The sequence below is a fragment of the Neltuma alba genome, unplaced genomic scaffold, assembly GCF_004799145.2.
Source record: "Neltuma alba isolate B1F8T4 unplaced genomic scaffold, ASM479914v2 tig00011656_pilon, whole genome shotgun sequence".
Classification (NCBI taxonomy): domain Eukaryota; kingdom Viridiplantae; phylum Streptophyta; class Magnoliopsida; order Fabales; family Fabaceae; genus Neltuma; species Neltuma alba.
Window position 1 is genome coordinate 277,146 of NW_021636302.1, and position 72,089 is coordinate 349,234.

The 72,089-nt window shown below is 31.5% G+C and overlaps 5 protein-coding genes and 1 pseudogene across 8 annotated transcripts; 3 read left to right on the forward strand and 3 right to left on the reverse strand.

The window, feature by feature from the left end:
* Positions 1-27, reverse strand: part of LOC114716412 (DNA-directed RNA polymerases I and III subunit RPAC1-like) — a 4,092-nt pseudogene extending 4,065 nt beyond the window's left edge.
* A 19,682-nt stretch (positions 28-19,709) lies between these two features.
* On the forward strand, positions 19,710-26,460 carry LOC114716431 (cellulose synthase A catalytic subunit 2 [UDP-forming]). Of its 2 annotated transcripts, none has more exons than XM_028901436.1 (14): positions 19,710-20,152; positions 20,729-20,924; positions 21,303-21,517; positions 21,628-21,730; positions 21,856-22,033; positions 22,561-22,827; positions 22,910-23,255; positions 23,406-23,543; positions 23,627-23,752; positions 23,837-24,049; positions 24,133-24,406; positions 24,495-24,691; positions 24,777-25,127; positions 25,417-26,460. In XM_028901436.1, exons 1-14 carry the CDS (start codon positions 20,072-20,074, stop codon positions 25,999-26,001), a joined length of 3,270 nt encoding a protein of 1,089 aa, XP_028757269.1. In that variant the 5' UTR covers positions 19,710-20,071; the 3' UTR covers positions 26,002-26,460. The 2 variants fall into 2 exon arrangements, with proteins under 2 accessions (XP_028757269.1, XP_028757270.1); XM_028901437.1 differs by having other exon boundaries at positions 21,859-22,033.
* A 3,799-nt stretch (positions 26,461-30,259) lies between these two features.
* On the reverse strand, positions 30,260-32,539 carry LOC114716419 (protein ACCELERATED CELL DEATH 6-like). Its single transcript, XM_028901426.1, has 3 exons — positions 32,395-32,539; positions 31,017-31,549; positions 30,260-30,889 (listed from the first exon to the last, which is right to left on the reverse strand). Exons 1-3 carry the CDS (start codon positions 32,537-32,539, stop codon positions 30,260-30,262), a joined length of 1,308 nt encoding a protein of 435 aa, XP_028757259.1.
* On the reverse strand, positions 30,413-34,291 carry LOC114716428 (uncharacterized). Its single transcript, XM_028901433.1, has 6 exons — positions 34,189-34,291; positions 33,668-33,775; positions 33,500-33,571; positions 32,395-33,380; positions 31,234-31,549; positions 30,413-30,889 (listed from the first exon to the last, which is right to left on the reverse strand). The coding sequence occupies exons 1-4, from the start codon at positions 34,214-34,216 to the stop codon at positions 32,665-32,667; spliced, it is 924 nt and encodes a 307-aa protein (XP_028757266.1). The 5' UTR covers positions 34,217-34,291; the 3' UTR covers positions 30,413-30,889; positions 31,234-31,549; positions 32,395-32,664.
* Positions 34,292-45,694: 11,403 nt separating this feature from the next.
* Positions 45,695-60,445, forward strand: LOC114716434 (60S ribosomal protein L3-like). Of its 2 annotated transcripts, XM_028901440.1 has the most exons (7): positions 45,695-45,700; positions 52,720-52,727; positions 57,970-58,066; positions 58,273-58,383; positions 58,995-59,299; positions 59,448-59,857; positions 59,980-60,445. In XM_028901440.1, coding segments are annotated over exons 1-7 (1,191 nt in total). In that variant the 5' UTR covers positions 45,695-45,699; the 3' UTR covers positions 60,239-60,445. The 2 variants fall into 2 exon arrangements, with proteins under 2 accessions (XP_028757273.1, XP_028757274.1); XM_028901441.1 differs by lacking the exons at positions 45,695-45,700; positions 52,720-52,727 and adding an exon at positions 57,509-57,593.
* Positions 60,446-66,424: 5,979 nt separating this feature from the next.
* On the forward strand, positions 66,425-69,376 carry LOC114716432 (60S ribosomal protein L3-like). 2 transcript variants are annotated; one of them, XM_028901438.1, is made up of 6 exons: positions 66,425-66,491; positions 66,863-66,959; positions 67,155-67,265; positions 67,973-68,277; positions 68,414-68,823; positions 68,923-69,376. In XM_028901438.1, the coding sequence occupies exons 1-6, from the start codon at positions 66,426-66,428 to the stop codon at positions 69,179-69,181; spliced, it is 1,248 nt and encodes a 415-aa protein (XP_028757271.1). In that variant the 5' UTR covers position 66,425; the 3' UTR covers positions 69,182-69,376. The 2 variants fall into 2 exon arrangements, with proteins under 2 accessions (XP_028757271.1, XP_028757272.1); XM_028901439.1 differs by having other exon boundaries at positions 66,474-66,486.
* The last annotated feature ends 2,713 nt before the right edge of the window (positions 69,377-72,089 follow it).

Consider the following 72,089-nt stretch of genomic DNA (forward strand, 5'->3'; position numbering starts at 1 on the left):
CATAGATTCATCTTCTGACGAGGACATTGTAGCTGGCTATAGGAGCGAGAAAATACAAGCTTAGAGCTACACAGAAAAATAAGTGAGAAGACTTTGTGGTTTAGACAGAGAGCGCGACGTCAATGCTCACTTGTTTCTGTCTAAACGAAGCAAGGGGCGGGGGCGAGGCCGAGGAGTGCTGCAGTGCCGTCGCCTGTCGGCGTGAGGGGACCGACGCGGAGCCAAGGGCGTCAGGACGAGAGCTGCAACAACGACGTGAGCCTGAGAGGTCCGCCAGCGGCGACGCGGCGACGTGGGACTGAGAGTTAGAGGCTGAAGACTGAGGGCATGTTTAGATTGTAGTCTGAAGCTGTAGTTGTGTCCTAGAATCTATGAAAGTGAGATTATAGTCTGAGTTGGACAAAAACTGTTATTTTCCAATCAACTTCCGCGTTTCAATTTTAGTTGGACTCAAAAAAAAAATCTGACTTTCCAAACTGTAGTGTCAAATGATAATTATTAAAAATAAGTATATTAGATTTACCTTCACATTTTCCCTTCTGCCTCATCTCCTTCATTAGCATAATAAGTTTTTATTTAGACTAAATGGATTTTAATTTATATTCATGTTTGTCCATTATGTATATTTAATTAATTATCTATAATATGTTTTCAAATTTTCCTTCATAACATATATTTTTATTTTATAATTTCACAAATAAACTATTTATATTTTATCATAATAATTTTATGTATTTTTTAAACTATTATCACATTAAAAACATAAAATTTCAAACACTACTATTCAATAAAGTCCATATCCTTTTCAGTTATTTTACAACTAAACTAACTTTTCTATTAATCATCCAAACAACTTTCAAATTTTTCAAATGATTTTTTAAAATCACCTATCCAAATATACCTTAACTGATTTTTACTCTAACTTTAGTTACAAAAGTCAGTTAAACTAAAAGTCAGTTTTGCCTCATACTAATTCAAACATACCCTGAGAGAATAGTGAATCAGCTCTGCAGCGTCGGCCTTGTTCAGTCCCTCCAAACTCAACATTCTAGCCCGCAAAACTCTGGCCCATATCTTGCTATGATCCATCACCCAAGGCCCAAATGATTATCCATGTAGCCCATGTCTGTTTTCCCCCTCTGATTGGGCCTCCTTTTCTTTCAAAATATAATGCCCACTTCGTTCCATAGCTGCTCCCCCGTCCCTATTGTCCCTATTTGCGAAGGAGTATATTCATATATTGGACGTCTACCCTTCCTTGTTATCAAGTAACTCTAATTACCAACAAAAGTTAGTTCAATTGGTGAGAAGTAAGCTCATAATGCACAGAATCGTGAATTTGAATCCCACTACTGATATGAAGGCTTTGTTGGTAGATAATCTGTGTAAATACCTTTATAATTTCTTTTTAAATTTGGAGGCATGCTCTGATCCTGATGAACTCCCGAAACCCACTTTACCTAAACTTTTTTTTTTTTGTACTCACCTCAACCGTATTCAAAAACTCCCCATTCGTATGATTTATCTCTAGCTTCTTCAAAAACTCAACCCTCTTTCTCTCTCTTCATCTATCAGTTTTTTTTTTTTAAATAACGCTTTGGGTCAATGAGCATTCAAAAGTTTTTTGAATCATATTATTAGGTATTTGAGGAACTAATTAATCCAAACCGAGGCTTTGCATGCCTCTCCCCAAGATTGTTATTTAACAAAGTGGGGTTCAAAGACAATTTACCCACTTTTCTGATCTAGCTAGTGCACTGTTAAGTATCCTTGGCTTCTATTGGTGTTATTCTATGTGCAATTTGAACACGATCCACAATGTCACTCAGCTGTGCATGGTTTGTTGAACTACTTCATCAAAACCAAATTCAAATATACATTAAGATGGTAATGTCGTTTCAACTTGGTTTAGTTGATGGGGACATTGGTAAAGGGGAGGGCTCAAAACTTGCATTGGGGTAAATTCAAATATTTGCTTCAGGCATGGCAATGTCTCATTTATGGAAAACAATTAAGCCTAAAGTCTGCTTCGATAGTGATTATTACTTATTAGTAACTTCTTTCGTTGTTATTAGTCTCAATTAACGCAATACAAATTTATTAAAACAAGCCAAAGACTTTTACAAAGAAGACACCGTTAGGTATATGAGATAAATATTAGTAGTTGCGTACAAGAAAATGTTAAAAAATATCATCCTTCAAAGCTATAGATATTTATATGTATATTGGTTGGAAAAACAACTATATATATATATATCCTCCCACCTGAACGGTAAGAGACTAATCTCTCGGGGTACTGTCAGGCGCCTTAGCAAGGATTCTTCCCAAGAATGTTTTTCCTATACACACCGCCTCTAAAATCGAACCCAGGACATGATGTTTAAAGTGTCCAAATCCCTTCCACTTGGACTAACACTTGTTAGTGTGTGTCAAATTTAATTGGGAGGGTCTATCATTCAAATTTCACTCCTCTGTTTATTTGGGCTTCACTCATATTGACTGTATATCCGTATGTGATAGGCTGAATTTTTATGTGTAATCTTTTTATTTAATTAAAATAAAGTTGTCTTTTATCAAAAATAATTAATCTTAGCATTTCTGGCTTGTTATAAAAAATAATAATTTTAATTATAATTTCACCCCCAACAAAATTTATTATTGATTTTCTCAATAGGAAAATTGTCAAAAAAAATCTCTCACTACAAAATGAATACCCAAAGGTATCCAAGGACCAATGTCGTTGAGAGGCTGCAGCTCTTTTTGTTGCAGTTGTATGTATTCAGTGAAAATGTATTTTATTTTGCACATAGATGAAAAAAAAATGTATTCATTAAAAATCGGTCATACCTGAATCCTAAATCCTAAACGATTAGTTTTATAATGGAAAATTTTTCAAAATTTTTCTTTTTCTCCCAACTCTTTGTAATTGCAAGAATTTATTTGGTGTAAGGATTGGAAATAAATAACAACATACCTACCAAAAAATGAAGATAAATTTTTACTGCTCTATTTGTTGAATTTTGACATGGGCTCATGGCGTTTTATCATTTTGTTTTCACATTGATTGCTGAGAGCAGAGCAAATCACCCGTGCCAGACCTGTCAGAAAGGTTTAATTTTTTTTTTTTTTTTGAAATTCTGTATCGAGAGAGTCAAATTAAAGTCCCGCCATAAATTCGCGCGTTCTATTAAATGGAGGCAAGCCAAAAACTCGTGGGCGTGAGTTATATACGAGAATTCGAAACTGCTTTCAAAACGACACCGACAAAGTACGCCTCCCATCTCAGATCTGCCCCCGACGTTTCATATTAATCCTTCGCTTAACGACTCTTGCACTTTTTCCAGTTCCGAAAACGACGTCGGACAGATAAGACCGCCCTTTCCTCCTCCTCTTATCTTTTTTTATAACTTAAATTAAGGATAAATTATGGATACTTAATAATTTAAAAAATATACGTTTTATTAAAAATATTAAAGAAGATAAATGATTTCTTGAATGAATAACATAACATAAAAAGGACTATAATATCAAATTTAAAAATAAACAAATAAATGTGGATCATTTAATTTTATCTTGATAATGAAAAGATCTAAAACATAAATAAAATATGAGAAAGCTGGGGGGAAAATATTTTATTAAAAAATTTATTAATGACAATGGCCTGAACCAAAATATTGGTGTTTTATGTGTATAAAATTTATAGAGTGTCGGTCATTTTTAAATATTTTTCTAATTTTTTAAAAAATTACAATTTAGAATATTTACAAAGAAACTAACTAAAAAGACTTCTTAAAATCTTTTGATAAAAAAATATTTGTGCGGCATACTTTGATGCTTTCACCGAAAATATATTTTGAAATATAATTTTTAAAAAAACTTCGTATTAAATTTTTACGAGGATTTGAGGGTCGTGTTCCCATTTCCCACCGACGAAAACAGTCGACCTCGCCAAACGACTAGCTGTCACTCACTTCTTACGTACTAACGTCTTTTGTGGGCCCTGCAATCATAATAACGCGGGACCCACGCGCTTAGGTGTGCTGATTTAGCATACGTGGAGGCTTCAGTAGTGGGGCCTTTTTCCAATTATCCTTATTTTATTGGGTTAAAAACTAAAACGAAATTTCAAAGTACCAACGGTTACTTTCTTTGAGGCGCTCAAAATCCAACGGTTACGAATGCACGATCCTCGTTGTCTCGTTCTCCACTTTTAACAGTCAATTTAATATCAGATAAAATTTTAATATAAATACATATAATATGTTTATAACGAAGTTTTGTCAAAAAAAAAAAAAAGGTAATAAAATCAGGTAAACTTATTTCCAGAAAAGGCTCGGTTCACGGATTACGTGTTTGCACGCAAAGGTTCTAGTCAACATGGCCCCATGTTAAGAAAATAAAAATAATTCATTAATTACTAATAAAAGTATTTCTTTTTGCCCACTAACAGGATAGTTAGTTAAATATGGCTTCTTGAAAAATTTCTTCTATATTTTATAACATCTAAATTGAAGACTTAAAGTGTACAAGATTTAGAATTTTTTTAGTCATATTCATCTTGAAATTATAGGCACAAGAGTTAGTAGTTCTGATGCTATTCTTTACAAAATAATTAGTACTTAAACAAATATATCTCAAAGAAATTAAAAAAATAATTTACTCATCGAATAATGCATCAAAATAATTATAAATATAAATGCATTCTTAAATTAATATATGTAAAGAACTGATAATCGTAAAGTAATAGATAATTAGATATAGTGATAATTTATGTTCATAGAAATGTTGCGGGAAGAAATAAAATAAGATGATAATATTAATATTATTAATGGACAATCCTTGAAAGGGATACCATAACATACCAAGATTCTGTTACTAAACTAAATAATTTTTCAAAGAGTTAAGACAAAGTTATTTACTTAAAAAAAAGGCTCTTGAATTATTGCAATATTGTATCTTAATTCTCTAAGTCATAGAGATAATTAGAAGATTTGTATTAAAAAAAAACAGAGATAGAGAGAGACAATTAGGAGATTATCATATCAAAGCCTTCAAATTAATTTGATAATTTCACTTTGCAGGCCAAAAATACAAAAACACAAAACTCACTTTAGAGATACAAGAGTTTGAAGGTTTTCTTTCAATTCAGAAATTAAATTCACCTTTAGGTGTGTTCCTTAAAAAACACATAATTTGGATATTTAATTGGCTTGCCCCTTCTTTTATTAGACTTTTTGTCCCGTTTTCAAAATAAGAGAGGCTAAAAAAATTGATTAGATGTTTTTCCAAATTAATTTTAAAATATACTTTTATATTTATGGAAATATCATAATATAATTTCAAAATAAGAGAGGCTAAAAAAATTGATTAGATGTTTTTCCAAATTAATTTTAAAATATACTTTTATATTTATGGAAATATCATAATATAATTCTAGTCTGATAGAAACAAAAAAGTAAACCCAATGGAACTCCTTTTTGTCGTTTGAGGCCATCACAAGGCCTACTCTTAAAGAGATTGTTATTTAAATAATATTTTTAAAAAGAAGGGTAGGAATTAGCCTTTATGATTTTAATTATTATTATTTTCTATTTTACCAAACATCACTATTTCTTTTTACACTACACAATTACCTATGCCAAACATTTTTTTAATCTTTATGTGATTGTTTCCCTCTTTACTCTCATATCCCTTCTTTTAAAAACCTTTCTTCCTTTCTACCAAACCTTGTGTGTGTTGCTTAAGAGGTAAGATTCCGATTTGAATTTGTTTGGTGCACCACTTGTTTAATATTGTTAGAAAAATAAGCTTTTAAATTTTAGATCATTTTCAAATATTAATTCAAAAGTAATAAATAAGTGCAATAATAATAACAATGTACTCTTCCGATTCTTAATATAAGATCCATTTAACTAATTTGATTAGATTAAGGAAGTTAGGTAAGTTGGTTAATTCTAATAAAAGTGACACATTTTTCCTAAAATACCATAATTATCTTTCTTAATACTCATCTCCCTCTTCTACTTGATTATGGTTGAGGGAGTATCCATAGGGGTAATTTAGAAAAAATTGATAAATATGAGAAATGGGTCTTATATTTAGGACCAAAACTAACTCAAGAATTGGGTCCTATATTAAGAACCGGAAGAGTAATTATATGATAAATATCATACAAAGACTACTTTTTTAATTTCCTGTTTCCTACCTTTTTTCAAATAATTCGCGCATTTAAAGGCTTGTTTTGTTTTGTAAAACAAAAACAAAACATCCATTAGTAATTAATTTAAGTATAATGGTTTTAATATCTCCCAAATAAGGTCAAGAGTTCAAACCTTACAAATAAGGAAAATAGAGCACATTTAATAGTTGAATTTAGATTGGTTGGTAAAATAGACATGGTATATTTGCATCAAAATACTAAATATGAGCTGATAATTAATTTATAGATAGTTATAAAATTAATTATGTTAGTTATTCATAAAAAACGTATTAATTTCATTGATCAGCGATTTAATATTTTTCAAAAATATGGATAGTTTAGGAAGAAAATTATAACTTTAAAAGATAAAATAAATTATAATCTTATATGTAAAATTAAAGCAGTCTCCTTAACTAACTTGTTACTTTAAAAAGAGAGGGATAAAAAAAAAAAAGTACTCTCTTGCTCCCTTTTTATAAAAAAACAATATCTCTCATAGCAGTATCGCTAGATATAAGAAATAAATTCTTTTTATCTGAAATTTTAAATTTTCACTTTTACTCCTATTAAATATATTCCACTTGTTGTTTCTGTAATAACTTTTTGCTCACTGTCTCTCATGTATTCTTTTATAACCAAGAATATAATTAAAAAAAATATGTATACATCTCACATACACATTACTTCTAACTAAATTTAACTAATATTTTGAGTCACATGATTTTGATAGTTATTTTTTATGATAAGGGACGGAGAGAGTAACTTCATAGTTGAGAAATACAGTGTCTACTGCATCCTTAATGTTAAATAAAATAATAACAGAAAAAAGAGTAATCATTAAATTAAATAATAAAGAAGTATTGTTTGGTTCATGATTCGCAACAAACGCCTCCTAATTCCTAAAAGATGATAATTAATTGACCATAATAGGAATGTTTACTTTGGAAGAAAACTTGCAGAGTTGTGGAAGTGAGAGAGCACTCAAAAGTTGCTTGCAAATGTTAAAGAGTTGGAGCGAAGAAACCCATGAGAAAAGTAAATCCACGGTCCTCTCCTGTCATCATGAAATTCAGACTTGTCCACCTCCCACTTCAATTATTGAGATCTTTGCTCTCTTTTTTTCTTTTCTTTTTTACGCTTTTCTTTCTTTCTTTCTTTTATTTCCAACCACGTGTTCCTCTGATAATATTCTTAATTCCTGTGAAGAAAAAAGTTCTTGTGCTTGAGCTTTAGAGAGGCACTTATCATGGCTGTCTTTTTAAAACATTTTTAAATTTTTAATTCAATGACTGGGTTACTCTAACGAAGAGGGATAGAAGAAAACCAAAAGAATACTTAATCAAATTATTTTACCAACACATTTTGTTTAGTAATATATTCAGAGATTTGCTAATTTTTTTAAAAGAAATTATTACTATTAATTTAATCATAATAATGTTTTTTCATCTAAGTTTATGACTAACTTTATTAGAGTAAAAAATTAGATAAATAACAATAATGTTTTTTTCATCTAAAACTCAATTTATTATTATTATGGTTAAGTGACAACTTAGCTTAGGAAGTTTAAGCGGAAGAACAGTGTATATTCAAAAGCTTTTATTGGATCAATAAGGTCCCAAAGGCATTAAAAAGGTACGAAATCATCTTAACCGTTAAAAAAAATAATGTTGATCGTAAAAAAAATGCTAAACATTAACATTTTTAATGATAAAAGATGGCATTATTTCTTTTTTAACACTCTTACAACAATATTGTCCAACAAAAATTTTAGGATACTCACAGTTTTTCCGTGAAAACTTTTATGACAAAATTGCACATTAACTCTTATTGTACTAACTACGGATGAATAGAAAGGACTCAACAAGCCTTATGCAAATAAAATAAATTACGCCATGAAAACTTCATCCCCTGCATAAAAATTCATCATGCACTTGTATCTTAATTACTACCTCTGGTCTTAATTATAAAAGCTAGTTGACTAATTTGAAGAGATTAAAAAAATAAGTTAAGTTAGTTATTTGTAATAAATAGATGTCGTTTTTTTTAAAATATTCTTACTAATCAAGTGTATTGGTTAGAATTACCATTATTAAAAGGATTATCTTAGGAAAAATGGATAAGTATGAGAGACAAAGTGGATTGGAATCTTATATTTAAGACCAAAATAAAAGTCAAACGAGACCTTGTATTAAGGACCGGAGGCAGTAGTTCATAGTATCAAGTGGTTCTTAAATTTTTTGTTTTTGGCTTTCATATTTAAACAAGCATTTTTTTAAATTTGATTTATTTTGATATCTAAAACATAAAATAAAGTAAAAATAGTCTCATTGGTTTAATTGATAAATGACTTAGATTTGAGTTCTTTATTTTATTTGGTACAACTAATTGAAACATCATAAAATAGATTAATTGAGCATTGTGAACTTCAAGCACGTGATAATAATTAAGTAGCTGTTATAGCATGATTTTTTTTTCATACACACCATATTCTTTTCTTCTCTTTTTTTAATAGCTTTCCTCTATAATATTTAAGAATTCAATGCAACTTAAAAATATTAAATTTCTTTTACTCCACTCAATCACGACATAATTTGCTTTTACTATATATTATAGAACATCTCTTTTGTGCCAGCATCAGAGAAAATCTTTATCAATTTCTAAAAGCACCGCATTTCTAGTGCTGTATTAATTTAACTTAATTTAAGCATAAAATCAGACTAACCTAGATTAATTATTTCATAATAAATAATTAAATATCGATGTGCTTAACTACTTTCCCTTAACGGCTACTCAAATAAGAGTTGACCACTTTATATGCATGTGTCTTTGTGAAAATAAAGACACTATCGTATCATCCCAACGTGAAAATGCGGTTAAAGTCTCACGCATATACCATATGATAAGCACCATATGGTAAGCACATGTACAATATTTTTGTGTCTTTTTTATAATGTACAAATAACTGAACTATGTAGATAAAAAGATTAAAATTAGTTAAATAATAATATATATGTAAAAAGAATTATTTTTCAAAGCACCCTGTTATTACTCCTTTCAACCCATGTGTGGATAACTAATAAGGACAACAATAAATAATGACAATAAAAATTTCAAGCATACTGTTAGCAAAATACTCCCATAGTTCTGTTTATAGGACCGATAGAGAATAAATTTTTGATCCTATTTATATGGTAGGGAGAAAATTTTTTCAGATGAACGTACAATTCCACCATTTATTTAATACTGTGCTAACTTTGTTTCAAGGAAAAATCCTAATTAAATCCCGCTGAAATACTTAAAATTAAATTGAGGCCTACACTTTTAACAAATTTTTTATTAGGACATAAGACCTAATTAGGAATTGCTGAATATTGTTAAGTAACTTTAATGCCCCTCTTTAGTTAAAAATGAAAATTGATTATTTTATCCCTCTAAAGTGGTTCATCATCTCTTATTATTAATATTTAGACAAAAAAATACAAATAATTTTTTAGTGTTTGAAATTTTGTAATATAACTAAAATCTCCAAAATATTTTCATAAAACATTTCAAATTATAATATATGTAATCTTTAAATAAATATTTTTAATATTTTTTTCTTTTCAGGTTGTAAATATTTATTTTAAAATTTTAAAATATTTTAATTATAATAAAAATTTAATATTAAATCGTAATCATTTACGTTTTCAGTTCGATCCAATATTGTTTAAATAAATAAAACTAACATAAATTACAAGAACTGAAAATAAAAAATATTTATAAGTTTACTTATTTTTGTAATTTAACATGTTTTATTAAAATATTTTTAATAGTATAAGTTATATATACAAATTTCAAACATTGTAAAATTACTTATATGTTTTTTGGTCTAAAAAAAAATCATAAGAGATGAGGAATTACTTGGGAGAGGTATATTAATCAAGTTTTCTTTTTAATTGAAGAGGGGCATTTTGGTAATTTAACAACATTAAAAAATCCCTAATTAGATCTCATGGCCTAATTAGAGATTTGTTAAAAGTGTAGGCCTAAATCTGAATTTAGGTATTTCGGCTGGATTTAATTGGGATTCTCCCTTGTTTCAATAGGATATAATATATATTAAATAAAAATAAAGTTGAAAGTTAAAAAGTTGTTAAAATTTTAAATAAGATTTAATAATATTTGATATTTTTTTAATTTGTATGAAATTAGTTAGAAATAACTTATAAATAAGATCATAAAAATAAGAACTTACTCTCTAAGAAAATTCACTTACGAAAAAAAAAAGGCCAGAAAAGGGAGTAGTATCATATTAGCATGATGGTATCTCATTTAATAATTAATTTAATGTTCAGGTGGTGAAAAGTCCGCTTCAAAGTAGTTATTAAATGGATTTTTTTTTGGCCAACTATTAAATAGATTAAAAAACATGTTGTTTTTTTTCTTTTTCCTTTTTGTAATGATTTGATTCCAAGGGTTTGTTATTTCCAAGGAGGGTGACATTCTGAGATGAGTTTGGTGGACATTAATCAATTAGATCCAACGAGAAATTTATTATATTTATTAAATAATAATAATTATCAACATGACTACAGCCTGCTATTGAATGATTACAAGGAACCACCTGTGAAAATTTAAAAATGGCCCATCTCTCTCTCTCTCTCTTCGGAGAGAGAATCATAAACATGTGATGGATGCCCACCTACACATTACACATCTCCGTGAATAGTATCTCTGAAATAATTCCTTCTATGGATTCTTTTCATTTCTAGTCTTTTAATCATAACACTATTAATTTCATTTAACAGAAAATAATGCTTCATCAAATTTAAGTGATAAATGTGCAATTAAATGCCCATCCCAAGGAACAAGTTGTTTTTTTTATATTTTAATTTGCACAATTTAGAAATATAAAAATATTATATTAAAAAGATCAAGATGTGAAAATACTTTGTCAGTGTTTAATTACACGATCATCACTTAGGTTTGATGAGTCAACATTTTTTGGTAGATAAAATGAACGGTGTTAAGATTAAAACACAAAATATGTACTTTATAAAATTAAAAGACTGAAATGAAACTTGATGCAAACACAAAGGACTAAACATATATTTTATCCCTAAAGAAATTATCATGTTATTCATATTTTATGTTAATTCTATTTATACACTACCACACAAAAAAATTTTTAACGGTGGTTAAAATGAGCTTTTTATGGCAGTTTTAAAAACGACGTCTATGCCATTAACGTAAAATGTAGAAAATTTCACGACATTTTAAGAATCGTTGTAGTAAATGACTTTTCACGACAGTTATATAAATAACCGCCGTGAAAAGTATTTTTTTTAGAGTTTATGTTTCACTCTATTGGTAAGGGAACGGGAGAACAAAGCTTCAAAGAAAAGGGTATGAAAATCAATTAACCAATAATCTCTCACCAGTTAAAAGCATTCCGATGAAGCAAACATAGATTCTTTCTCGCCGTAATAGCACCATTTAGCTTCACCTTCAGCCACCAGATCGAAGCCACGGACATTTAATAAAGATAAAATCAAAGACTCAGATCTGATAAAATCAAATACTCATATCTGATAAAAATCAGATCTCTTCAAACCCAGATTAACATCATATTTTTAACTAAAAAAAATAATCATATCAAACCACAAAAACTATGAAATCCACAAAAAGAATGGAGGTGAAAAACTCACGAATAAGAATGAAGAAGATGAGGCGATGGCAACGGCAACGGCCACAGTGACAGTAATGGAAGAACATGATGGAGATGATAGAAGCAAAGGATAAATGCCGACAAAGGTAGGAGGAAGGAGAAATTCGAGTGAAGATGGTAATAGAGGACTATGAGCTCTAACTCTGAAAAGTAAAAATTATCATGCTATGGATTTTAAAATTTTGATAGACTTTTTACGGCGGTTATTTAAAAAACTGTTGTTAAAAGTATTTTTTTACGGCGGTTATTTAAATAACCGCTTTGAAAAATATGCTTATAATTACAGAAATGCCATCGTCATATTTTTTACAGTGTTTTTTCTAATAACGGTTGTAAACTAGCGTCGTAAAAACTCTTTTTTGTAATAGTGATATTTGGCCAACATTAATAACTCATAAATTAATTTAAAGTATTAATATATTAATATCAATAAAATATATTAAAAAACAATATGTTATATTAAAATCTAATTTAATTTGAAAAGTGTCTAAGAAAACACGGACATTGATGTTAAAGTACATATAGGAGGTTCGTATCAAAACGAAAAATACATATAGAAGGTTGGCAAATGAAAACATATAGAAGACTTATTGTTTTATTTTTAATTTACCAATTTTTTAACATCTAATTAGTTTTAAAATATTTATGGCCAAAATGCACTTCTAATCCTTTTACTTCATACGATATTTTATTTTAATTTCTTAATTTTATAGATGCTAATATTAATATTAATTTTTAAAATAATAATAATAATAATAATTACGAAACGTTTATTTATAACTAACGGTTTTTTTGGGGGCATCACTAATGGTTTTAGGATTGCTAGATTAAAAATATAATTTTTTAAGATTAAATAATCAAATTAATTTTTTATATAAAATAAGAGGAGCAAATATACATTTTTATTATATTTTTTCTTTTCAAAATCATTCCCTGGCACAGTAACTTATTTTAAAAAGTGTGATTTAGAATTCTTTGTCATGGAGACTTCCACGCCTTCGTTAATTAGATTGTTAGATCTCAACTTATCTTCCCTACAGGAATAATATAAAGCACACAATAAAAGATAAAAATAAAAAGAGATTCAGTATTTTAACTTACCCGTGGGCTTATATTTGAGCTTTTGTCACTTGCACAAGGATCTCTATTGTATTTTAGCTCTCTAACTCGGCATTCACAACAATCTACTCTTTAGAGAGCTGACATTCTAGTGGTTCCATTCTATGATATTTCATTTGTTCTCCTATCGATTAGTCGCTCTGGTTAAAACCCTCCACAAGTATTCCTTTCTGGTTAGCCAACTCTTAATGAAAGTACTAATATGATGACTACAAACTTAAAAAGAAGAGTCTGATTTCAAAAACTAGCACATATTAAGAGAGAGAACTCCTTAAACTTATTAACCTCACGCCACTTGTAAGGCTTCTTAATGTGAGACTCATAACACTAACATATAACCAGTACATATGATAGATAGAGAGTGTGCAACAAATTTAAATCAATTATTAATAATACATGAACTAGTTAGGGGTTGAATTTTGTTTTCAATGTAATAGTACTTCATTTTATTATTTTTCATATTCATTGTTTTTTTAAAAATTAATTTACCTAACTTACAAACCAATATATAATTTACTGCTATATAATGATATTATAAAAAAAGCAGGTCGCATTTGTTATATTTAACTAATTTATCTAATTTTTTAATATACTCAACTTAGTTAAAAGGTTTTTATATTAATAATTGGAAGGAGTAATAAGAGTATATAACTTGAACACAATAGTTTAACATGAAAAAAACCTCTCTCTCATTGTAAGAGTAGAAAAGCTAAAGTTCAAGGCCAATTCCATTGTATTATCACCAAAAATTAAAGTGTAGCGTTTATATGTGATAATATAAGTTCAAAAGATGACAATCTTGTTGATCAAATCATGATTGGTTAATATGTTTATGAATGGCGGCTAAAAAAAAAACTTTACGAATGATAAAAATGAATTATGAACGAAAATAATAATTAAAAAAAAAGGCCTTTTGAATGTTAGAGGATGACAATCTTAGTAAAATCCCTTTCTTTTTCAAACAGTTCTTTTTGACCACTCTCATATGATTTTGATCCCAAGAATGGTGTAATTATTCATAATTTTAGCCTTTTACACAACTAGTCAAATTAATCAAACCATGAAACGAGACAATAAAATACACGTGGCAAAAAGAAAAAGACTATATAATACGCATTATGACTAAGTAACTAATTAAGAAACCAATCATTGAACAATTTAATCACGGCAGATAAATTGGTTTTTAATACGCTGTTAGAGGGCATAAACTAGATTTTACAAGTTAAATTATAATCAGTATATAAACTTGCGGAATTTTCAATAAAATTTTATAAATTAATTTATTCTCTTTATAAAACATATGCAATTACTATATAGGAAAAAAAATAATTCATAAGCCCTTGGAGTTTCATATGATTTTAATCATAACTTTGTAATTTTTTTATTTGATCACTATATTTTACTCAATCATAAATATTAGTTCTTATCTTCATAATTTGTTCATTTGTAAAAGAACCTGCGGCTCTCACTTAAAATTAATTAAATTACAAATTATATATAGAAGTTAAAACTACAATGATAAAATAAAATATGTTTTTATTAACATAAAAGTAAAAAATAGGCATTAACGCCTATAATTGAGTAAATAGTAAGCACCCGATAAAACACTACAAATACCCCCTTTTTAATCAGATGATCAAATTATAAGGATTTATGAATAAATTTTTTAATATATAATGTGAGAAAATGGCAAATTTGTTAGTCGGCACACAGAAAGTGACAATAATATTGGCACTTTGGTAGGATGGTGCCTTTCAGAGGGAAACCAATTATACTTTGGAAATATCAAAAAATAAGATCATATTATGATATAGTATTCTAATATTGGTGCGTCTGTTTCTGAGAAAAGAATAAAAAGGATGGGCCAAATTGCCAAATCCTTCTTAATTCGTTGTACCGTACCTTTCATATAATAAGTCATATGTACAAACAAATTCTGGTAATTTTCAAGGGAAAAAATAAATTTTGTAAGTTTGCCCAAAAAAATTGCAACATTTGAATTTGAGTTTGCTTTCTTGTTAAATTATTTAATACTAAAAATTTAATAGATCCACAAGTAACTAATTTACAGAAAACACTTACATTTATAAATCATGAACAGTATATGATGGATTCATATAATACTGGATAAAAACACGAGTCCAACAAAAATATTTAAAAAATAAAATATGAAAACTATAAAAATAAATCACTAAATAGATAAAATATTTTTTAATCTAAAACTAAACTAAATGAGTAAAATTCTGTAGAATAATTTTTTCCTTTGGTAAAATTAACTAAAATAGTTTATTTTTATTTTGATTTAAAACAAAATTATATTGAACGAAACATAGAAATAAAAGTCCATAAATAAATTATTAGGTGATAAATTATTGAAAGGAAATCAGAATTAGAAAAGAAAAAGAAGAATCTTGTTTTGCCCCTTAATTAGGTCGTTCAACCTACTTTTCAATTCTTATTATTTAAAAAAATATAATAAAGTTGTTAGATGAAAATTGCAGAAAATTAAAATATGACCTTGAGTTTTCAAACCGTGGACCATCAAGAAAGTGTCGGCAGAAGGAAAAGAAAATAAAATAAAATCTTTTTGCCTCGTGGAAAATTTATTATTATTTAATTTAAAATTTTCTCTGAAGGGGAAAAATTAACTTAGTATTAAAGTGACACTAGATTTATTCTAAGTATAGCAAATAAAGTTAGTTTAAACTTATCTAAATGGATAATAATTATATTATATTATAACTTTGATGATAATTGAATCTTTATCACAATAAAGGCAAATTTTCCAATTGTAAGTATAGTTTCATGAACAGTTAGTTTTTGCTTGTGCCCGGAGAATCATTTGATCAAGTAATAAAATAACATATCAATTTTCTGTATTATGCAATATAAAAATGATACCTAATTAACGAATGATTTCAGAAGATCCCATGGGCCCCAAAATATTTTATTATTAACATTTTTAATTAAAATATCACATGTAGATTTTTTTTTTTTAACTTTTGTTTTCTAGCAGACTAGGGCTATTGAAAATTGAGATATTATTATATATACTATATTAATATTAATTTCCATCTTAAATGCATGATAAGTCAATGACAGAATGAAAATTATATTTTAACTTTGAACTCAAAAAATTACGGGAAAAAAAATAAAATATAGTGTTAAAAATTTTCACAAAATACTTGTCAAGACATGATTTTTAGTGACACCAAAAGATTTAACTCTTGTATATTGGTAAGACTAAGAAGACAGGAGCTATTTTTCTATTTAAAGGAAAAGTCAGAAGAACCGACATCAAAAGTATAAGAAATTAAAAATAATTTTATATTTTTGGTACAGTAAGCGAGAGATTAATTACCATTAGTAGATACCAAACAAGGGAGTATGCTTACAAATATGTAACTCTTTAAAACGAAAAATTATCTATCTATCACATTTGAATAAAAAACCGACACTAAAAAATACTACCTCCAGTTCTTAATATAATACCTTATTTGATTTTTATTTTGATCCTAAATATAAAATCCCAATCTACTTTATCTCTCATATTTATTCATTTTTTCTCAAAATAATCCTTCTAATAATAATAGTTCTAGATAATAAATTTGATTAGCAATGATATTTTAGGGAAAACAATATCTGTTCATTACAAATAATTAACTTAACTAAGTTCTTTAACCTCCCCAAATTAGTCAATTGGGTCTTATAATTAGGACCGGAGGTAGTATAAGCAATTGAATTTTTTTAAAAAATAATATACAAGTTCCCATAGTTGTACCTCATTTTTTTAATTAAGCCATAGTAACTTTTTACTGGGTTCTCATAATTTTGTTAATTATAGGTAATAATTTCTATACCCATAATTTATTAATTTGTAAGATAAACTTTGCTAAAATTGATTACCATAAATGTACCAAACAAGGGGAAATGCTTGCATGCATAACGCTTTTGAAATAATAGTAGTAGTAATAATAATGCCTTTTATGAGCAGAACTCAAGTGAGGCACAAAAAGAAGAGGGTAACATGAAGAATTGGGAAAAAGAAAGAAGCGTTGGAAAAGGGAATTATATAATTCTAGTTGAGTAAAAGAGGTTGAATCTAGCTAGCTTGAAGAAACTTAGAAGCAACAACAAATAAATAATTAAATAAATATATAAATATATGAAAAATGAATAATATCAATGCAGAAAGAAGGCTGACACAGAGTTAATGGCTCTCATTGCTTTTGCCTGCTCTAGTTCGGTAAGTTTTTAATGTCATTTCATTAAATCTGCCGTTCATTCAATTTTTTTTTCCTGGTTATAAATTTTTTTGACCAGCATTCCTGGTTATAAATTTCGCCATAGATTTATTTATAATGACATATTTATTAGTACTAGTATTATTTTTCAGGTTCTTCTCTTATGTGTCCTTCAATTATATCTGGGTAGGTTTTAATGAATATTTAGGGCATACCAGGAAATTTCATATTTACATACCTATGAAATAATTGGAGTGGTCCTTTGTATAGATATTGATTGAATCCTGGGAAAATGATTTAATTTTTTTAAGGAATGTATCATATTTAAATCTTGTAGATAGAAAAATTATGTTATGAGAGTCACCCGGACTTCAAATCAGGTCCAACAATATTTAAATTTTACTTATAATATCTGGAGACTTGCATATTTGCACATAGTCCAAAATATATTGCATTATTTATTGTTTATTAATGATATGCTTTCTACAATTTTCATTAAATATTTTAATAAATATTTTAAAATGTCTTAAGATTTAAGAATAATTTTTTTCAACTTAAAATCATTATATATAGCCCTGAGTTACAAATTCAAAACATCTCCACAATATTGACACGATTAATTTATAATTTTTTGAAAATCACCATTCATTAACAATTTAAAAAATTATATATAATAAACCTACTCTATGTAAAAATTTCAATTTTAAATTAATTTAAGATTATTATTTTCTATTAGTTATCAAAATATCTATAAACATTATAATTTTTTTTATTGAACAAAAATTGTATATATATTTTAGATGGAAAAAACACTTTATTCACCATGACACTTCACATTAAGGCAAGAAGTATTATTAAACAAGCATAAATTCCCCAAGCTCAAAGATTCACATGTCCAATTCGTTGTTCCCACAAAAAGAGTAAGAAATATATTAAATAATTTACTCACTAGCAAAAAATTAAAGAAAGAAAGAAAGAAAGAAGGGTCATGTGCCAAACATTTGTTTCAATAATTTAATAATTAATTTTTATTTGATTAATTTTGGATTTATATTAATATTAGTAACAGAAGAGGACAACAATAGCAGCAACAACAACTAATAAATAATTTTAAATTCAATAATTTAATTGTCGTAGCTGTTTTTCCAACACTTTATTTTGTCCACAAACTGCTTTTAGACTTGCGGGTCTTTCTCACGCTTGAGTTGGCTGCCTTGGCAAACGCCAAATTTGATGACACCATTAAAAATTTAAAATTAAAAAATTTTTTAAATTAAAATTAAAAGTGTATAATTTTCTACTAATTAATAATTTCCTTAAATTAAACAAAAAAAAATCTGTTCATGTGTAATTTTTTTTTCAGGTGGAACCATTATTCTCATTATCACACTCGTTACTTGTTAGATACCTAATCAATATCATCAATATGTAAAAGTTAAAATTGAAAGTGATGTAATTAAGGAATCTAATTTTGCTTATATATTACTCCCTCCGTTCCTTATTATAAGAGACATTTGATGCTTATGGCATGTTCCTATATATAAGAGACACTTAAAAGTTGTCTCTACTTTTTTGTGTTGATTTCCTATTTTATCTATATTTATTGTCTCCAACTCACATTCTCTCTCCATTCCCCTTCTCTTTCTTTCAATAATTTAATTGTTCTCTCTCATACTCTCTCTCCTGATTAATGAGGGCATTTTTGGAAAAGAAATTATATTTTTTACACATTGATTGTTCTTAACTAATTTTAACTGCTTTTTTGATCAACGTAATTCGGTTATTCGTCTCTTATAATAAGGAACGGAGGGAGTATTATCTTATCAATCTTCTTTCACAAGTTTCACCACATTTCTTCAAACTTCTTGGTTCTTACGTTATTTCAAGTTAAATGTGAATATTTTTTTAAAGAATGGTAATGAGTCAACTCAAAAAATTATCTGATAAGCTTAAAAAAACTAAAATAATTTATTAGGTGGTGGTATAATTTAATTTAATTTTTAATTAATATAGAGTAATATCAAGAAAACAAAACTCGTTAGAGAATAATAACATGAGCCAGTTCACAGCTGGGGAGAGAGCTGCATTTCCGTTGCAAGCTGTGAGGCATAAAGGAAAAAGATAAAACAGAACTCACAAAACGTCCTAATTTGAGGGCTTCCAAGCACTGAACACGACGCTACTCTCTCTCTCTTCCCCTGTCTCGTCTCGTTTCGCTTACTGTTTCAGGTTTTAACTCGTGCTTCTTCATGATTCCTCTCTCTCTCCCCATTGTAATTTTTTTTAAAGGTCAATTGATATTTCTTTTCCAGCAAGCTCGTCTCAAGTCTTCTTCTTTCTTTTATAATTATATCGTATCTGAGACAGACGGGGCACCCACCTCTGTTTCTCTGTTCCTTATTTTATTTTCCTTTATCATTTTTACAGCCAGAAACCCATAGGTTGGAATACTTGGTTTAGCAAGAAAAGAATCATTCATTATCAACATCCCCAAATAAAACTTCCTCTCTCGCTCTCTCTCTCTCTCTAACCCCTCCCTCTTATTATATTTTAATAATCCCCCCGACACTTTCATCTCTATATTTGCTCCTTCTGTCTCTCTCTTTCCTCTCTGTATCCCCCATTCTCTTACTGTGCTCTTGAGGAGCTGGTGTTTCTTGAATGGGTCTCTAAATGTGGTGTAAAGTTGTGTTCTTTGTTCTTTGAAGGTTTGTTTGAGAGATGAGAGAGACAGTGGAGAAGGCTTGGTGAAGTAGATCTCTTTCATATTGTGAAGATTAAGGTCGTCATTTGAGGTTTCTAATGGATACTAAGGGAAGACTTGTTGCTGGGTCGCATAATAGGAACGAATTCATTCTCATCAATGCCGATGAGACTGCAAGAGTGAGTGTCTTTTTTAATCCGTTTTAGCTTCTGTAAGCTTACTTCTTCTGAAAAAATTGCAGCTTAAAAAATGTGACCTTTTTCTTTCTGCTTCACTTCTTCTTCTCAGACCCATTTTCAGAAACCCATGTGAGGAGTCTGATTGAAAGAGCCTTCTTCGTTCTGATTTCTGAATTCCCACTCAATTGATTTTTTTTCTTTTGGTTTTTCGCATTTTCTCTCTTTGTTTCATTGTTATGACCATCTTGTTCCTTCATTGTAATTGTTTGTTTCCTTTTCACAGAAAGAGTTCCCGATAAATGTACTTGTCGGTGAAGTTCTGGAAATTTTCCCGTTTAAACTTATCCATTTTCTTGTCGGTACCTCTTCAGCTTCTACGACAAGAAAAGAAGATTTTTTTTTTTTTTAAATCTTATACCTTCCGTTCGTCCAATTGAGAATCTGGGGAAGACCAGTCCGTTAATTTTTTTCCCATCTTCTCGTTTCTTCATCGATCCATTATATGAAATCCTTGGAGTTTGATGCTTCATACTGTTGTGTAGTGAAATTCAAGTCTAATTATGATGAGAATTTCAGGTGACATCTGTGACAGAATTGAGCGGTCAGATTTGCCAGATCTGTGGGGACGAGGTTGAGGTAACAGTGGATGGGGAACCATTTGTTGCTTGCAACGAATGTGCATTTCCAGTTTGCAGACCCTGTTATGAATATGAAAGAAGAGAGGGCAACCAAATTTGTCCTCAGTGCAAAACCAGATACAAGCGTCACAGAGGTAAAAACTTCAATTTCATCTCTCTAGTCATGTTTGGTAACTTTTTTTTTTTTTATAACTTTTTTGTTTTTTTCTTGGAGTGTCTTACGATTTCATCGGATTAAATTTTCTCCTTGGCGCACTCTCCAGATTCACTGGCGTATTAAGGTTTCTAATTCTAGAATGCTGAACTTTATAGTCCAAACGAACTAGCTTCATAGGGTGATTTAATTGATGTTTGAGTATAACAAGTGTTAATATATTTATGTATATTTTGTTTTTGACATGTTGGTTTCATGTCTTGAATATTTTTTTTAATCTTTACTTGGGTTTGCTTTTCCTTGCTCTGTAATCTGGTTGTATACTGGGCTAATAATAATGTATTTAATCAAATATCAGGCAGTGCTAGGGTTGACGGTGATGATGAAGAGGATGATATTGATGATTTGGAGAATGAGTTTGATATTGGAAGTGTTCATGGAGACCCTCATCACATTGCTGAGGCCATGCTTTCTGCTCGCCTTAATGTTGGCCGCGATGACAACACTCCATCAGAGGTAGATGCGGCTTCTGTGGCTGCCGGTGAAATCCCTCTCCTTACATACGGCCAAGAGGTTAATTGAATTTGCGACTTGTGATTTCGTTTTTATCATCTTGATGATGATGCCATTTTGGGTTCAAGTCACTGATAAATGATGATTTTTTTTTTGTTTGGTCTCTTAAGGATCTTGGGATTTCTGCTGATAAACATGCACTTATTGTTCCTCCGTTCATGGCTCGTGGGAAGCGTGTTCATCCTATGCCTTTTCCCGATTCATCTGTACCTAGTAAGCTATTATATGTTCTGGTTTTATTCTGCATTGTAGCTTGAAACTATATGACCCCTCTTTATTATGCTGTTTAAGTCAAACCTGGTTTTTCTAATTTATATTTTACATGGCACTTGATTTAGCAGTTCAACCCAGAGCTATGGATCCTAAAAAGGATTTAGCAGTTTACGGTTATGGTAGTGTTACATGGAAGGAACGGATGGAGGACTGGAAAAAGAAGCAGAATGAAAAACTGCAGGTGGTCAAACATGAAGATGGTGGAAAAAATGCTGATGAATTGGATGATCCAGAACTGCCAACGTAAGTGCTGTTATATTGTAACTGAATTTTGAATTAGAACAGTAGTTAGATTCTATCTGTTAGAGAATCTATGAGCTTCCGACACGTTGGATTCTCTTATTGGCGTTGAGAAATGCTTTAATTAGCACACAAGCACTTAAGATTTTATTGTGCTGTCGCATATGTGATGATCGTATCTTTTTTCATATCTGTATCACTCACTACCAACAATTCTTAAATTGTTTGATACGTAAATGGTATTCTTTTTAAATTAATTTTAACTCATTTCTGCTTGTTTGTGTTAGCATTGGCGGCTTCATCAGCGTTGAAATTCTTTTCTGTCACTTTATGAAGCTTAAATTTTGTATGGAAAATGCTGATGTTATCATATTTTTGTCACAAACTGTTGTTTGGTTGGTCAAAGACGATGCAGAATACTAGTTAGAAAGGAACTTTTGATTTTCACCAAATAAGATGCTTAATTGCCATATTAAGCTGGCCGAGGTTGATAATATTTAATTTAATTTAAATTTCATGCTTTTCAACAGAATGGATGAAGGCAGGCAGCCACTTTGGAGGAAGGTACCAATTCCTTCAAGCAAGATAAGTCCATACAGGATCATAATAGTACTCCGGATTGCCATTCTCGGCCTCTTTTTTCATTACAGAATTCTCCATCCTGTCCATGATGCATTTGGTCTGTGGCTAACATCAGTAATATGTGAAATCTGGTTTGCTGTGTCATGGATTCTCGATCAATTTCCGAAATGGTGCCCAATTGAACGAGAAACATACCTCGATCGTTTATCACTGAGGTATTCATTCATTTATTTATTTTCTGTCTTGATGGGACTGTTCATCTAGTTATTCTATGGCTAATGCTATATGGCTTTGCAGGTATGAGAAAGAAGGAAAGCCATCTGAACTGGCCAATGTAGACATATTTGTTAGTACTGTGGATCCTATGAAAGAACCTCCACTTATCACCGCAAATACGGTTCTATCGATACTTGCGGTAGATTATCCGGTGGACAAAGTTGCATGCTATGTCTCTGATGATGGTGCAGCGATGCTTACATTTGAAGCCCTTTCGGAAACATCTGAGTTTGCGAGGAAGTGGGTTCCATTCTGCAAGAAGTTCAGTATTGAACCACGTGCTCCTGAATGGTATTTTGCTCAAAAGGTTGACTATCTGAGAGACAAAGTTGACCCAACATTTATCAAGGAGCGTCGCGCTATTAAGGTAAATGTCCACAGACATGGGGCATGATTTAATGGACTAGATCATCCTATTCAATTATGCATTTGTTATGCGTTTAGTGATTTCAACTCTTATGCTGAGCTTCAATTATTGATGATGTAAATTTGGTGTTCTGAACTGTCTATTGTGCAGCGGGATTACGAGGAGTTCAAAGTGCGTATTAATGCATTGGTTGCGATGGCACAGAAGGTTCCTGAGGACGGTTGGACTATGCAGGATGGGACTCCATGGCCTGGGAACAATGTCAGAGACCATCCAGGAATGATACAAGTGAGTAGTATTTTCTGTCTGTAAAAATGTGGTAGTGGTATGGCTCTTTCGGTTAATTTCATCTTTGATGATCTTCTTTATAGGTTTTCCTCGGTCAAAATGGTGTACGAGATGTTGATGGGAATGAATTACCCCGTCTTGTCTATGTGTCTCGTGAGAAGAGACCTGGATTCGATCACCACAAGAAAGCCGGAGCTATGAATGCCTTGGTAGGGTTGGTCCCCTTTCTCACATATACTTACTTTTCTTGCAACTTTCATTATCCTGATCTATCTTTAACATGTTTTGGTTAGATTCGAGTCTCAGCGATCATTTCGAATGCTCCTTATCTGCTGAATGTTGATTGTGATCACTACATTAACAACAGCAAAGCACTTCGTGAAGCCATGTGCTTCTTGATGGATCCTACATCGGGAAAGAAAATTTGCTATGTACAATTTCCTCAAAGATTTGATGGGATTGATCGTCACGATCGATACTCAAATCGTAATGTTGTGTTCTTTGATGTGAGTAAAGAATCTGCACTTGTTGGCATTTTTGGTATTATGCTTTGAGGAAAAGTTAATCTCTATTTTTAATTATATAACAGATTAACATGAAAGGCCTAGACGGCATCCAAGGTCCAATTTATGTCGGTACCGGTTGTGTTTTCCGGAGGCAAGCACTCTATGGATATGATGCCCCTGCTAAGAAGAAGCCACCGAGGAAGACTTGTAACTGTTGGCCTAAATGGTGGTGCTGCTGCTGCTGTGGATCTAGGAAGAAGAACAAGAAAGTCAAGTCAAGTGGGAAAAGTAAAATAAAGAACAAGGAGGCTACAAAGCAATTGACTTCTCTAGAAAATATTCAAGAGGGAATCGAAGGTAAAACACCAAATATTTCCTTGGAGCGTAGTAGATTGTAATCTTTGTACCAAGGTTAGAATATAATCTTCCTTATTTTCAATTACAGGAATTGACAATGAAAAGTCATTACTAATGCCTCTAGTAAAATTCGAGAAAAAATTCGGTCAATCTTCTTTCTTCATAGCTTCGACACTTATGGAAGATGGCGGCATGCCAAAATCTGCAAGTTCTGCATCACTTTTGAAAGAAGCAATCCATGTCATTAGCTGTGGTTATGAGGATAAAACGGAGTGGGGGAAAGAGGTAAATATTAAATTGGTTTCAAACTTAATAAACCACTGCCTAGATGTGTTGCTACATTTACCAAGTTTCAATTGTCTTTTCTCAGGTTGGATGGATATACGGCTCAGTCACAGAGGATATTCTAACAGGTTTCAAGATGCACTGCCATGGTTGGAGATCCGTGTACTGCATGCCAAAAAGGCCGGCTTTTAAAGGTTCAGCTCCCATCAATCTCTCCGACCGTCTGCATCAGGTTCTCCGGTGGGCACTTGGATCTGTTGAGATATTTCTTAGTAGGCATTGTCCATTGTGGTATGGATATGGTTGTGGTTTGAAATCGTTGGAACGATTCTCTTACATTAACTCCGTCGTTTATCCTTTGACTTCCATTCCCTTGCTCGCCTACTGCACTTTGCCGGCTGTCTGTCTCCTCACCGGAAAATTCATAGTCCCCGAGGTAGGATCGCTTGTTTCTTTCTTGGTTTGATGGAAGAAATTCAATCTTAATTTCCACTTCAAAATGTAGTATGCTGTGATTAGAATTGTTAAAATTACGAGTCAGCATGTTCAATCCTATTCAATATGTAGGGCTGGACTTGTAAAAACCACAACACATTTCAATTCTCTCCATTTCTTTCTTGTTATTCTCAAATAACAAAGAAAGTGGGGAGAATGCAAATCCATCCACAACTCGTTCTAATTTCGATGCATTGCTAATGCTTCATGCTTCTTTTTTTTGTATCCAGATTAGCAACTATGCGAGTCTGATTTTCATGGCGCTCTTCATTTCCATTGCTGCAACGAGCATCTTGGAAATGCAGTGGGGAGGCGTCGGCATACATGACTGGTGGAGGAACGAGCAGTTCTGGGTCATCGGTGGTGTCTCCTCGCACCTGTTTGCCCTCTTTCAAGGTCTGCTGAAGGTTCTGGCCGGAGTGAACACAAACTTCACTGTCACATCTAAAGCTGCAGACGATGGAGAATTTGCCGAACTCTACATCTTTAAGTGGACATCCTTGTTGGTTCCTCCTCTAACCTTGCTCATCATAAACATAATCGGTGTCATTGTCGGTGTCTCAGATGCGATCAACAACGGCTATGATTCCTGGGGACCTCTCTTTGGCAAGCTCTTCTTTGCCCTCTGGGTCATCCTCCATCTCTACCCATTCCTCAAGGGAGTCATGGGAAAGCAAGAAGGTGTTCCTACCATCATCATAGTCTGGGCGATTCTCCTGGCTTCAATCTTCTCCCTTCTCTGGGTCCGAATCAACCCGTTTTTAGCAAAAGACGACATCGTGCTGGAAATTTGTGGGTTGAACTGCGACAACTGAAACATATGTTATATACAGAAAACAAAAAGGTAGTCAGAAGAGTAAATGCGTGATTTTTTTTTTTTTTGGTTTGAAGACATACCTGGTTGAAGGTTCTGCAGAAAACAGAGGAAAGTTTACGGTGGGTTGGTGTAGATAATAACCAAAGGGATTTGTTTTGAAGAGATTCATAATTCTTTCTATGCATGGAAGGGGATTGAAAGGGAAAGATCAGCTTTGTAATCCGACAAGAGTGGACACTTAGTTAAGGTGGCTGTAATTTATAATTCTCTTCTGAATAAGGTATGTCATAGTTGTAATCAAATGTGTTTCTTTTCTTTTTTGGTAATTTGAAATGTCCCTCAAGCAGGAAAGGGACCTTATAGTGGTTTTGTTTTTCACTCTCATGCATGAAGTCAATAAAACGATGTTTAGTTGTATATGAGAATTTTATAAATGAGGTTTGTTTCCAAATTTAAATATTAAATCAGTTAATATATAGACATATATATTATTGAATTGTTTTAAAAGCAATTCGAATTCGTATAATGTTATCAGGTCTGGATTGTACACGAGCTTATCAGATAGAAAACATGCAATCTTCTTAGCCGAAGTGTGTTTTTTATTACTGCTTATATTAACTGAATTAGAAAGGAGAGTTTCGTAATTAATTAATTGATTAATTCAATTAATTATGGACGGCTTTACACACGCATACTTGTAGCTGGTTCAAGTTCCTGAATTTTACAGTCCAAAAACAAAAAGTTTATGAATTTTGTGAGCAATTGAGTAATGCAGATGGCTGATTATATCTTTGCCTTTCATGTCTCAAATATTAGGAGTATTTTAGGAAAAACAGATATTAACTACACCTAAAATTTTGTAAATTTTCTTGTATATTTGAAAATTGAATAAACCAAGTTCAAAATAGAAAGTTGACACGACAGAGAAGTCATATTTGAGCCCATTGAGCTCTTACTATTTATTGCCATAGGAAATTAAGCCTGAATCTAGCATTATAGCTGCATGGCTGGGCACATCCTCTTTTATAAATAGATATTATATTGATGTCTTGTATATTGCAAGTAGAGTAAATTTTATAAGAATGTTTTATGTATATGTGGTTAAATGGAGGGATAATAGAGGAAGAAGGCTTAGGTTTTATTTTATTTTTTGCGGGGGGTGGGTGGGGGTAAGAGCCAAGAGGAGGAGATTTTACTATTTTACAGAGGGAATATTTTTTTAATAACTTCCAAATCCCAAGACTTTGGAGGGTGGGGCTTCCTCCCCTCCCCTTTATTTTGTTTTAACCAATTAATAACAAGAGGGAATGCCTTCCTTTCATTTGTTTTTTCTATCCCAACTGTGCGACCTTGGGTGCGCTTTTGATTTTTTTTTTTTGACCAGAAGGTCCGCTTTTGATGAACCAAGTTATTTTAATTAGATTTTTTTTTTGATGCAAGGAAAAGTTTAGACGAGTAGGGTCATATCAGAACATGCCTTCAGGCTTAAAAAGCGCTTACGGTCATTATATATGTACTTATAGATTGTTCACCAAGGTCCTTACATTGACAGTGGATTATAAGTTGACTCCTTATTAATTGGACAAATTCCGGTATAAAAAAATTAGAATTTCTTAATTAAAAATATAAATTAAGCTAGTGTTTAATTAACTGATATTGCATTTATTGCAAGATTGTTTATTTATAAAAACTGGATGAATATTTCTTGGTATCCGGAATATGTCAATTGTCAAAGAAAATTTTGCTAAAATACGGGAGATTATACATTTCTCATGACTTTGATGGTATGACACCATGTTTGGATGGGGAAAAAAACAAATGACCGAGAAAAGAAAATTAAGAAGTAAAATAAGGAGAGGTGAATTTTTCGTTACTTGGATGGGTAAGGAAAAATGAAAGGAAAGAAAAGTTGGGGAAAAAATGGGATGTGGATAAATCCCATTTTATTCCCAGCATGGGGAGAGAAAATGAGAAGATTAATTTTTTTCATTCTTAGACCTCCGTCTTTTATAATATATTTTTAGCATCTATTAATAATTTTGGATTATATATAATTTATTTATTTTCTCTTATTATATCTAATTTCAAAAAAATTATTTAATTCTTATTTTTCTTGCAAAATAACATTTTTAAAAATTATTTGGCTTTAAAATGTAATAATATGAAAATATATCTTTACTAAATAATTTGATTTTAAATTATTTGACAACACAAATGTTAATATGATACTTTATTGTGGTATTTAATTTGATTTTAAACATGATATATTTTTAAATAGAAAGATACTTACTTTCTTTTCTTCCTATTTCTTCTCGTTCATCTAACAGCATGAGTGACAACATTTTCTCTTTGATTTTTTATCCTTCTATCCAAACGAAGATTTATATCTCACTCCAAACTGTTCAGTTTTTCAGTTTTCTATTAAAATAAATTTTATTCACTGATTCACTCCTCAGCATACAAAATTTCTAATTTATCCCTTGATGGTTTGTGAAAAATTTATACCAAATAGATGTTGCAGAAGAAGATCAAAGTTGTTCCATTTCATAATCATGTAAAATAATTTAAGATATATATGTAAAATAATTTAATATATATAGATATGCTTAAATGATATTTTTAGCCAACTGAGGTTTTTAAAATATTAATAAATAATGTTAAATAAATGAGATTAAAAATTCAAAATTATGAAAATAATAAAAATCTAGAATATATAATCAGTTAACTTCATAATATTATCAAAATTAATCAAGGGACTTCCATGTGTGTTTTCAATGATGAAAGAAATGCTAAAGTATATTTTTAGTCTTTTAATTTTATGTAAAGTTTTAATTTTATCTCTAAACTTTGAAAAGTGTATTTTGAGTCTTAAATCCCAAAGTTGTTAACAAAACAATGATAATAATGAAATTTTGAATATTGATAAAATATTCTTAAATGCTAATACATTAAGTTTAATTTTTAAATACTTATGATTGTTACAAATATGAATTATTTAATACTAATGATCATTTCAAGGTTATATAATAAAAATATTTTTTTTTAAAGTTAAACAACCAAATTAAAATCTTGTATAAAGTTAAATAAGTTACATAGAAAGGAGTTAATCCATTTTATTATTGATGGGATGAAATAATTAGACCTAGCATTATATCTAGGAAAAATGAGTAGACGTTACATTTTATTTTGAAAAAGGAAAAAAAACAATGAAACGATCATAATAATTTATAAATGAAGCCTAATTTGGAATAAACTCAGATTGATGGAGCAACTTGCACGAGCGCATGGATCAGTCAAACTATTAAAAGTCTCAGCAGCTGGGAATAGATATAATTAACAGGCCCATTCGAATTCCTGAGTTTCTTTGAAAACATTTTTTCAAATATGTGAACAGACATGAGCACAAATTGTTGTTGAATCTATTCTAAGCCCAAATCAACTAAGATGAATTTTTCAACATGCTGATTTTGTTTTTAAATGATAGCGGCATGTGAATCTGACATGAATGGCTTGATGATCCTCTTCTGAAGGGATTTTTTTTACAATATAATAATCTAATTAAGTCAAATTTGAGTTTGTCGAGTTTAACAGCAATATTTTCCAAATAGTATCAACTTTAAAATTCTAGACAAATTTTCTTGTATATATGAATTTTTTTTATTTACACTCCATTTTATATTCCACACACCCAAGTTTTTTTATTCTTTTATTTGGATTTATATACCAAGATTTAAAATTTAGGACAAGGATGAATTACAAAAAATTCGAAAGCCCAAAGTCCCCTACAAATTAACGTGGAAACAAAATATGGAAAATATACTTAATATTTATATATTTTTTAAGGTCAATCTAGGATTTTTCCCATGTCTCTGATAGATTGACAAATTAAGCTCATTGATTACATGTCTACAAAAATGTTGTTATCGATTAATATTATCATTCATTCTAAATATAAGTCATTTTTCAGAAATACTATAGGGTCCAAAATACAAGTCCCCTAACTGCTCATTTTTCACAAATATGTCAAATTAAAATTCTTGGAATGCAATGGATAAATTTAAGCACAATAACATGTTTTCTTAAAGAAAAATATTATACAAATTTGAGAATATCCAGAAGTAGCATAAACGACACGTGTAGCTAAGAATAATACATTCCGTAGTTTGTCGACAAACAGATGAAAAGGAAAAAAAATAGAAACTTGTGATATGATTCTTCATCGCACTCATAACAACATACATATATATATAGTTAAGTTAAACCACTCGAACGATAGCTTTAGATCCCATCTTGTTGGCATCCATTTTCCCTTGAGCTATATTGGCAAAGAAAAGAAAGGGATAATAGGAAATATATCGAAAGAACGGCAAGGTTGAAGAGGAAGGTAACAAAAGGAGCAAGTACAAGAATACAACCACGAGGATCAAAACCACACCAATCAGCAAAAACATAGCGGCAAGCCAGCTAAGTTTGCTAACTACAAGGTACATGCCAGCCAAAAATGCTACAGATAGTGCTGTCAGGGATAGACCTAGAAGAGGCAATGCACAAGTAAGAGCAAAAACTGCCAGATGGAGATCCCCTAGTCGAGCCCACATGAGAATGATGGTGGAACTTATAGCACCAAACACAGAAATTGTGAGGGAGAGAATGAATAAATGGAACACACGGTGTTTTAGCAAGAAGGGAATGCCTTGATCCACATCACCTGGGATGGTAAACCCAGCAGCAAATGATGTTGTTATTATAAGGGTTGAAACCACTATCAAAGTGTCAATTCTATCTTTATATTGTTCAGTGGTAGGAGTAGGGGACTTAAGGTGTGGATGAAATCTCACAGAACTTCGAGGTGCTCCAGCAGATATCAATGCATTCCATGTAAGTCGCTGCAAATACATAATTTGACTGGGGTTAACAAAGGGGGGAAAATGATTGAGACTTCAAGAATTAACATAATTTTGACAAAGGAAAAATATTGAAGTCTAATCAGCCAAATTATGCATGGATACTTGCCTCTGAAAGGCAAACACTCATGCCTTGATATACTTCTACGATGTCTAGAGCCGTTAGGTTGTCACGGTTAAGTAAAGAAAGATCCACTCTATTGTCCCATGTCATGGCATACACAATTTTGGGATGCCAGGATTTGGTAGCTAAATGCAAGGGAGTATTCCCGTCTACGTCTTTTTGATTTATCATTGTCTCAAGCTCACGTTGTTTGAGTAAGTACCTGACTACTTCATAATTTCCATATTTGCATGCAAGATGGAGCAAATTTTGGCCAAGTTCAGTTAGCATCTCTGTGGGATCTGGGCACTCTTCTAGTAACCTTTGAACTATTTCGACATGACCATGAACACATGCTAAATGAATCGGTAAGTAGCCCTTGTTGTCCCTTTCCATGGCGCAAGAAGGACATTTCTCCACTAAGTAGGAAACACCTTGAAGGTAACCCAAATGCGCTGCAGAATGAAGTGGAAACCATCCTTGTTCATTTCTCAAGTGTATCCAATCTGGTTTCTTCCTCAATATGACTCCTAGCATATCTATTATAAACAAGTATATTAATCATAATTTTGTATATGCTCAAATTAAGAAAATTCATTGTGTAAATGAATATGTGAGAGAAAGACAGAGACAGAATATTGTGTTTATATACAAGTCTCCTCTCCTTTCCTTGATTAAGTAGGAATGTCTCCTTTTGTCTTGATGATTATAAATGTTTTGAGAGTGTTAATATGATTAAGTGTCATCAGATTATGATTGATTTATGATTTTCAATTAATTGTAATCTCCTATATTTTGTTTAGGTTGACCTATCACATTTATTATAATTATTATAGATTATAGTATTTATTAGGATGGCTCATTACTATTTTTTAGGTAAAAGTCTACTTTTAACTTTTTAATTTTATACAAGATTTCAGTTTGATTTCTTAATTTTAAAAAGGTATATTTTTAATTATTTAACCTTAAAACTATCAACAAAGATATGACATTCATCAGATACTACATGTTGAAAAAATATTTTCAAATGTTAATATATTAAGTTTAATTTTTAAAACAACCATGATTATTACAAAAACTTATAATTTAAGATTTACAAGTTTAGGGTTTAAAGACCAAAAACAGGTTTTTTAAAGTTAAGGGACCAAATTGAAACCTTGTATAAAATTAAAAGAACATATGTAAACTTTTATCCTATTGTTTATAAGCCTTCATATGCTGATTGAATAGACATAGCACAATTTTCTCTTAATTTTGCCTCTTGTTATCTTTACTCTAGTGCTTTTCTCCCATAGTATCATTGATCTCACAAGGAGAATGAGAGTTTACTAGTAAATAAATCGTATACTCAAAAGTTTAAGCAATGAGTCAATTTAAGAGCTACCTAAATTCTTCTTGATGAGTGTGGGAAGAAGGGGTGATCTTCCTTGCAGCTCCGACTCATCTTCAATGCAGAACTCCATCAATTGATCAACAACTTGGTTACAGTTAACCTCAATGGTCAAGTACAATAATGATTTCCCGTCCATGTTGACTGCAAATGGTGCTAAATGATGAATAATTCTCTTAAAGCCGGCCTCAAAGTCTGAACCGCCATCTGCATTGAAAGAAGCCTCAAAAGCTCTGAAAATCACATCGCCATTATGGCTATTGGTCATAAAGGCCTCATGGAGGAAGGGTTCCCTTGCTTATTTCGAAACAAAGTTAGTGATGCCATGAGCATCATTTCCAAAATGGATTGATCACCATGACCATTTGTTTCACGTCTTGCAAAAAGCAAAAACTCGTTCAAGATTAACTTAATGGTAGAGCCATGTCCCGTTCTTGCAGCAACATGAAGTGCAGTATCACAGTTGTTGTTAATAGCAGTGAAAAGTTGGGGAGCATGTTGAGCTACCTTTTCTACCATTGCATCATTCCCGTGACCAGCTGCCAAGTGCAAGACTGTATTGCCAAGTGGGGTACGTTGCTTAAAAATGGCATTATCAGATACAGTGAAAGATATGTTGGGACCAGAGCCGGCATTGGCGTTCATTGAATCGTATGCATCCTTTAGCAAATTGAAAACCTTGTCGGGTCTATGTTCTTGCTTCATTAACTTATGTTTCAAACGGGATACTTGTTCAAATCCTGATCTATATTGCCTTATTCTCATGTCAACAGAGCCAAAAGGTGGCATTGGATAATAGTACTTTTCCTCTCGCTTTGCCTTGTCCTTGTCCTTGTCTTTCTCTTTTTTTTTATCTTCAATTTTTTGGAATTTTCTGTCCTTGTCTTCGTCTTCAGGGCACTGATGGAATACATTTACTGTAGATGGTTCACTCGGTAGTGAGAAGACATTCTTCAAGCGCATGTCTGCTCGAGACAGTGCTGTTTAAATGCCCATCATAATGGGGGCAAAAGTTTAGATTCCTTTTTGTATATAAAATGGCAAAACACAATAATGGGATACTCATGTCAGAGCACAACAATGAAGAAATCTGGCATACCTCGGATAAATTTAGATGATCCGCTTGGGGGTGAGAAGAAGACACTCCATACAATAAAATCTCCCACGTTTGCTTGAATTTCAATGTCTAAGAAATGGAAAACATTAATGACTTGTTATAGCAAGCTTGCTGCGTTTTTGATTCTGGTAGACCAAGGAAATGTGTTACCTGGACCACTATCTTCTCCATTGATTTTTATATAACGTCTCATTTCGAGCACGGGCTCTGATCTATCCTCTTCCAGTTCGGGTAGAAGCCAAATTATTCCGTCTTCTCCTTAAACCGAAGAAAGGATTAAATTATGAACGTCATAGAAATATTTACCTTTAATCCAAAGTGATGGTTTACGAAGCATCATCAATAATACAGGGGGACTTTGAGTGATTGAGTGTCTTTTCTTGAGCAATTAGTGAAGGATAATGGACAGAGATTTGGATTCTTTAAAGTCTTCTAATGGCCAAAAAGTCTCTAAATACAGAAGGAACAAAATAAAAATGGGGGGTTGAAATTGAAATTTCTGTTGAATTTCAGATATCATAATGCGAGAATGACATTCCCAAGTTGTGCATCAATCTCTCACCTGCTACTTGAGTAAGCGAAACCCTAAGAAAACCATGTCAAATGAAACAAACAAAACATTCTCAATTGAAGCAAAAATTTTCAAGAATAGAATCTCACAGAACACTCACTGTTATTATTTGGCCTCTGCGATTCCATTTGCCGAACGAGGGATGAATGCTCAAGTGTGCCTTTTGCCTCAGCTTCAAAGTTGAACTTCAGAGCAACTTTCTTTTGGTGGTAGTTGAAGGGACCAAGGAGAAAGACCGGTTTGTGGAGGATTACTTTTTATGATCATATTTGTTTATAGTCAAGTTGCTATAATAGTTGAAAGGGGATAGCAGGTGAAGGGACGAAGGAGAAAAAAAATTTGTTTATAGTCAAGTTTCAAGGCTATAATTGTTGAAAGGGACCAGCAGGTGAAAGGTCCAAGGAGAAAGGGCGGTGTGTGGAGGATTATTTTGTATGATCATATTTGTTTATAGTCAAGTTGCTAAGGGACGAAGGAGAAAGAATATTTGTTTATAGTCAAGTTTTAGGGAATTAGGGCTATAATTGTTGAAAGGGACTAGCAGGTGAAGGGTCCAAGGAGAAAGAGTGGTGTATGAAGGATTATTTTGTATGATCATATTTGTTTATAGTCAAGTTGCTATAATAGTTGAAAGGGGATAGCAGGTGAAGGGACGAAGAAGAAAGAAAATTTGTTTATAGTCAAGTTTCAAAGCTATACTAGTGTCTGGATTTTTTCCTTTTTGTTTTTTTTCCAAACAATAATTTCTGGATTTATAAGCTTATAATACTCCTCTAATCTTTAATATAAAACCTAATTAACTAATTTAAGTAAAATAAAGATGTTTGTTAAATTAGATAAGATGATATGTTTTTTTCCCCTAAAATATTATAATTATCTTTCTTAATTCCTTATTTTTCTCTTATACTTGATTATTGTTGAGAGAATATCGATATGATTAATTTGAAAAAAATTAATAAATATGTAAAATAGTTTTTATGTATACAACTAATATTAACTCATAAATTAGATTCTATATTAAATGTCCAGAAGCATAATATATATGTTAGATATTTTTGTTTTTGTTTTGCCTTCGGTGTAATTTACTTTTGTTATAATTAAGAACTAACTTCATATCCGCACCGCGCCTTACAAGCACTTGTTTTATGCATTTATTCTCTTTCCGTACAAATGTCCCCAAGGGTGTTTTCCCCGCATGGGAAAATCAGTGTAGGCTCCTTTGTATCCTCAAAGACTTGTTTGGATAACATAGAAAACCATGGTTTTGGGTCAAAACCATGGTTTGGAGCTCAAAACCATGGTTTCAGAAAAAGTGAATCTATTATACTTTTGGCTCAAATGGGAGAGTATGATTGTGCTTATAGAGTAAATCTTAACGATAATATAATTTTAACATTCCTCAATTATTTTTTATAAACATATTTAATCTTATATTTTATAAATAAATATACATATTAATTATATTATTTTATATATTATTAATTATGTTGGTAAAAAATATTATTAACAATTTTATTTGAAATATTATTATAGAGGGAATAGTTTTTTCACATGGAGAAAAACTTGCAAACAGATGACGATATATGTGAGTGTATTCCTCTTAACCGTATCATAAGGGGGGAAAAACAACATTCTCTCCTCTCTTTTTCTGCATTTGCTGTATATCAAAAATCTGACTCCGTCTGCGTGACCAGATTACGTGTGGGTACCATGAGTATTCGTCCAAATTTCAAGTATGCCCAAAAACCCACATTAGTATCAGAGCTTGAGTTTTTTTTCTTGTGGCTTGTATTTGTTTCTTAATGCTTGTCCATATCTCTTGGTTTCTGAGTTCTAATTTGACTATGATGCGATTTACTCTCTGTAAATATTAAGCAAATCCTCTCTTTACTTTTTCTTATTGTAATTTCTTTTTGCATATGTTATTTCCTGTGGGTGAGTTATGGTTTTCCCTCAACTATGGTTGCTTCTGTTCATTTTTTTGTTAACACATGTATTGTTAACTACAATAGAAGTGCAAAAAAACAGTTTTTGAATGATGGGAAAACCCTTAAAACGGAAATTAAACTTGGAAACATAAGACTCATTCTTCTGCTTTAGAACATTTAAAGCTTATGTTTTTCAAAATTTGTTCTCTTCAAAATCAAGTTTTTAAGTTCTTCAAAACCTATCCCATTGTGTAGAGGACACAAAAATGAAGAAAACAATATATAGAACACAAAAAATGGACGTTGGACGGTGAAATTACGATGGAGAGAAGGTGTCAGGTTGGACAGACTCGACCCTATTTGCCAACTGGGTCTGAACAACCCGGTTAGAGTTTGAAGACAACCTCTAGGCAAAATAACATCGTTTCGCTTGGAAGGGTCTCCCTTTCCTACTTAGCAAAACGTAGGATTTTGCTAAGTGGTTTAAAAACAAAGGCCCGTAATTTGTTAGGCCCAAATATAAATTGTTTTTTGTGTTAGGCCCAAGTCATTTTTTAAACAAAAAAACAGAGGCCCAAGAACAAAAAAAATATAAATATTCATAAATAAATAAATTTAAAAGAAAAAAAAAGGCCAGAACTATTACATGGCACGTGACGCCACATGGTAGGTCTATTCACCACATGGATACCAACACTCGAAAGGTGATGGCGCGGGGAGGCCAACGGTCCAGTGTTTGTTGCCATAAAAAACCTGCATAGTTACGCGCTGGTGGTGAGAGTGGTTTTCGCCAGATTTTTTTAATTTTTTAGGATTTATTCTTCTCGAGATGCGTGGAGGCGTGTGAAACCTCCGTTTAAAGTGCGGTTTGTCTCTAAAAATCCCTAAATTCATGATCTTGACTATGATATATGATGTGTCTATTTCAAAAGGCAATCTGGGATTCATTTTTGAGTTTTTCAGTGTCTTTATAATGATTTTATATTCCTTAAAATATTAAATATTAATTCAAAAAAAATTTTAAGATAAAAACGAAGCAAGAGGCTTCATCTGACACTAAAACTCATTCTTATGGTTTGTTTAGTATAGAATATATGGATGATAAGCCTCCGTAATACAAACCATTAAGTGATGAATCCGAGGAGGAGCTAGAGATAGAATAAGAGGAGGACCCTAAGATGGATCTCAAGGAGGATCTAGAGATGGACCTTAAGGAAGATCTAGAAATGGATATTGACCCTGAGGAAGACCTGGAGATCGACATTGAAGAAGACCCAGAAATGGACCCTGAGAAAGACCTAGAGATGGATATTAAGGAGGATCTTGAGATGGATCCAGAGGAGGATGAGGAAGAAGATCTTCTTCAGCATGGTCCCATGGAACACATGCAAGAACTTCAAGAAATTTATACATATTTCAGATCAAAGTTAGCAACTTCCTATCCTTATAGACTTCTTGAAGAAGACGAAAAAGTAAATCAACTTCTCACTCCTATTTTGGGAAGTAGGAGAGCGAAGTTCGACATAAAAGGAGTTAAAATTGTTGGGGACATAAATAGAATTCTTAAAAGATATGTTATAAGCATTAACTTCTATGCTAATGTCATGATGATGTTTCGTCAAGAAGTTAGAGTTAAAAAGAAATGGGAACTGAAGGACACTTGGGTTTGCACTGTAAATGTAGTGGTTAAGAATCACATCAAATTACCCAAACTTAGAAAGGCTCTTGTCGATTTTTACAAAGACGTTTGATTTTTTATTTTTTGGCTTCTGTGTGAAGAGTCATAATTCTTTATAATGCTTTCAATGTTATGACTTGACTTATATGTAATTTTTGTTTGATGTTTTAGCAATTATTGACATATCTTTCTTGAGTGGGAGTTTTTTAAGAGATAAATCTCCTCAAAGTTATTTTTTTACCGAAAAGTACTTAAATTTTAAATTCTTAACAGAATCTAATGATGATGCTAGACTTTGTGTGATGGGAGGTACAAATGTTCTCTCCTGATCATGGACCTATCATTGTCATTATTTTCTTGTCAAGGATAATATAAGTACAAGCCATTGTATATTGTGCTAATGCTATATACTCCTCCGGTCCTTAATATAAGACCCATTTAACTAATTTGATTAAATTAAGGAAGTTAGGTAAGTTAGTTAATTATAAGAAAAGTGACACATTTTTCCTAAAACACCATAATCATCTTTCTTAATACCCCTCTCCCTCTTCTACTTGATTATGGTTGAGAGAGTATCCATAGGGGTAATTTAGAGAAAATTGATAAATATGAGAAATGGGTGTTATATTTAGGACCAAAACCAACTCAAGAATTAGGTCCTATATTAAGGACCGGAGGAGTATATAATCATTTATATGTCCTTAAATTTGTTGGTTCTTGTGTAGGGAATAATATTTTAATGTGGAATAGCTTTGTTATAGAACTAAAAATGGCAACCAAAAACATCATAGCTGAACTGAATAAGGGTGAAAAACTTGATAGAGACAATTGGGATATCTGGCATTAAAAGGTGCCATACATTTTAGAGGAACAAGAGGCTTTAGAGCCCTTGACTGAGATGAAGGAACCTGAAACTGGGAATATAGCATTGCTAGAATCACTCTATTGAGCATCATTGCTGATGACCTCATGTGTGAGTTTAAAGAGCTTGATACTAGTTAAGCCATGTGGACGAAACCTAAAGGACAAGTTCGATGGGATGTTCACAATTAAGTTTAGAAGGTTAATGATTAAGTTAGATACCTATAAGCTTAAGGCAAACACTCTCGTAAAGCAGTACCTAAGGGAGATGTCTAACATGATACAAGAACTCAAAGGGGATGGGCATACCTTGACCGATGAACAGCAAGTTCAAGCCGTGATAAGGTCGCTTCCTTCTAGCCGGAAACACATGAAGGTTAACCTTACCCATAATGATGTGGCTAAACATATTGAACTAGAAGATGAGCTCTTGGAGGCATGCAAATCCTCTAGCCAGGTCTAGTATACTAAGGATGTAGGACCTTCTAACTCAAAGCTCGATTTTAAGAAGGGCAAGAAGTTCCACAAGAAGGGAAAGAAAGGTGACTCCAAATTCAGAAAAAAAAAAAAGGAGCAATTCAAGAAAAAAGACAACAAAGGAGGTAAGAAGAAGAAACTTGACCTAAAGAAGGTCAAATGTTATGCATGCCAGAAGATGAGCCACTTCACACGGGATTACACCAAGCAAAATGAACCGGAAAATGTATTAGTGAATAATGTCAATTCACGTGTTTCCTATATTTTAAGCACCGCTTTTCTAACAGAATTTGTTTATTCTTCTTAGATTTTGGATTTAGGCTCAACAGACCAGGTAATAAGGAATTGTGGATTCTTTGTGAAATACCATCGATTGGCACATCTAAGCATGTGGCTCTATATGGGAAACAATGCAAGGATCAAAGTGAAAGGCATTGGCACTTCCAAATGATTTGTGCATCTAATCATTTCTTTCATATGCATCCTTGTACATCTTTCACTCTCACCATTTTACGTTACAAGCCATGCAAGTCCTTTTGATTCTTGATGTATTTGTGTTTAAATGGTTCAAGTAGAGTTTTTACAAGCATATGGTGGGGCATTTAAACAAGTGACTTGAGTGAAAGAACCCTGAACACTAGGTGAGTTGAGCGAAAAACTAATCCATTGTGTGGTTTTTTTAATTCTCATTCTTCCTTGCTAAATTGTATACCAATCTTGAATCTCTTTGCATTGGAATGTTTTATGGATTGATTGCTAATGGTTGGGCTAAACTTGATTAGAATATAGTTGATAACTCTTAAGATTTGGCTAATTCTTTTCACCCCACTTTATTCTTTACTTCATTGATTTGGATTTATCTTTGCCTAGGAGTACAAAGGTTAAGTGTGGGGGAATTTGATGAGTCCTTATTTTATTATGATTTTTCATATCTTATTTGAGGATTTTACCACATTTATTGGGCTTAATTGTATTTATTATGATTAATTTGAATTAAATACAATTTGATGAAAATATCATATTTTTATGATTTGTTTTAACTGATTGATTTTTAGAATATTTGGTATTATATTATCTTGGATTTCATTGTACGAAAATTAAATGAAAAGCTGAAAGTGAAAAAGACAATTACGGGCCTAAAGAATTGCAAAGAAGGACAAGCATATTTCAAAAAAAATAATACTCCTCCGGTCCTTATTATAAGACCCAATTTGACTTTTTATTTGGTTCTAATTATAAGACCCAATCCATTTTCTCTCTTATATTTATGCATTTTTTTCCAAGATAATCCTTCTAATAATGATAGTTTTAGCCAATATACTTAATTAGCAAGAATATTTTAGGAATAACAACACTTATTTATTATAAATAACCAACTTAACTTACTTCCTTAATCTCCTCAAATAAGTCAATTGGGTCCTTATAATTAGGACCAGAGGAGTAAATAAATAAGGAGGACTAGGGTTGAAAACACTGTTTTGCTGAGGGTATGATGAGATTCACTATCTCCACTCAACTTTACCAATTCGAAAACCAAGAGATGGACAGGGAGAGGCAGAATGCGTCCTCCATTCTCCACTATCACGGTATCACCATCTTCCATCTCCCACCCTCAACCATCGAACCCACACGGCCACGCACCTCCATGATAGCATTCCTCCCTCAATCCATCAACGCAGCGACTTCCTCACCCATAATCGTCGGCAACCTTCCTTCCCCAGTCTTCCATAATCATTACCTTCTCCCACCTTCACCGTGAGCACTGCCATCGACTTAGTCTCCATCATCAGTGATCATCTCCAGGCCGCGATGCCTCCGTCTTCCATTCTTCTTGCGTGAGCCTCTCAGTCCGCCTCTTCCCTCTGCTGCAATGAAGGCAAAATCAAAGGAGCTTGGTGGAGTAATCTTTTACGCCGTGAGCAGCTGGGCGTGAAATCCTCTTGGAGCAGTGAGCTATGCCAGAGCTTGGAGCATCAATTAGGGAGTTTTACTTGTATTCTTATCTCCAATTTCAGTTTTGCATTTTAGTCAGTCTTGGTTAGAAGATTATATTGTGACTTTGAAATTGATACATTACCGTTGTAGTGTAGTTTTTAGGTTTGAATGTTGAGAATGATAATTATGTACCTGGTTTAGAATTGCTTAGTGCTTGACTTGGTTGTTTGACATTGAATTTAATTAATTTAATGTTAATTTTTTGTGTTGAGTTGCTGTTCACTCTTGCGATGTTCAGATTGTCGAGTTTTGATTATGCACAGTTATTAATCTCTTCCAATGGAGCTTAATGAAGGTTGTTGATTCTGTTTTGAACTCTTCTTAACTCTTTTAGTTAAAAGGGCTTTTGTTACAGGTTAATTAATCTAGGTTTAAGTAGTTGCTTAAGCTAATTGATTGATTGGAAATTAAGACTCTATAAATCTTTTGAAGCAAAGAAGGCACGGTTTAAAGCTCTCAAAAGGAATTCATTTCAATTATTATCTCCTTCATCAAGTATCTTTCATTTTTCAATTTTAATTTACCTTTCCACTCTTTTTATAAAAGAAAATCCAAAAAGAAGTATTTAGAATTGTTTGTCAATTTATTTGCAAAGTAGTTTTTCCATTAAAAAAAATCAACCAAAAACCCCTTTTTTTAATAGCAATTTTTATTTTAGTTAACTTAGGACCTAGTTAATTTTTTGCTCCAATAAGAGAATGATTTTGGTTTACATCACTTATTGCATTCTAAATTTAATTTAATTTGACGTCTAAGACGACGTAAAGATAAGTATAAAAGAAGGAAGATAGGATCATTCACAAAACCTAATCCATCAAGTGTGAGTAGGAGATGTTGGAGTAAAAAAATAAAATAAATCTACCCTTGGTGGCTTGGGTTTGGGTTCAGTTGTGATTTACTGAAAGATCAGAGTGGATATTAATAAAATATCTACTTTATATCTATTTGAAATATTATTATGAAGGGAACAGTTTTTCACTTTTTCTACGTGGAAAAAAAACTTGCAAACGGGTGAGGATATATGTGGGTGTATTCTTCTTAATCGTATCATCAAGAAAAAAACAGGACTCTCTCCTCTCTTTCTTTGCATTTGCTGTAAAAATCTGACTCAGTCGACGTGACCGGATTATGTGTAAGTACTAGGAGTATTTATCTGCATTCTGCATTCCAGGTACGCATGAAAACCTACAAAAATTAAATGGGCAGGTTGAGGAAATAGATGGGTGGGTTATGGGCAGCCTGAGCTCCTCCCCCTCCTTTAACAGTGTAATTATATATTTATTTGTTTTGAGGAAATGTTAACTTAAAAAGTAAGACTGTAATGGTGAAAAAATAAAAATCCATCTAAATAAATTCTATACTAAACTCTCTCATACTTAGGGTGTGTTTGGATGAAACCAAATCGTGGTTCGAAAAAGTGATTCTGGAGAATAGATTCTGGGAAAAATAGATTCTGTGAAGAATAGATTTTGTAAAAAAGTGATTCTGAAAAGTGAGAGTGTTTGGATAGTTGTTATCAGAAGCAATTTTTATATATACAAATTACTAAAAAAAAGACATAAGTTAATATGATAATTACAGAAAAAATAGATTTTATGATATATTTTAATTTGAAGGAATAAAATTGTTAATAATATGTTTTTTACCAACATAATTAATAATACATAAGACAATATAATTAATAAATAATTAATGTGTATATATATTTATAAAATATAAGATTAAATATATTTATAAAAAAAATATGTTTATAAAAAAAATAACAAGATACATATCATATAGGCCCTTACACTCCCCTTTTTTTTTCCAAAAGCAAAAAAATTTTGCTTTTTCCAAAACCATGGTTTTGGAGTCAAAACCATGGTTTTGGTTTTTGGAGGGGGTGTTTGGGTAATTTATTCCCCAAACCATGGTTTGGGGTGTCACCCAAACACACCCTTAGCCTCTTTGAAGTTTCCTGACCTGAAGCCACATGAATCTGATAATGGTGGTAAGCAGCAAATTTAAATGTGTAGTCCAACTATTTTAAAAATATACAGTTAATTAAAAATCATTGTTTGGGGAATGCCACTATTGATGTACAGAATTGAGTTGAACGTGTTGAAGATGAATGAAATTTTTGGGGTTTTGAGCTCATAAGAAGATAGAGAGATAGCAGCACTATATAATAAACAGATAAGCTAAGAAATTAAGATAGGTTTTGCAATGTGCGACAGAGAAAAATTAAAACATAAGCTAAGCCAGTTTGGTTGGTCCATATATTATACAAATTGTTTGACTAAACTTCGGGATGTTTGTATGCATGCTTCTAATTTCTATCATACAAAATACTAACTTCGGCCCTTAATATAAACTCCAGTTAACTAATTTGGAGAGATTAAGAAAATTAAAAAATCATTTTAAAGTATTTATATTTGTTATTTTTTTCAAACTAATTTGCTTAAATTATAAATTAATATATGATTTAATGATACATCTAAGTATTTTATAAAGATTATGTAACACATGCTGTAATTAAATAATTTTTTAACTTCATTAATATTTTTAAATTAGTTAACTGGATCTTATGTAAAAGATCAAAGGATGGTAGTACTTTTTTTAATTGCCTTACCTTATTTGAATTAAAAGAGAACGGTGGATGATGATCCGATAGGAACTTCATTTTAAGGGAAGCATGTGATATATGAGTTACACAGTATTGTCTTGGTCTTGGGCTTTCATTTTTTTTGGAGAAAATTATACACAATTCCCACAAAAGACAATTAATTCTGAAAAAGTCTCTCAAAATCCCCAAATGCTTCCTAAGTCTCTATGGATGTTAGAGCAAAAAATTAAAATTGTGAAATTACTTACTTGCCCTCACTGATAGAAAAGGTTGTGATTGGCTGCTGTGTAGGTTGTAACTGTATGCTGTGCATGTTGTCATTTGGTTGAGTGTGGGTTGTGATTGGCTTCTGTGCATGTTGTGCATGACTCAAATGTAAGTTGTGATTGGCTGCTGTGTAGGTTATGACTGTAGCTGTGCATGTTGTCATTTGGTGAGGGCAAGTAGATAATTTCACAATTTTAATTTTTTGCTCTAAGGTTCCTGGGAACTTAGGAAGCATTTGTGGATTTCTAGGGACTTTTGTAGAATTAATTGTCTTTTATGAGACCCATGTGTAATTTTCCCCCGCCCCCCCGGGTGTCTGACGAAGCGGAATTTCCAGGACCAGTTCCATCCTAGTAAAGACTTCTTTTATGTATTTTTTTGTTTTGTGTGTACAGTTTAGTGGGCATTTTTATCAAAATACTGCAAATAGTTAAAAAAAAACCAAAATACTACATATTTAAAAGAATACTCAAATACTATATTACAAGTTGATGACACTAAAAACGAGTTTCAATTTGTGAAGAACTCATTCGCGCTGAAAACAACTTTTACCTCTGGCATTTTTTTAATGAAAAAAAATAAAACAATGAAATCGTTAAGACTATGAACATTTTCTACACTGCTTTCCCTTTCGTTTTTAGCAAACATTACAACCAAGACCCCATTCCACAAACTTCATCGCCATCCTTCTCTTTCCTTTTGACTATTGGAGAGAATTACTAGTGATAGCCCCTTACATGTGAATCCGCTTACCATCCTCTTTCACCTCTTCTTCTCCGTCTTGATCCTTATATCAAAACAATAGATTCTGATTTCTTTAAAAAAAAAAAAAAAAACGGATGGTTTGGATGCAACATTTTATAGAAGAAGAATTACAATCAAGTTCTAAAGAAGAGAAATAATTACTAAAAGATTTCAATAACAACGTGAGTAGTTTGTAATGAAAGTTTTAGGATGCAAAATGACAACCTTTGAGATTTATTTTGTAATTTCTTTCCTTCCTTGAAACCTCATTATAATTCTCTCTTTTATAAAGTTATTATTAAAATATTTTATAAACTAAACATGTTTTTTGCTACGGGTATAAATTGCCTAGAATAAATTTTAATAGTTTACATTTACATGTTTACATTATAATAATATTGTATAAGATATTATATCTGAACTATTCACTGCTGGTAAAAAAAAAAAATACCTGAACTATTCACTTTTTATCTATCTAAGGATGGAGAAAAGATTTTGAATATCTACTCTTCCATTTTCTCTTCTATTTATTCCCTGTAAATTAATAAGGATAGGAGTAGATTTTTTGAAATGAATATTTTTTATCCTCTTAATTAGATTTAGAGGGAAAAATGGAAGGAGTAGATATTGAAGGTATATTTAGTAAAAAAAAAAAAGATATTGAAGGTATGGAGTTATGGATTTAGATTCTCGAAGGATCTCTTCTCCATCTTTAGATAAAAATGAATGATTCAAATATAATTCCTTGTCGGCTCTCTGTAAAATACTCGTTGGGACGAGGGCTTCCAAATACATCGTAAGCTAAACCCATGCTGACAAATAACCAACCCGCAATGAATAGGGAGGGTATAGTAATGCTATGAATAACCCAGTATCGAATACTGATAATAATATCAGCAAAAGAACATCTTATACAATATTATTATACAATTATTATAATATAATCATATAAATTTAAACTATTTAAATCTATTCTGGACAATTTATACCAATAGTCTAAAGATATTTAGTATATAAAATGTTTTAATAATGATTTCATAAATTATTACTCCCTTCAGTCTTATTTATAAGCTTTAAATTTAGAGAGGGCTATGGTTTATTTTATAAGTTTTAATTTAGTATTTGTCTTAACATTTAATGAATTTTTCTAATGTTATCCTTGATTATTTATTTTCTCTTTTTTGTCATAATATCTCTTATCATATTTTTTTCACACATTCCCTATCATCATGTTTTCCTTGTATTATAAAGGCATATTTGGAAATCAAAATAAAGCCTAATCTATTTATTATTTTTAACTAATTTAAACTAATTATTTATTACCTATAAATTAATTATTTAAAGCTTATATTGAAGATTGGAGGGAGTATATCCACATCATAAATTGTTTTAATGTAAGCGTAGAGAGGATCAAAGAAGAAGAGGTGAAAGAGGATGTTAACTGGATGCATATCTTTGGGGCCTCAATAGTAATTCTGTCCAGAAGTCAAAAGGAAAAAGAAAGATGGCGATGAAGTTTGTGGAATGGGGTCTTGGTTGTAATTTTCATTAAAAACAATAAGGGAAAAAGATGCAGAGGGAGAAGCAGTGTTGAAATCGTTCAGAGCTTGAACGATTTCATTGTTCTCTTTTTTCAAAAAAATGTCAGAGGTGAAAGTTGTTTTCAGTATTCACAAATTGAAACTCGTTTGAACGACTTGTAATGTAGTATTTAAGTAAAAAAATTTAAAATATGTAGCATTTTGCTAATTTTTTACTGTTTGTAGTATTTTGATAAAAATACCAAATTTAGTGTTTAGTTGTTAGCTTATTGTGCTTGAGAACCTTGAAAACTATTTGTAAAATTGTGTCCCTCATTGCAATTCATGCCATTGCTTGGATTCCATCGTGAGGAATCAGTTGCAACAATGGAGATGAGTCAGGTTTTATTCGGAAAAAAAAAATTGAGACAAAACTAAACAGACTGCCTATACTCATTTAAGCAGCCCATTTAAGCCTGCACGGATTTAGCCCAGCCCGTTTACTGCGGGCTTAAATGGGCAAGGACTATCCTGTGCCCGTTACATAATAAGCGGGCTGACTATCTGCTGACTGTTAGACTGAGGGCTAGCTTGTTCTACCTATTGATCAGCCCTTGATTCACAATTCATCTCGAGTTTTTAAATTATATATTGTTTTTTTATAAGAATATATTGCTTATCATTATTCAAAATTTCTTAGATTTTATAAATCCCAAAGCTACATTATAGAACACTAGGGATTGAGAATGAATACAATTTTTAAAATGCCAAAATAATGATGATAACATATATTATGTTATTGCTGCTAGATATATCAAACTCATTTATTTTCTTATCAATTGTTATGAATAATCATTGGCAATGATGTTTATTTAACAATTTATAATAAAATTGCTGAAATTATACTTATAGCTGAATTATAAAAAATCAATAAATTAGATGACTGCACATTGCTAATTTAGCTAATCAATTATACTAATTCACATATTAATTACACTAATTCACAAAATTTCATGGTTGGAATTACGAAAGCATTTCAAACGGGTGGATTTTATTCATAATTATATTATTTTTAAATACATTGTAAAACAAATTCAATACATCATTATACTTGAAAGTATTAATTTGAAAAAACCAAATCGATCATTCTCATTTTTATGAACCAAATTAATTAATTAGTTTAGTTTTAATTAATTATATTATTACTTTGGTAAACATTTTTCAGTCTAGTTTTTGTCTTATTTTTACTTAACTTATTCCAATTATCCAATCTATTGGAAATTTGATATATTTAATACTACTAATAATATTTAAGTATTATTGATTCTAATTAGCGATATTTTTTAGCATATTTTTTTTAATTTAGAAGATAAAATATTAACAACTAGAGCCGGTAATAAGTAGACCCAACCTGTCAACCCGTAGGTTGGCGGCAGACTTGGGTTAGTATTTTACCAATCCATCCACCCGCTCAGGTTAGTATTAACAACTAGAGCTAGTAATAATTTTCTCTTTTTGTTTTACATCTCTCATTTTTCTAGCATATATATCCTAAACAAAAGTCGGGACAAAAATCACATTCCTCAAACTAAATATTTTGGAAATTTATAAAAAATCAATTTGTACCAAATACTTCTTGGAATGGTGTGTTTGGACAATTATCAGACAAGTTACAAAAAAAAAAAAAGGCCACAATATTCTTTCATGTTTAAACTTTACAAAGATATTTTTGCTTCTGATGCACCTTTTTTATTGGGAAAACAAATAAATTATACACTAAAACAAATTTGTTTTGTTTGAGTTGTCCCTGATCTCATATAAATATACTTTGTGTGATTTCTTTTTGCATAGAAGAATAAGTGGGTTAACATAAAAAGAAAACATTAGTTTTTTGAAAAGGTGGGTTGCCCTGGTCAGCGATGGGCCTGTTTGGATGACATTGCAAACCATGGTTTGGAAGGTCAAACCATGGTTTGCACAAAATATCATCCAAACAGGCAGATAAAATGAGCAAACCTTGGTTTAGGTAAAACCATGGTTTCAACCGGTGAAACCATGGTTTTATCAGAAGCTACTCTGATCTGCTTCTCGCCTCCAATTACTAAAAAATTATGGTGGGCCCCTCAACAGATGACCAAAGGCTCCAATTATCAAGCGTGTTCAAATAATTGCTCTTCTTCCTCTCCTCTTTCACGCTTTCTTCCCCAGTCGGTCCTCATTGCCCAGTCGTCCATGGTCTTCCTTTCCTCCTTCACAGAACGAGTCGCCGCCGGTGAAGAAGTCACCGTCCAGCCACGGTTTGAAGGTGCTGGTGAGAGAAGTAGCATTTACAAGAAAGAAGAGAAGTGCTAAAAAACAGAGCGCGGAAAAAGCCAGAAACTGCGAAAGTTAAATGACAGAGAGTAAGGAAGAGAGAGAGAGGGAAGGAAAATTAACAGGAGGAGAAATGGCCGGCATATTATAACAGTGACGCGCAGATTCAATCTTGTGGGATCTCATATAATTCAGTAGTAGTACGAAAGCAAGGGAGGGAACGGTACAACAAGCTTATCCTCATGAATCGGATCGTGAAAAGGCCTCTCTAGTTGGCATTCAACGAACTATGCGGTCAATGAAATTATTGAAAAACTCAGGCATCAAATTCAAGAATTAATACAGTGGGCGGTGGGTGGGATCAATGAAATTATTTGATAAACCAGGTATATATAGAGTAGAAAATAGACATGAGAAGGAGGGAGCGAATGAAAGTGGGGTTAAAGATGAGATTTTTGGTAAGAAATTTTTGGTAAGATTTTTGGTATATATTATCTTATAAATTATTAATTATGTGAGTAAAAATTATTTCATTAACAATTTTATTTCTTCAAATCAAAATATGTTATAAAAATATCCCTTATATAATTATTATATTAACTTATACCCTTTTTGGTAATTTTCATATGTAAAAAGTGCTTTTGGCAATAACTATCCAAACACTCTCACTTCTCAAAATCACTTTTTCACAAAATCTATTCTTCACAAATCTATTTTTTTCCAGAATCTATTTTCCAGAAGCTATTTTTAAACCATGGTTTGGTTTCATTCAAACACACCCGATGTCAATGTTAATCACTTGTGAGGTTGGGCTCATGGGCTCAATCAATCTGCAAAAAATAGCAAGTTTGAATGGGCTAAAAGCAATGTATTTAGAAGTGGTATGGTTGGCCTGCAAACTAACCAGTATTTATTTAAAATATTTTGAATTTTATTGATTATTATAATTATATTATTATCTTTCCCATCTTATCTGAAAATTTTACAAAAAAAAATATATTTTTTATTTGGTGAATAAGTTTTTCAAAAACAAATAAAAATTTTATTTAATTTCTTTGTAATTATATTAAAAAAAGTATGGAAAAAGATATTTTTTGTATGCTCTAGTCAACCTAGGCGTTGGCCCACACTACGATAGGCAACCCATTACTATACAAAGAACCTGTCTGGGACACCATTCAAAACATGGCATTGAACCCACAACCCATTACTGGGGCAATAACTTTTTCAATCTTAAACAAAATACCTGTTTGAAACAGAATTTAAAAATACTTATAAATATATTTTATATAAGTTAAGATAAATCTCTTTATATTTTTTATTTCGTATTCTATAACTTATGATTGAAAAGTTATGCCATTCCAAACATGTTATTGAACCCACAACCTATTTATAGAAGGCTTTCATATCTTTAGACTATTTATAATGTGATTGCCTTTTAACATGATTTTGTTATTTATGAGACCTAGTTGCTTCACTATCAAAATATATATATATATATATATATATATATATAAATACTCTTCCACCAAGTCATATCCCAAAAAACGGCTTAGCATTGGCTTCAAAGACTAATTACTGTTCACAAGCCATGCTCATTAAAATAAGCTTATTTCTTGGGCTTCTGTCAAGCTAATCATAATAAATGATATACATTGGGCTTTGGTCTGCGGCTCACTGTTTTGTACCTTTCTCTCAATCTCATTTATTATGTTTTTCCTCTTCCTCTTTCCATCATTTTTTCACGAGGCATTACCTCTCACTTGTTCATTGCCACAGGTACTCACTTCTAAATTCCAATTTTAAATTTCATCTCCCTTCATCCCTTCACGTCTCCTTTCAGGAGTTTTAATGCCATTTTATCTCATTTAACATGTTTGTAATCTTCTTTTTTTATTCCTTTCATTTATGCTCCTTCCCCTTCTTCCTCTCATTTTATTTTCCTTTCACTGATTTCATTTTTTTTTGGTCCCTCTTATTAGGTTTTCCAATCATTTCTTGCTAGAGGTGGGAATCAGAGCCGGCCCGGCCCTCCAGGGTTGGCCTTCAGGGCTAGCGGGCTTAAAAGGGTTGGCCCTCCAGGGTTAAAATTTCAAAAATACCCCAATTTGCTAGGATTGGCCCTTAAACTACAGGGCTTAGGGTCGGCTCGCAGGCTTTTGGCCCGTTTAAGAAAAAATAATATTTTTTATATTTATCATATTTTTTATAAAACAATAAAAATAAACAAATGAAATTATTAAAAAAAGACATAAATATGAATAAAATTAAGTCACAAATATAACATATCATCATATATAAATATCAACATCTAAGAACATCTAAAACATTTATTAACAAGATAATAACATCCAAAAGTTTTATCTATAGTGCAATTGTGCAATAAATAAATACTATCATTAATCTTTTGAAACTTCATCATCACTATAATTAATTATTCCTCTTCATAAGTATACTTTTCTTTCGTAACAAAAATATCAAGTTTTTCTTCTTTATACGAATTTTACTTTTAAATTTTACAATCTAGTTATTATTTTACTTTAATGTGAAAAACATTATTGTTGAAACTCATAAATTTCTAATTCAAATTATAGAATCACAAGTTATATAAGTATAAAAATACTCTATTATCAAATATATATCAAGTTTAAAAATATCAACGCATATAATATAAATCAAATCATTATTAAAGTCCAAATTAACCTATTTTTTAAAAATTTAATTCGATAAATTATTGTCTAACACTAAATTTAATTTTAAAATGATAATAATAACTAAATATTTGAAATATTATTAACAATGTAAAAAATTAATAACATTATAATTATATAAAAAAATTTAAAAAACAAAAAAAATTATAAAAGGGCTTAAAAGGGCCGGCCCGCAGCCTTCTAGGGTTGGCCCTTTTAAGCCCTCAACCCTTCAGGGCCAGCCTTCTAAGGCTTATTTTTCATTTGAAGAGAAAAATATCAAGCCTGATTTTTATAATTTCATGGTCTAAACGTGCCGGCCCGACGGACCCGATTTGTTTTCCCGCTCTATTTCTTGCAATTCATCAAGGAAGGAAGAAAACAAAAACATATATTATGTCTCTGATTTCTTCTTATTTGCTCGAGGCAGCTCTACTATTCTGTTTGAACTCATCCCTCTCTGCGACATTGATCTAAGAATGAAGAAGTTGTTCAAAGATCTTGCCATATTGACGCAACTAAAGCTCAACTATGATTTACATGACAGATGAGTTTCTCATCTATGTATTCTCTCTAGAAGATGAAGAGCAAAGGTAATGTTAGCTATTTCTTCACAATCGCTGAAATTTCTTCGGATTCGTAATCGACAGGGAAAAATAAGAAGGTCCGATGCGCGGTTATTGTAAAGTTTCTGAAGCACAATGAGAGAGACATCTAGTAGGCTTTCTTCACGATTTGAGTTCCTTTTTTTTTTTTTGCATCATATATATCCATTCTTCCTCTCCTCTTCTTCGTTTCTATTCTCTCCCACCATCCTTCTTCTATTTTCTGTAAGGATCTTCAAAAGGTTATGCTTGCTTCAAGGTTTGATTTTTTATCTTCTCTAAAATTTTCTTCTCAACATCTTTTAATGGTTTGCTTTCTTCATTTGAGTTTTTAGATTAGAAGGAACGAAGAAATAAAGATGAATGGGAGGAAAGGATGAACACCAATATGAGAGGTCATGGATGTAGATGGCTAACGGTGTGGAGATATTGGGACCAAGGCAGTGGCGAAGAAGCTACGGTGAAGAAGGATGATATGAGGTGAACTGATTTCCCCTTGCCCCTGTCTAGCTCCGGCAATTTTGGTTTTTGGGTTATTCTATTTTATAGTATGTTCAGATACAGTTTTATAGTTCTCTATCTGTTGATTGTATCTGTTCTTCGATTTTGGGTTCATCTACTTTATAGAATTCAGATATTTAGTTTCTTTTATGTTGTAGTTCTCTATTTGTGGATTGTATATCTTGCTTTCAAGAGGGATACGTCAGGATGAACCACTTTATATCTGTTCATCCTTCTCCTCCTTTACATCATGCTTTCCCATGAGATGAATATTTTGGTTGCTCAAGTTTTACCACATGAATGATATTCAATTTCCCAAAATGTCACAACTTGAAAGTTACATAGATGTATTATTATCAAATTTGATGCAGGACTTAAAATGATCATTGCGTCTGCACCATGATAAAGTATATAGCACTAAGATTGACTTAACTTTATTAATCTCAGTGGGTAAGGTTTTTATTGTTAAGCATGTGAAACCATATCCTTTAATTCTTTTATTATTAATCAGAACAATTTATGAGTGAGGCTCTAACAATAAAATGGTGCAGATGCACATACATACCCAATAAAACAAAATGGCTGAGCTATTTAGAAGAAAGTTAAGTCATCAAAACCTACACCCTATTGGCCTTGCATAGCTGGAAAAGTAAGACTGCTATATTTTATCGGACCTTACTCTGCTCCCTTGAACAGCTCAATTATGTTTCCTCACGTGTGAAAGTTGTAAGGGGTACATAGGGGCACCATGTTGATTGCTTAATAAAACAAAAGCATTGTTTGAGTAACAACGACTGGGAAGAAAATATAAAAACTGCTGAGTAGTTTTTTTTTGTTTTGCCAACATAACAGTGTGAGATTGCCAAGTCTTTTTTATAATTTCATGACCCGATTATATTTGAAAGTGTTGTCTACATTTTCATAAGCCCATATTAAGTGTGAGATTCTATTTGAAGCTTATTTTTCTTTTCCACCATGTTCTTATTCTTATTATGTCATTCTAATCATCTTGCTTCATTTATTTTGCTGAGCTTGGTTGTGTATTTTGTGTGGATGTGGCTCAATTTGCTTTGTGTGAAGATACGCACCGGTCACTTTAACTATGGATTCATGGCCTTTGAAAGTTTTGAAAGGAATGGATCCGTACTTTTTTTAGTATAGATGCTATATGGTGCAATGGGAGCTATCTGAGGTGATTATAGGATACCATTCAGAAAAAATTATACCTTGGTCCAGGAGTTTCATAAGGAAATGTATTTAGCATCATGTAAAAATTTAAACTGCATGAGGATTGAACCATGGATTTAAAGAAGATTGAACCCATGATGCTTATGATTTTGCTTCTTTAGTGTTTATTGTTCTGTCAAACAACTATTGTGTGTCAGTTAAGCCTTTTTTCTTAAGCTGATGTTAGTCAATGGTAGAAAAAAAATGCTAATGTCTAATGGTTCTTATTCTTTAGGGTGTGTTTTTATTCAAGTTGCCTTACCCATGCTTAAAATCATAATAAATTTAAATGCTCATGCTTAGACTTGCTCTTGGCATGTAACGAATTTTATGCATATTGCTATGTTATTATATAATTCTATGGATGTCAATGTATATAATCATACAGCACTCAACCCATATTAACTTGAAACACGTTGTTTTATATTAAACAAAGAAGGCCACCAGACAAAATTTTGGGAGTTCGATATTTTTATTAATTTTCATGGAATAATCTGTAATTTTCTGTGTAGCCAAGGGGAATTACAGATTTCCATGTAATCTATCACATTACTTTAAATTTTTTACACACAGCAAAATCATTTGTGATTGTTATTGCGTATATGTCTGATTATTGAATATCATAGATTGAATTATCTTTTCTACCAAAGTATAATGATTCTTTCTAGATATTTGTTTTTGCTTTTTTTTTTTTCAACATGATCTTTTGGTGTTTCATGAAAATGGTAAAAGCTTTATGGACCACACTGACTTCCCTGAAAAAAGAGATCTGAACCTCAGGGTACAAGTATTTTACCTCTGCTGTGTTTATTTCTTGATGATGTTAAATGAATGAGAATGTCTCAAAAAGGAAACATGCCAAATAAAGTCACATTTTGGTCTTCTTTTTATTGTAGCATATGGATTCCTTCAAATGACCTGTCTTCTTACAATTAAGCTCACTAATGACTTTATCCTTCTTCTTGTCAGTATTTTCTGTGGCTGATAAAGGGCAATTATTTTTCTACACAAAAAATTGAAAGATTAGCATAGGAAGCATCTCAAAAAAGGGTATATCTTAAAAGTATGCATGTTTAGTTTTGTAGACAATATTTGCTTCCTACAGTGCACTGAACTTTTGCAATACAGAGTTCTAATGCCATCAAAATGATAGGTCCTTTCTTTGTTTTTTTTTTTTGGGTCAACTGACGGTCCTTTCTTTATGTTAACAATATATATCAATATTTAAAAAAAAAAATCCAAACAAACTACATGTTTTCAAAACCTATCCACCCTGTTGTACTATTTGAATTTGGAGGTTACCTATTGATTTTGTTGGAGGCGTATCACTTGAAGTCAAATAGTTAGGCATGTAAATTTGTTTCACTTCTTGATTCTATTTCTTTCTCAATGGATGTTCCTGCTTCTATGATTTACATAACAGTATAACACCTTTGGTTTGAATATAATCCTACTAGTTTAATCATGGGAATCGATTCATTTAATATTTGGAATTTGCAGATAATACTTAAATATTTTGACTAGAGGGAAGTTATAAAAGCACATGAGAAACAACTTTATCCTTTCCAAGCACTTCACCTATCATTTTTTTTTTGTGGTTTCAAATTGTCTACCACATAACTTTCTCTCAATTCTAATTTCCATTTGTTTCCTGAAAGAGTTTCACCCTCTTTAGTTCTGCATTACATTTATCATGTTCTATTTCTTCCCTCATTCTTGCTCACTAGTGTAAATGTGTATAACCATAGATTAATAGGTGTCAAAGAATCAAACGGGCCTTGATGATGCCCCTCATGCTCAAACCTGGCCATGGGAAAAGCAACATGGCTAACTTGTGTAAATGATGTGTATTCAACAACACATCTTCAAAGGTTGGACTGCCTTTTAATACATTCATGTTTTTGGGGTTTGTAGATATCAAGTATAACTTATCACTTTTGTTAAAGACGCATTCTTCAATTGAAGGTGCCCATAAAAGGTCGCAGGACTGGAGCAGCGCACGGATGGAAGCATTCTGGCTGTAACATTAAGCCTATAAAACAGGGCAAAAGTTGATGATACTGCAAACTGAAAGCAGTTTTTTTTTTTTTTTTATGTTTCTTCTTTTTAGGTCAATGAAAAGAAAGTCATCTTTTTCTTTTTATCATGTTTGCTGTCACTTTAAGAGGAAATGGATACTTGTTAACGTGTCATAGTTATTACTTCAAATATTATTGTATAGTTTTGCCTATTTTCAAGTAATTATGTTAGTCTATTATTTGAGCATGGTAAATCCCAATTATCTTGAGCAAATCACTGAAAAACTCAAAGTGCAAGCATGTTGTGCCAAGAAAATTAGAAAGAAATTAAAGTTGTGGTGTGATAGATTAGTATAGGGATAATCTAAATGGTATAATTAATGTAATCGGTAGTTAAATATATTTGGTTAGAGTTTATATTTTAATGAATGTAACTTTTAGTTCAAAATATAATAAATATATCTATACTAAATTTTAACATAATAAGCTGAGAATTTTCGGACCTACAACTATAATTTCATTAAGATTTTACATTTAAATGTGAAAACATTCCATGATTTTTTATTTTATTTTTTGCCAACAATTATTAGTATTATTAACTGGCTACAAACAATAATAAGTAGTTAATAATAAATTAAGTTTTAGCCAAAAAAATCAATAGAAAATTAAGATAAAATAATTTTATAATTATAAGCTCCTTCACATGGGGATCACATGGGTGATATGGGAGTGTGAAATAAAGATAAAGGAGAAGGCATGGATTTAATCACAGTTCCAAATTAAAAGAAGGATGAGAGGGAAAATAACACTTAATCATAGGTGTTTGAATTTGAAAAAGGATCAAAGAGGATATTAAAAAAACTTTGATTCATTCCCTCCCTCCTTAAATATAATACTCTCTTCCTAATTTTTAGTATATTTCCTTTGTTTTTTAATATTTGATATTTTTACTATTTGACGTACTTAAACTATTAGATTAGAAATGAATTGCACGGGGAGCACAAGCTAGTTTATTAATAAAAATACTCTTCTGATTTTTAATATAAGAACTAATTATTGAGTTGATTTTAATTTTAAATATAAGACTTATTTCTCATATTTATCAATTTTTTTAAGTTACTCTTATTGATACTTCTTCAACTATAATCAAGTGTTTAAGAAAGATAATTATGGTATCTAATCTACCTAATTTTTTTAATTTAATCAAATTAGTTAAATAAGTCTTATATTAAGAACCAGGGGAGTTATTATTTTCACCGAAATCAATCATCATTGTGCTTAACAATACTCTTCTGGTCCTATTTATAAGACAGAGAGAGAATGTTTTTTTTGGTCCTGTTTATAAGTCACTTCATTAAATTTTTAATATGAATATACTATTTTGTTCTTTATTTATTATAGTGTATATAGTTATACTTTTTTGAAAAGTGTATATATTAAATATGGATAAAGTTGAAAAATTGTTATATCTTAAAAGAAAGTTAATGTATTTTAAGGTTTTTCTTAATCTGTATAAAATATGTTGGAAGTTTTTATAAATAAGACCAGAGAAGTATCTTATATTTAATCAAATTTCTAGCTATAACACTAATTAATGAGATTTTTTTTACCAAAAATTAACAAGTGGCTTATTATTACTCCTTCGGTCTTTTAAGACTTAATTAACTAATTCGAGTAGATTAATTATATTAGTTAAATTAATTAAGATGATATGTTTTTTCTAAAATATCCTAATCATTTTTTTAATTTTTTTCTCGCTCTCCTACTTAACTATTGTTGGAAAAATATCAATAAGACTAATTTAAAAAATAAATTAATAAAGATATAAAATAAATCTTATATATAAGATTAATATCAATATCAATTTTTATAATTTATTATTATTATTATTTTTTGCCAATAGTACAGGTAGCTTGTTTTTATGCTCGTGAATACTTCCGCAAAGAAGTCGGGGGCACATTTGTAATTTGATTTTTCACTCGTTCATTTCGTAATATTTAGGCGCATACTAGGGTTTGATTTGGTTTCTTCTTTTCGGGTCACCACTACGCCGCTCGGCCGCAGAAGCAACCTCAGGTACTGCTTTCTTCGTACTGTCTCCGCATTGCTTCGTTTTTCCTCCTTCAATGTTTACGATGTTTCGTTGTGCTTAGAATCCACTACTTTCATCATTAACTTCCTGGGCATCCACTGAACCCGCGTACATTATCCCTTTCAACAACGATTTCACTTCTTAAATTTGTTTAATGTTATTTTGGATTTTTCGTCTTTCATATCTTAGGCTATCAATTTGTTGTTTATGCATCTCTGTTTTTGATGAAGCAATGCTTGTTGTAGCATTTCGTTTTAAATGCGATTGCAAGGCCCAGACTATTCATGCTCTGCGTTCATCTTGGTCTAACTTTTATGATTTGATTCGCTCATTTGGGTGAATGGTTAATCTTCAATATAGGAGAGGAGAAGGATGTCGCACAGGAAGTTCGAACACCCCAGGCATGGTTCACTGGGATTTCTCCCCAGGAAGCGTGCTGCTCGTCACAGGGGAAAAGGTATCGTTTATCGTATATCAGTTCTTCTATGATGTAGTAGCTTTATAATGCTGTTTGTCTTTAGATGATATTATCCTTACGGTCATGCATGATAATAATACTTTCATGGAATTGGGATGACTGTTCTAAGCTTCCGATCAGTCAAGTAGCTATTCTCTCACTTGACCTTTTGATTTGATTCTGATTGGTTTATTTTATTGTCTCAGTGAAGGCGTTTCCCAAGGATGACCCAAGCAAGCCACCCAAGCTTACCGCCTTCTTGGGTTACAAGGCAGGAATGACTCACATTGTGAGAGAAGTCGAGAAGCCTGGGTCTAGTGAGTCACTTTTTCTTTGGCCAGTCCTTTCTAGTTTTGGTTTGACTGCTGTGTTGTCGGCAAGTAGCTAGTTTTGTCCTTTGGTTTTTTCATGATAATCTGGATCAGGGTCATCTATTTCCATGTGCCTTGTTCGAGACCTATGAATTTTCTAGTCATCAAGTAGTTCTGGGGCTCATTATTGTTTTTGGCCCGGAAATGTTTATCCAACACGATTTTATCCATCACTGTAATCTGTAAGTTGACTATAGATTTAAACATAATATCAATGATAAGAAATAATAACAAATGTTTGTTTTTCCTTTTATTCAAGAGTTCGGTTCTCGATGATACTAGTGTTTGGACATATACTTGAACATGTAGCACCTATTTCCTTTGGCATGTGAGCTCAACTAAAATTGACACCTTTGAGTTTGCAAAGTGTTTATACGAGCTTAAAGGTGCACTATTCGTTTTCAACTAACTTTATATTTGATTTCCATGAGTTTCTGCATCAGCTTATTTGCTGTATTTATGTTTTGATTTTTTGCTTGACTGGTCTTTATTACCAGGGGTAGTTTATTATCATTTAGCATTCTGGTTTTCTAATTTGACATTTTTTGTTGTATTAGAACTTCATAAGAAGGAAACTTGCGAACCAGTTACAATTATTGAGACACCACCGATGGTTATTGTTGGAGTTGTGGGTTATGTGAAAACTCCTCGTGGTCTCCGAACATTGGGCACTGTATGGGCTCAGCATTTGAGCGAGGATGTGAAGCGAAGGTTCTATAAGAATTGGTGCAAGTCTAAGAAGAAGGCTTTCACAAAGTACTCCAAGCAGTTTGAATCTGAAGAAGGGAAGAAAAGCATTCAGGCTCAGCTTGAGAAAATGAAGAAGTATGCATCAGTTATTCGTGTTTTGGCTCATACCCAGGTATAGCTTGCTTGTCCTAATACTCACATTCAGTATATTATTTAGTTGCTGATTCTTGATTCCAAATTCAAACTGCTGCTAATCCTCTAGTGTTGCAATTTAAGGGTTTGAATCTAATACATTACTCTGCTGGCTTGCTTTCTCACAGATTAGGAAAATGAAAGGTTTGAAACAGAAGAAAGCACACCTCATGGAGATTCAGGTCAATGGTGGTACAATTGCACAGAAGGTGGACTATGCATACAATTTCTTTGAGAAGCAGGTTCCTGTTGATGCTGTGTTCCAGAAGGATGAGATGATTGATCTCATTGGTGTCACAAAGGGTAAAGGGTATGAAGGTGTTGTCACTCGATGGGGTGTGACCCGTCTTCCCCGCAAGACTCACAGGGGTCTGAGGAAAGTTGCTTGTATTGGTGCATGGCATCCTGCCAGAGTTTCTTTCACGGTTGCCCGAGCTGGTCAGAATGGATACCACCACCGCACAGAGTTGAACAAGAAGGTTTACAAGCTCGGCAAAGCTGGAGACGAGTCCCACGCGGCTATTACTGATTTTGACAGGTGAGTTGCTTGCTTAATGAATATACTTGATTTGAGAAATAAATGTGAACACAAAATAAAATTTCATTTGTTTACTCACAAGAAAGGATGTGAACTGATCTGACTTGATTTCTGACATCTAGGACTGAGAAGGACATAACACCAATGGGTGGCTTCCCTCACTATGGTATTGTGAAGGATGACTATGTGATGATCAAGGGATGCTGTGTTGGTCCCAAGAAGAGGGTTATCACATTGCGCCAATCCCTCCTTAAACAGACTTCTCGTGTTGCTCTGGAGGAGATCAAGCTCAAGTTTATCGACACATCTTCCAAATTTGGCCATGGCCGCTTCCAGACAACACAGGAGAAGCAAAAGTTCTTCGGACGTCTCAAGGCATAATCATGCAAATTGCAACGAATTCTGCTGCAATGTTATATTGAAATTACCTGAAGCTGGTCTTGTGCTTTATTTAGTTGAGAATTCCTTTTATTTGGTTCAATTTTGTTTTCACAGATTCTTTATGAATTTTGCTCAGGTACTTCGAATTTTTCTGGATGTTTTATGGAGGGTAAGTTAATTTTTAGTTTCACTTCAATTTTGCTCCGATTTTCACTTTTCTCCTTTTAATTTTGAACCTCGAGGACGATTCAAGCTTTGAGCCAAAACCCCTCGCGTTTGACTATTAACAATGTTCCCTGCAGCTACTGAGCAACTAATGTCATGTTTTCTGCAGTAATTTTGGATATCCAGTTCCAATTTGTTACAAATCAAATTGCTTATATTTCTAGTCCTTTTGTTAAAAAGATTGTAGAAAAATGTCTAACGCTCTCTAACGATAAAGCAATGAGTATGACTTGAGCTGAATGTAAACTGGAGCCTTATGGGAATGATAGATTTAGGGGAAGGACAATACTTATGATTCTAGTTAGACTGTCAAATATAAGCGGCAAGGATGGTAAGTTTTGCAAAAAATTCAATTAAGGGCTTTGTTCATGGTTTGAGAATTCTACCATCTAAACATGTGAATTTTTCACAAAATCACTTCTTTTTGAAAACCATGGTTTTCCAAAGTGAACTTTTTGTCCTTTTGGGGGTTTTTGATAGAATTATCATTTAAAAAAATATATTTAATCCTGTATTTCATAAATATATGTATACACTAAGGAGCATTAAAACATCCTAAATCTAGGGTGCCGGTGTTCCTTTACCCCGTTAATGACTAATTTACTATATTTTTTCACATATTATTTATTGTGGTGAAAAAAATATATCATTTATTAATTATTATTGTAAACAAAAATTAAAACTAAACTTTGTTTTTTATGTAATTGTCACATCAATTTATGTCTTTTTAGTATTGTGTACATTGAAAAAATACCTTTAATAACAACCATTCAAATATTTTTATTTTATCAAAATCATTTTTTTCACAAATTTCTGTACCAAAATAATTTTTTATCACTTTTTTTTAAAAGCTATTCTCCAATAATTAATTCAATTACCCTTTAAAATGGAAAGGGTTACGGCTCGCCTGAGCGAGGCTCAATTTTTTTTCCGAAGTTTCAACACTTCAATCCTAAAGCCCTTTTGTTTATTTTTCCTCTCATTTATGGTTCACGATTTAAAAAATTCATGATTTACTAAAAATCTAGATATACAGGCATTGATTCGATGAGATGGATCCTGATAAGGTGATCCTCATTACTATCATTACCAGCTTAAATGAATTTTGGAGCATAATTTTGCTTCAAGCAAGATGGCTAGGCGTTATCATCATTGTAATATTTAGCTATTCTTATTTTTTTAGCCAGTCTATTGGTTGTGGTTTGGCATGTAGAAGTCCAAGTGCGCCTCTGAAGAATAGTTTTTGCTAATCAAGTGTATTTTGACTAGAACTATCATTACTATAAGGATTATTTTGAAAAAAAAAATAGATAAGTATAAGAGATAAAGTGGATTGGGGTCTCATATTTAGGATCAAAATAAAAGTTAAACAAGCTCTTATATTAAGAGCCGAAAGTAGTAATAAATAAATAAATAATATATATGTGTAGGATAAATATGTTATTTATATAATTAATTAACAATTAATATGTGCGTGTCTATATATTATGATAAAACAATGGTTTTCCACTTAAAAAGTAGAAAAAATTGGCTTCATGAAAAAGTATGGTTTTAGTCTTGAAACCATGGTTTTAACGTGATTAATTAATTATTGGAATTTATGAGGTGTTTGGATGGTTTTTCTTAAAATCATGATTTTCTTTTAAAAACTCATTTTAAGAAGTATCCAAACACCCTTAAGTTTGATTATAGCTTTTTGACTAACCATTAAAAAGGAACTTTTATTTTCAGGGTTATTTGGATTAGCTTCCAAGGAATAGCTTCTAGAGAAAAATGATAAAAAAATTATTTTGAGAATAGATTTTGAAATAATAAGTTTTGTAAAAAAAAAAGTGATTTTAATAAAATAAAAATGTTTAGATAATTGATATCAGAATCATTATTTTCATGTACAAATTATTAAAAGGGACATAAGTTAATATGATAATTACATATCTGTTTAGATTGGCGGTAGAAAAAATAGTTTATTTTTAATTTGACTTTTACAAAAGTTAGATTAGGTAATATGATTTATGTCTAGCTTGGCTTTTGTAAATAATTTAGTTTGTAAAAATGAAGTTAGTTGGATTATTATTAAAAAAGTATAATATATATAATTTATATTCTCTCATCTGTTGTGTTTTCTAGTCATATTTTCCCATACATTTTTTAAAATCTTTTTTCTCATTTATTGTATTTAAAGGTATATTGAAATCAAAAGTATATTTATAACCTATTCATTACTCAATTAATCTTAACTAATTTTTTGTTATCTGCAAATTAATTATTTGAAGCTTATAATGAAAACCAAAGATGGGAGCCAGTTCTTTTTTAACTTCTTCTTTCTCCACCTTTCAAAAGCCAAAAGTTATATGAATACCGAATTTCTACTTATAGTTTATTGCTTTTTATGCAAAAGCCAAACTGCCCTCTAGACAATCCAAATACCATAATTACAGCCTAATTGTGCTTAAGCTCCATAAACAGCTTATATGGGGCTTTCAAGACCTACCAAACTAGAGCCTACATAGATGACAAATTATAGTTTATATTTTAATTTAAATTAATAGCTTAGTAAATAATATATTTTTGTTTTGCCTGCAGAATAAATTAGATATAAAAATATAATTAATTAAACATTAATATATATTTTTAAAATATAAGATTAAATATTTGTAGAAAAATGATAATTCCATCTCCAAAATATCATTATCATAATATTTTAAAAAATTAAATAAACATTTGTAAGACTAATTTATTATTTACATAATTAATTCATAACTAATGTGTATATGTGTTTATAAAATATATGATTAAATATATTTGTATCCTCCGAATCATGGTTTTATACATCAAAAACAAAACAAAAAAATTCACTCATGCAAAAACGTGGTTTTATGTATCCAAATTATGGTTTTCAATTCAAAAGTGATTTTGCAAAAAAAAAAAAAAAGTGTTTGGATGATTTCTATTCAAAACTATGATTTTGCTTAGCAATTTTCAAATGTGTGTATGCAAGAAAGAGAAGAAAAATAGTTAAGTATAAGGAATGAGTTTGGGTACTAATCAAGAATGATAAAGCATCACAGACTCATCAGATCTAAATGGTTTAGATTTAGTTTTTTTTAACAAAAATAATTATTCTAATGGGTATAAAATAAAAAATAAAGATAATTTCTTGACTATCATTTTTTAAAAATATTTTTTAAAAAATAATTAATTAAAAATATCAAATTTGGACCGTCCAAATTTACTTGTAAAATGACCAACAAGGATATGAATTTTATTAAATAATATATATAATTTATTCCCTCTCATCTACTATGCTCTCTTGTTATATTTCTCCATACATGTTCTTTTATTCTTTTTCTAATTTATTATAAGGCATACTCACCTTGTCTTATTTATGAGGCACTTTTAACATACTTTACACATATCAAGAAAAATCTTAAACTATATTAACTATTCTTTAAAATATAACTATTTTCCGACTTTATTTATATTTAATATATACACTTCGAAAAATAATCATTTATACTGTAGAAAGTAAATGACAAAATAAAATATATATACTAAAAATTTAATGAGGTGATATATAAATAAGACCAAGAAAAACATTTTTTTCTGACTTGTATAATTTAAAATAAAAAAAATATATTTATAACTTATTTATTATTTTCAATTAATTTTAACTAATTTTTTGTTATTAGTAAATTAATTATTAAAAGCTTATAATAAAAATTAGAGGGAGTAATAAATTCCTTAAAGGTGGAACCCAACTCCTTTTTAACTTCTCTCTCCACCTTTTAACACTCTTCACGAGCTCTAATTTTTTTCTCTTTCCACGGTTGAAAAATCATAAGTGAGCAGATTTTTACTTATGACTTACCGTGGTGTTTGATGTAAAAGCACAATTTCTTTGTTGCCAATACAAACAATGAAATTTCATCAATTGCACGGTTTGTCATTTGAACTACACGATTACCCACCAAAACGCCCTCATTAATAAGCCTTTTATAGCTAACACGAGTTTAAAAATGAGTTAACATGATTTTATAAGTTAGAAATGTATAAACAGAAAATTTGAATGATCAAGTTCGATCGGAGAATATCATTCTTTCTTTTTCTATACATGCTACATAGTAACCATTCTTGTCAAGACCTAATAACTTAATTTACCATTTCAATTAATTATAATGTCTTAAAATTACTTCCTAGCTTAATTGATTTTTTTCCAATTAAAGGGATAGACATTGTTGTTAAACTCATGAGTTGCCTCTTCAAATTTGATATTTTTGTTCTATCTAACAAAATAATGTTAACTTACTCATAAATTCGTGCTAGCTATAAACTTGGCTAAACTCATTAGTTAATTCTCCGAGTTTATCATTTTTACGAGTTAAGTGAGTCAAACATGTGCGGGACATAATTAGAGTTGCATAATTTCCAGGAGGGCCCAACTCAGCAACCTTGGACATGGACACTAATGCCTTGGTATCATGAGTAGGGGTGAACTCATGATTTCTTCTCGTAAGAATTGTCTCATGTTATTAGGTTATAATGTCATTAATATTGTAATTGAGTTCCATTTAATGATTTTAAATTTAGTACTGTCTCCGGTCCTTAATATAAAAACTTGTTAACTAATTTGAGTAGATTAAAAAAAAATTAGTTAAATTAATTATTTGTAATAAATAGATGTTATTTTTCCTAAAATATTTTTGCTAATTAAGTGTCATTTAATGAAATATTTAACATGCACAATTACGATAAGAACTATTTTAAAAAAATAGATAAATATAAGAGACAAAGTGGATTAAGGGTCTTATATTTATGATCAAATTGAAAGTCAAATTAGCTCTTATATTAAGAACATGAGGCAGGATTTGTCTTATTTTAATGCTTATTTTATTTCAACAATCTTTGTATTTATTGGAATTTTTATATAATATTTTAGTATTCAGTATTATTAGATTAAGTTTTAGTATTGCCAAGCTTAATCAATATAACTGGTGTATTTTTATTCATAACAAGTGTTCTATTGAAATTTTTTTTTTTGCCTTATGAACAATCAATTTTTATTTGCTTAAATCAAAAAACAATTTTAAAAAACATTTTCATGTAAATTAAAATAAAACTCTTTTCACATATTTTGTATACTATAAGATTACTTTTATAACTATGGTTTGGTTTCTACTAAAACATTTCCTAAATATAAGATAGAATGTTGCATGAAATAAGGCGCCTCGTTTTAGAGCAGATGGTGCTGAAGGGAGGCCCGTACATGAAGAAGAAATCAAAGCAAAAACATTAACACACATTTTTATCAAAATGTTATAGGTGCGAGTATGGATTCAGTCTAGTTAAAGGAATTAGTCTCTCACAATATGATAAATTGATATTCAAATTCCTGTTAAGAGATATGTTCATATTTAGTCTCCAACAATACTTCAAATAAGATAGTCTTCAACAAAAGAATATCTGCACCTAGAAAATTTTTTTGCGGGCTTTGGTTTGTATATTTGTTTTGATCTTTCTTAAATGTTGATAATAGATAATAAAAAAAATTAAAATTAAGGTAAATAAAAGACGCAGTTTTTACTCTATTTTCTTTCTACTTTTCTCTCCAATAAGCACCTGATAAGATTTTCGTTCAATTTTTTTTTGCCATCGGTAAGATTTTTGTTGTATATTGTAACTGTATAATGTATTTGCAGAAAAGTTTTTTGGCCGAGAGTTTTTTATTTTTATTTTTTTATATAAGGAGGAATGTATTAATCATCTATGTACAGACAGTTTATTTTTATTCATATAAATAATTGAACTATAATCCCATCTAAGCCCCAATTATTTGCGTATTACATACTACATACCCTACTATACAGAGATAGCAGGGGTATTTTTTTTTTTTTTAAAAATACTAGGAGTATTTTCGTAAATTGATTTTTCACTCTTTCCTGTGATGATAATACTATATAAGCGCATGCTAGGGTTTAATGAGGCTTCGCTCTGGGTCGCCACTTCGCCGCAGAACAACTTCAGGAGTCAGGTCCTTCTTCCTTCGCTCTCCCCTCATTGCTTCTCTCCTTCCTCTATTCATGTTTACAAGTGTTTCGTTGTGCTTAGAATCTACTATTTCTTATCACTAGCTTCCTGATCACGCGTTGAACCTGCGCACATTATCCATTTCAATGAGTATTCATTTCTTGTGTTTTTTTAATGTCGTTCTGAATTCTTCTTTTCTTTCACATTTTCTGCTATTAGTGTGCTTTATATATCTTTGTATTTATTTTGTCGTCAGTTATTGTATTTTCTCGTTGCTAATGTGATTGCGACGCCCAGATTAGTGATACTCTACTGTCAGTATAGCTTTTATGATCTGATTTTCTTAACTGGATGAATGGTTGTTCTTCAACACAGGAGGGGAGAAGGATGTCGCACAGGAAGTTCGAACACCCCAGGCATGGTTCTCTGGGATTTCTCCCCAGGAAACGTGCTGCTCGTCACAGGGGAAAAGGTATCAGTTTATTGTATAACAATTGTTCTATACTGTAATAGCCTTATAATGTTGTTTTTTAGTTTATTATTCTTACGGTGATGCAAAATAACAGTACTATCATGGAATTGGGTTGAGTGTTCTGAGCTTCCAATCAGTCAAGTAGGTGTTTTCTTTTTTGACATTTTGATTTTGATTGGTTTCTTACTGTTTCAGTGAAGGCGTTCCCCAAGGATGACCCAAGCAAGCCACCCAAGCTTACTGCCTTCATGGGTTACAAGGCAGGCATGACTCACATTGTTAGAGAGGTGGAGAAACCAGGGTCAAGTGAGTCATTTTTTTTTGTTTGTTTATTTCATCAGTTGATATCTCTTCTTCATTAGTAGTTTTGGTTTGTACATTGAGTTATCAGCAGGTATCTAGCTATTTTTCTTTGGTGTTAAGTATCTAGCTATTTACTATTATGTTTTCACGATAATCTGAATCAGGGTCACATATTTCCAGGTGCTTTCTTTCAGTACACTGAATGCTATTGTATCAAGCAGTTCTAAGGCTCATTATGTCATTTGGCCCTGAAATGAGAAATGTTATCAAACATGATTTCATTCATCATTGTAATTTCGTATCTTGACTTCATATTCAATCATTGTTTCATTGTTCCATAAGGACAAAGTTCATCCTTCAAAGTTCATATCATTCGAGTGAAGTTTGACTTTTGAGGATGCTAGTTTTTGGAAACACACTTGTACGTGTAGCACCTATTTTCTCTTTTCCGTGAGCTCCACTGAAACTGATGCCCATGAGTTTGTGAAATCATCGGATGGATTTAAAAGTGCATTGTTAGTTTTTATTCAACCTCAGCTTTGATTTACATGCGTTTTCTGCATTTGATTATCTGCCTAATTATCTTTGGTTTTTCGTTTTTCTTTTTCTAGTTTTTTAAAAATGAAGTTGTCGCCTTCTCTTTACTGCCAGAGATAATTATTATATTCCCCAGCCTGGTTTTCTAATCTGATTATTTTTCATTGTATCAGAACTCCACAAGAAGGAAACCTGCGAACCAGTTACAATTATTGAGACACCACCCATGGTTATTGTTGGAGTTGTGGGTTATGTGAAAACTCCTCGTGGTCTGCGGACATTGGGCACTGTATGGGCTCAGCATTTGAGTGAGGATGTGAAGCGAAGGTTCTATAAGAATTGGTGCAAGTCCAAGAAGAAGGCTTTCACAAAGTACTCCAAGCAGTTTGAATCTGAAGAAGGGAAGAAAAGCATTCAGGCTCAGCTTGAGAAAATGAAGAAGTATGCATCGGTCGTTCGCGTTTTGGCTCACACCCAGGTATAACTTGCTTATCTTAGTACTCATTTGAATGTATTATTTTGATGCGAATTCTTGATTCTAAAGACGAATCTCATGTTTTTGCCTTCAAGGCTTCCAAACTCACGTATTACTTTGGTGGGTTGGTTTCTTCCAGATTAGGAAAATGAAAGGGTTGAAGCAGAAGAAAGCACACCTCATGGAGATTCAGGTCAATGGTGGTACAATTGCACAGAAGGTGGACTACGCTTACAATTTCTTTGAGAAGCAGGTTCCTGTTGATGCTGTGTTCCAGAAGGATGAGATGATTGATCTCATTGGTGTCACAAAGGGTAAAGGGTATGAAGGTGTTGTCACTCGTTGGGGTGTGACCCGGCTTCCCCGCAAGACTCACAGGGGTCTGAGGAAAGTTGCTTGTATTGGTGCCTGGCATCCTGCCAGAGTTTCTTTCACGGTTGCCAGAGCTGGTCAGAATGGATACCACCACCGCACAGAGTTGAACAAGAAGGTTTACAAGCTTGGCAAAGCAGGAGACGAGTCCCACGTGGCTATTACTGATTTTGACAGGTGAGTTGCTTTCTTAATATTGACATTGCTACATGCAGTTAACATGCTTGTAATGTGAGCTTTAACTTTAATTTATATGACTTGATTTCTGACATCTAGGACTGAGAAGGACATAACACCAATGGGTGGCTTCCCTCACTATGGTATTGTGAAGGATGACTATGTGATGATCAAGGGGTGCTGTGTTGGTCCCAAGAAGAGGGTTATCACATTGCGCCAATCCCTCCTTAAGCAGACTTCTCGTGTTGCTCTGGAGGAGATCAAGCTCAAGTTTATTGACACATCATCCAAGTTTGGCCATGGTCGCTTCCAGACAACACAGGAGAAGCAAAAGTTCTTTGGTCGTCTCAAGGCATAATTATGCATAGTGCAATGAATTTTGCTGCAGCTTTATAGTAAAATTAATTGAAGTTAGACTTCAATGTTTTGTGTCGTTGAGATTTTCTTTTATTTGGTTCAATCTTGTTTACACAGATTATTTATTTTGCTCGGGCGCGTCAAATTTTCTTGTGTCAATGGGAAGTTGCTCAATTTTTCTTGTTTTTGGGCTTAATTTTGACTCTTGCGGACAATTCTGATGACTTCGGGCCAAAACCCTCTTGGTTTGCAAGTGGTCTCGAGATGTGCAGCTGTAATTTGGGCTGTGCATAGAGATATACTAGAGGCAACTTGGTCGTGCTAATTGGTAATTGGGCATTTTCAATGAAAAGAAAAAAACCCTTTTAATGTGCCCTAACTGTGAGTAGTTTTATTACAGGTTATTTATGTATGTCTCTGCTAGTTATAAATATTGCCCAGAAGCTTGTGGTTGCTTTGTCAGCGAAGCATGGCAAGGAAAACTCTTTCGGCCGAAATAGCGGGTTGAACTCTGGTAGCATTGCTTGACTCTTAAGAAAAAACCTAAAAACACAAAGCGGGAAGGTCTAAAAGGAATATGTAATGGCAGCAGGATAAATGATTTTTTGGGATGTAAGAATTTTGTCTCAATTTGTGTAAGAATATACTCTTTTGGTTGTAAATACAAGATTTATTTTGTAATTTATATTACAAAATAAATTTTATATTTAGAACTTACAAAATGAGTTTTATATTTAGGATTGGAGGAAGTATAGTTTTTTAAAGTAATTATGGGGGTTGCCAAACTCTTGAGGAAACAAAAAGCGGGAAAGAAGCGGAACAAAGAATGAAGGTTTCCAGGACTTCAAACGACGTTTCCATGAATTCTGATGAGAAAGATGTGAAAGAAGAAACGAATAAATATGGATACGGTATAGCTAGTTTTTCTTTTTAAAAAGATATAGACAATTTTATTGAGATAACATAAATTACCATAACTCCTTTGTTACCAACAAATTTAGCCTTCATCGTAAATATATGAGGATTTAATTTGGAGCTTTTGAGCTCGCCGCCAAGAAAAATAACCAAGGTATTAAAAATCAGACTGGTCAATAAACGGTCAAGATAATGCGTTAAGGGTTAGTGAGTTAGATCGGGATTAAACCCGAGTTAGACTAGTCATAAGCAGGTTGCTTCATGTCACATCTTACTTATTTACCCAAATTTTTATCAAGTGGGAGCATTTAGAAAGAATTTTGAATTTTTAAATTTATTTTCTCATGTTACTATTCATTGTAACATTAATTTCTTAAAATTTTGAAAATTCATAACTGATTCTAGAAAAATTAAAGTTAGATGGTTCCAAGTCCAACTTGAAGCTTGCAATGAGTTCTTTAAAGGGGGGGGGAACAATTAGAGTATGAATCCAACTCATGTATGCTCAGTTTTAACATCAAGATGTATTGTTTATTTGATTATTTCTTTAATTTTCTAGAATTTATACTCACTTTTAGAAGGGCATAATTTTTTGTACAAAACTCTAAATTTTATGAAATATCACTCATTTTAAAATTAAAAATATGATATATTAGATTGTTAAATTTCAGATCTAAGCTCCATCAATGGCTCAAATTTTAGTATGGTCAAATTTTATCCTTAATTTGGTCAACTTTCATCCTTTTCATGTGAAACTTGCCAAAATAAACCATAACCATCCCAAATATGATTTAGCCACATCTCATAGCATATAGCAAGTAATTCTTCATAATATACAATCCTTAAAGGTCATCTTATTACAAAGTTTCCACATAAAATCTAACATAATTCCATAATAATTCTCCTTCATGAAGACAACACCTCTTTGCCTTTGGTCACACCACTTGAAGGTCATATTGGTGTTGTTTAAATATAGAGAGGAATGGGATTTCATGAGAATCTTAGTAGCAAATGAATTACAATAATAATGTCAAACAAGTAAGGTATATTACAAACAAGTTCATAAACATTTATTCACTTTTATGCTATGCAAATATTATTCCAATCGATTCAAAATCAATATGTTAATACATATTGTCAAGGCATACAATGCAATTAACCAACATGTCAACATCATCAAGTAATTTCAAATACAACGTGGCATATCTTCAAAGAATCATATTATGTAACAATCAAGTTAACATTAAAATTGTAAATTCTATGTTACTTCTTTCTAACTCAAGATTTTCAGCCTCTTTGATGCCTTTGGGGTTCCTTCTTGTTTTCTTGCTCAATGCCTATCAATTCATGCATAAACATATGCAATATCATCAATCATTACATATAACATACCATGAGGAATCAATATAACTATATAACCCTCTTTGTTTTTTTTAACCTTTTGACTTTAATTTCCATCTTTGTTTGACAAGTCTTAACTACCATTCCTATACAATTTTTCATACAGAATCCAAATATCAACTTGGTTTTATCAAAATCAAACTCTTTCTTATTACAACAAACTTAGCTGAATTGTATGTAGTTTAGGGTTAGAATTTTCTTTTTGATTCAAAATGGTTTCAAACACTTTCTTTTGACATATTCCCACACAAAAACACATTCTAAACTCATTGAAATTATCAAATTAAACTAAAACAACTTTTAACCCCATGAACCAAACTTGGACGAATTGTTACAATAATTAGGGAACTTATGATTTCTTCCAAAAATAAATCCAAACATCAACCAAGCAAGTTATTCCAAACCTTAAATCTGGTTTCTATCATTCTCTAATCATTATTCAATGTTTCAAAATTTGAAGAGCATAATACCTTGGAATTTTGTCACCGAATTCCCCTTGAAACAAGTTAGAAGTAGAGCCAAATTAAAGCTTTAACATACCTCGATTGATCTTCGATTCTTGCTTGATAATTTTTGGCCAATCTCAACATGAA

Coding starts and splice junctions, on each gene's coding strand:
- LOC114716431 (XM_028901436.1), top strand. CDS start 20,072: ATGGATACTAAGGGAAGACTTGTTGCTGGGTCGCATAATAGGAACGAA. Junction 23,544..23,626: donor ACCATCCAGGAATGATACAA/GTGAGTAGTATT, acceptor TCTTCTTTATAG/GTTTTCCTCGGTCAAAATGG. Junction 24,407..24,494: donor TATTCAAGAGGGAATCGAAG/GTAAAACACCAA, acceptor TTTCAATTACAG/GAATTGACAATGAAAAGTCA.
- LOC114716419 (XM_028901426.1), bottom strand. CDS start 32,539: ATGGACGGGAAATCATTATTGTACTTGACCATTGAGGTTAACTGTAAC. Junction 31,550..32,394: donor ACTCATCAAGAAGAATTTAG/GTAGCTCTTAAA, acceptor TGTTTATAATAG/ATATGCTAGGAGTCATATTG. Junction 30,890..31,016: donor TGAGTGTTTGCCTTTCAGAG/GCAAGTATCCAT, acceptor ATGTATTTGCAG/CGACTTACATGGAATGCATT.
- LOC114716428 (XM_028901433.1), bottom strand. CDS start 34,216: ATGGAATCGCAGAGGCCAAATAATAACA. Junction 33,776..34,188: donor GCAGAGGCCAAATAATAACA/GTGAGTGTTCTG, acceptor CTTCGGTTTAAG/GAGAAGACGGAATAATTTGG. Junction 33,572..33,667: donor TGGAGAAGATAGTGGTCCAG/GTAACACATTTC, acceptor TTGAAATTCAAG/CAAACGTGGGAGATTTTATT.
- LOC114716434 (XM_028901440.1), top strand. Junction 58,384..58,994: donor AGTCGAGAAGCCTGGGTCTA/GTGAGTCACTTT, acceptor TTGTTGTATTAG/AACTTCATAAGAAGGAAACT. Junction 59,300..59,447: donor GTGTTTTGGCTCATACCCAG/GTATAGCTTGCT, acceptor GCTTTCTCACAG/ATTAGGAAAATGAAAGGTTT.
- LOC114716432 (XM_028901438.1), top strand. CDS start 66,426: ATGCTAGGGTTTAATGAGGCTTCGCTCTGGGTCGCCACTTCGCCGCAG. Junction 66,960..67,154: donor TGCTCGTCACAGGGGAAAAG/GTATCAGTTTAT, acceptor TTACTGTTTCAG/TGAAGGCGTTCCCCAAGGAT. Junction 67,266..67,972: donor GGTGGAGAAACCAGGGTCAA/GTGAGTCATTTT, acceptor TCATTGTATCAG/AACTCCACAAGAAGGAAACC.